Source organism: Marmota monax, unplaced genomic scaffold (assembly GCF_021218885.2).
Source record: "Marmota monax isolate L192 unplaced genomic scaffold, Marmota_monax_Labrador192_F-V1.1 WCK01_AAM20220418_F8-fsc00615, whole genome shotgun sequence".
NCBI lineage: Eukaryota > Metazoa > Chordata > Mammalia > Rodentia > Sciuridae > Marmota > Marmota monax.
The window spans coordinates 20,998-88,666 of NW_026695016.1; the positions used below are offsets into that span (position 1 = coordinate 20,998).

At 41.1% G+C, this 67,669-nt stretch overlaps 2 pseudogenes; one reads left to right on the forward strand and one right to left on the reverse strand.

Moving 5' to 3' along the window:
• The first annotated feature begins 43,257 nt into the window (after positions 1-43,257).
• LOC124081415 (actin, cytoplasmic 3-like) lies at positions 43,258-44,349 on the forward strand (annotated as a pseudogene).
• Positions 44,350-45,345: 996 nt separating this feature from the next.
• Positions 45,346-58,414, reverse strand: LOC124081412 (protein ITPRID2-like; annotated as a pseudogene).
• Positions 58,415-67,669: the final 9,255 nt, after the last annotated feature.

Genomic DNA, 67,669 nt, shown 5'->3' on the forward strand with positions numbered 1-67,669 from the left:
AGGGGTTGTCTACTCATACCTTTCAAAGCTGTGTCCTGGCAACATGTCTGTTATTGCTGTTACACCTGAAGCCACATTAGAAGCAGCAGAAGGACCCTTTGTGCTCTCCTCTGGGGTTCATGAATCCCACCTTCCCTAACCATTGCCATGGGTATTTCCCAGGGCAAGATTTGTTCCTTACTGCTGCTCCAGGCTCTAGGTGTCAGGAACCTGCCAAAAGGGTCCAGCATGAAGACCTCTCACAGTGCCACCAATTTCCCTACACTGTTTGGCCACTCTGGGCTGCTTGGGCCCACAGGATGATTTGCAGGTCATGCTGCTGCTATCCTGCAACTGTACATTGTCAGTTGTGAAAAGTGCCTCCCAGATGCTTGCCCCAGGTCCTATGGACTCTTAAATTATTTCTGTGAGACCTGGACATTACCTCCATCTTCCACATGCCTGTTCTCCTGAAGAAGATGCTGTGGTCCACTGTACCTATCACTTATTCCTGCAGCTTAGACCACAAACTCAACAAACAGATGCATTTTATGGCACAATAGCAAGAAGTTGCTCCTTTCCAGCTTGAAACACCATGGTTTCAAGCCTACCCCAGAACCCTACCCAGAGAGGACTGTGCTCAGAGCCAAGGAGTAGCTGAGCAAGCGCCCTACAGATAAAGAACATCAGAGGGGGAGCCCCTGTGTCACTGGAAGAACACAATCAGCCTTTAAGCCCTTGGTGGCCCACAGTCACCTGCCTTTTTTTGTGCCCAGTCCTGGGGCTCTGCAGGGAAAACTCTGCACCCAAAGCTCCCAAGACAGACCCAAGAGTGAGCATTTCCCTCCCCAGGCCTACTGTATGAGCTCCTGTTCCAAGAGAAATGCCATCAGCAGCTCCTCCAGCTCCACTTGAGATCTCCCAGCCATGAAGAGGAGGGCTTCAGGCCCATCCAACTTGGAGCTGCCTCTGGGATGCTGATGCTCATCATTCCCAGGGATTCTCCTGAAGAAGGCCCAGTGTGAGGAAGTGGCAGAAGGCAGAATGAGGTAGCCATTATAGAGAAAGAAGTGCTCATCCATTGGGGACAGTGGTAGGCCACAGATATTGTTTCCTCTGCTGCCACATCACCAGGGGGAACCTCTGATGCTGCCATAATCTCCACTACTCACCTGTCCAGTCACCTCTGAGGACTTAGTCCAGAGAAAGGAAAAAGCTCTACATCACATCAACAGCCTTCTGATGGTTGAGACTCAGGCCACCTGGGATAGCTGTAATATGACCTGTGAAGCCCCTATCTGGGCCCCGTGTGCATGAGGAGGGGCCAGGCCTCTGGCATTACTGGGCCTCAGCTAGACCTTTCCCCAACACCCCAGCACCTCCACTATGGCAGCCCCAACCCATATGTGGGTAGGCACTGCTCTTTACTCCCAGAGATACCCTTCCATCTCCAAACTCAGCATCCCCTTCTTCCCCAGCCTGCCAATTGCTGCTTTGGACCTTCCTCCCAGACTCTCTCTCTACACATTGGCAGGCTTGACTCCATGGCCAGCAGCTCCCTTTGGGCCCACACTCATGAACACCATGTGCCTTCATGCCCCCCAATCTGGGGCCTCCATCTAGCTCACATTGGATCTTACTCTCCTCTCACCATGTCCCAGAGCCCAACAGTACTCACAGGGCCTTACCATTAGAGGGCTCCAGCCAGGTAGTTTGAAGGGTGTGGCAACAAACTCCACATAGGAAGCAGCCTCTCATCTCTGGAGGCATGATCCCACCAATCCCTGGGGTTCATTATGGGAAAATCTCAGAGCCCCCACCTTTGTCAGCTGTCAGTAGTTTGGGGAACTGGGAGCTCCAGGTCCTGGGCAGTTCAATTCCCACCCATGACAGGAGGTCCCATAACCTTGGGCAGCCCAAACCACTCAGACCTTGAAATGACAAACACGAAAATCCCACTGTGGGTGCACATGCCAACATACAGATGCATTCTGCTGACAGCCAGGCTGCCAGGCTCACCAGTGTATCTATAGCATCAGCCTCTACCTCTGTAGCTGCCACCCAGAGTCTAGAGCCTGTAGCCAGTATTTTTCCCAAGAACAGGCAACCCCAGTCAACATGGGACAACCAAAGTCCATCCTCCTCAAGGCTTCCAGTGGCAGTGACCTCAATGGCAACTGGGAAGACAGACTTATCCCCAGATCTGACATCTCCTGTGGCAGTATTGTGCATTTGCTCACAAAGTAAAGGGACCCCCCAAAAGCAGAGAGCACCTTGGGTTAAGCTAGGTACAGAACACCAACAATGCCCCTAGCCAGAGCATCACCATGGCACCCAATGAACACATGACAAAGAGCAAAGAGGGGCAAGGAAACATGGGTGTTTCTACTCTGAGTGCCATCCCCCAAACCTGAACACCCAGAAACCCCTAAGCTTAACTCAGGGGAAAAGCACTACCCCCAGAAAAGCTGCTTCTAGTTGATCATCTGTCCCTGTGATATCAATAGGTTTTGGTAGTCCAGACTTGTTCCCAAACCACACATCTCACATTAGGGCCATGTGCATCTTCTCCCAAAAAAGGAGAGACCCCAAGCAGCAGACAGTCACACAGGGCAAGCTTGGGACAGAACACCTCCATTGCCCCTTAGGCAAAGCACAACAATGAGGACCAAGGGACAAAAGGCAAAATGCAAACCAGGGTAAACAACTACTGGCTTCTCTACAATTGCTGCCTTCCCCAAAAGCCTGTCCATGCAGGACCCCTTAAGCTTTTTTGGAGGAACCAGCACCAGCTATAGAAAGGCCACCTGTACTTGTAAGTCTGCCAACAATGGAAACTGGGAGCCCTGACTTCTCCCCAGATTTGACATCTCCCATGGCAGAAATGAACATCTGCTCAAAAAGTAAAGGGACCCTTGAAAACAGAGAGAACCACAGGCACAGAACACATACAGTGCCTGTAGGCAGAGTACCACAATAGAGACCAGGGAACAAAAGTCAAAGTGTAAACCAGGGCAAGTAATGATGAGTGTTCCTACCCTGAGTGCCATCCCCCAGAGCCTGATCACAAAGAAACCCCTAAGCTCACCTCAGGGACCAGAAACCACCTCCAGAAATGCTACCTCTAGTTGTTTATGTGTCCCTGTGACATCAATGGGATCTGGAATCCCAGACTTGCTCCCAGATCTCATATCTGCTTTTGAGGTCATGTACATCTCCTCCCAAAAAGGAGGGACCCCAAGCAACAGACAGCCACATGAGGCAAACTTGGGAAAAAAAAAAAAACACCTCCAATGCCCTAGGCAGAGCACCCCAATGGGATCAAGGGACATGAGGAAAAGCAAAAATCAGGGAAAGCAATCACTGTTTTTTCTACAGTTGCTAGCATCACCCAAAGCAGGCCCACATAGAAACTCTTAAGCTCTCCTGAGAGAATTAGCAACACAGAGAAAGACCACAATCTAGTTGTCTGTGCCTGTGCTATCAATGGGATCTGGAAGCCCAGACAAACGCCCAGATTTCATATCTGCTGCCTTTGGGCCATGTAAACCTCCTCCAAAAGAGGAGGAATGCAAAACACCAGACAGCACTAAGGGACTATCTAGGACCTCAATGCCTGCAGCCTCACTAAATAGATCACCCCCATGGTGACAACCTTACACAGGACATGGAAAAACTCTTTTGGAGCCACGGAGCCCATTTTTTTAGTGCCAAAAGTCTCCCCCTTGCAGAAACCCCCAAGCTCACCTCGCATACCATTACCACCACGAGCAAGACTGCATATAGCTACATGTGGTCCTGGCATCTTACTCCATCAGCTCTGCCTCTCATGGGTGCACAGTGAAGAGGAACTTGGCCTTCAGGGGCCCATTCTTATCTGGCCAGGACTTTCCTGGAAACAGAGCATTAGAGGCATTCCCCAGATCCTCCTCTTCCAGGTGAGGACTAACTCTTGTGGGGTCTAGGAAGAAAATGTTGCCCTAAGCAAACATTAACTTTCTCCCTTGCAGGACCTTGTTTGAGCCCTGTTTAGATGAATTCCACAGATCTTGCCCTGACCTGTGAAATTGGAGGCTCAGAGAGATGGCATCTCATTCCTACCCAATTTCTAGGCAGCTTTCCCTTCAAAGCTGGTTAAAAGAAGGCTGGTGTCACTGGTTAAGGTCTTCACAATTACAAACATTGGTCCTCAGCCTGCTCTCTCCGATTTCCTTGTGGGTTGGAGCTCTTTGGAGTTCTTTAGGCTTTAGGCCAAATGGAGATTGCAGCTGGACCAAATTCTCATGACAGAGAAAAGCTCAGTTTCCAATGTAGTCAATGCTGAGTTTGACCAAATTCTAGAATAAACAATAACACCAGTGCTACCTGAACTATTCCATAATGTAGAAGTGCAAGGTACTTTACTACACTCCATCTCCAAGTGCAGTGGGACCCTGATTCAAACGCTGACCAAGATAGAATAAAAACAACTATGAGCAGAACAACATGTGTTGAATGCCATTTGCTTGATCAGAGAAAGTGAATGTTGGCAGATTTGGAGCACCAGACAGTGAGAACAAATTGAAGGTACAGAAAGGAAGTGAGATTTTGGGGAGATCTCTGTTGTCCTTATTAACTGTGGTCAATGCTGAGCTCATCAGGAAGCTCTGTGGGAAAAATGCTCAATGACTGCTCTGCCTATAGCTCTGAAGCTATGAGCAAGCAAAAGATGACCCTCTGCTAGAATACGCCATGTAGTAGGTAACTGCTAGAACATCAGACATGGCTAACTGAATGACTAGCATGTAGCTCAAATTTTGTTTCAAAGTTCAGGAAAGTTAGTTGAAATTAAATGTTTCAACCTTTCCCACTTTTATAAAATCAGGACATTTCTCGTGGTCCAAAGGCATTGGGCACCAAAGGAGAGCCTCTGATAGATTACACCAAAGATGCCCAATAGGAAGATAAAATTTTGGTAACTGCTTTAAACCCTGATACTCCCCAGATCCCAACAGAATTCCACTACCCTCAGCTGGGCCTCAGCTGGCCCTGCCTCAACTCCATGGGGCAGCTGGGCATCCTATTGCCTCCAACAGAATGGTGTTTCTGGCATGCTCTGGCCCTTGAAGGCTTCTCATGACACTCAATTTGGACACAGTACCCACCCCAGTGTGACCGGACAGCCCCCCTAAGACAACAGCCCTGCGAGCAATCCTAAAATCAGCCACTTTTTGTCTCACAACCTGTATCCTCTCTCTTACTCTGGTCTCCAAATACAAAGCATCTGAACTTTCTTAACCATGACAAACCTGAGAAATTATGGAACCCTTTTGGAGCATCTCTGCCTCCTTCTGTGCTATGTATATCTCACAAACTACTGACCAGAGCCATCTCTGCTTTAATAAGCATAATGGAGGCTCTCATCCTTCACCAGGTTGACAACCCAAATACTGCCCAATCCAGCAGGAGCTTCCCACAAGACTCAAGCCTAACCAGACTGTGCCTGCTACAGGAGCAACAGGAAAGTCCCAGGAGGAGGCTCTCCTGATGTCCTTGAATGCCACATAGGAGACCTGTACTGCACTCAACACTGTCTCCATCCTCCACAACTCCTGGTTCCACTCCTGGGCAGGGACGTTCAATGCATATTGTTCTGCTCATAGTTGTTTTTGTTCTAGCCTGGTCAGTGTTTGAATTAGGGTCACACTGCACTTGGAGATGCAGTGTAGTCAAGTACCTTTCACTTCTACATTATGGAATAGTTCGGGAGCACTGGTGTTATTGTTTCTTCAAGAATTTGGTCAAATTCAGCATTGACTACATTGGTGACTGAACCTTTCTCTGTCATAAGTATTTGGTTCTGCTGCAATGTCCATACTTGTTACTTATAGTATTTGAAAGTTTATATCTTCTTGATTCAATTTGGGTCCCTAAATTTGCCTGTTTCTCCTAAATTTTCTGACATATTGGAATATTATTGTTCAAAATATTCTCTAATTACCCTTTGAATTTCCTTAGCATTTGTTGAAGAACTCCATTTTCAAGTCTCATTTTATTGATATGGGTCTAATATCTCTATTGTTAACTCATTTAAAGTTTACCAACTTTGTTTTATGCTTGCAAAAAAGTACTCTTTTGGCCCTTGAAATTTGGTGGTGCTCCTGTGTGTTCTATTTCATTTATTTCTGCCCTGAACTTGATTATTTTGTTCCTTCTACTGATTTAGTGCTTGTTTTTTTGTTTGTTTGTTTGTTTGTTTGTTTGTTTTTCTCAGACATCATCAGGCCATTTACTGGAAATCACTTTCTTTTACCTCCAAGGTACAAGTTCCTGCAAATTTTCCTCTTTGTAGTGCTATTTCCAGATCTCACAGGTCCTGATAAAATGCAATTTTATATCCTTCTGATTTCAGTAATTTTTAACTTGTTTGAAAGTGTGTTGCAAAACCTTCAATCATTTGTAAGGTTTCATTCCTCCCTCCCTCCTTCCTTCCTTCCTTCCTTCCTTCCTTCCTTCCTTCCTTCCTTCCTTTCTTTCTTTCTTTCTTTCTTTCGGTGCTGGGGACTTTTGAGGTTTTTGTAAGTTCTCCTGGTCTTGAATTCATTTTCACTATCCTGGAAAAGAAGTTAACCTTTCAATTCCAACTCCCTTCTGTAGTTAGTACTCTGCAGAAAATTCCTTAGCTTTCCCATTTTTAATGTTCAGTTTTGCAACTTGGTAAAATTCCTCTCTTTAAGCACCAATGAACCTGTACAGATGACATTGTGAGCTTGAATAGTGTGCCCACTATCAGACATTTGTTTCATCCACCACATTAACTTTTTTGGAGCATGGTTGTGGCCAGGGCTGTGACACTTGCCTGAAATTTATATTTTCCAGGGGCTGTTGAAGGACCAGTGGCATTTTCACAGAGGGCTTCCGAGTCTGAGAGGCACAAAGTCAGGCCCAGGGAATTAACCATTATGTTAAGCCAGATTGGCCAGCTATTTCTGCATCTAAAAGTGAGTTGAAGGAATCGTTGGAAACTGAGGCAAAGGGGGAATCTGGGCTGAACCTCAGTGCAGGGCAGCAGCAATGGTGGTGGGGCTTGGCAGGTGCAGGGATACTTGCTTGTTAGTTTGCTCCTACCCCCTCCCCACACACACACTTTCAGTGATTCACTTCTTCTTGCCCTCATTAGGGAGCACAGCTGCCACCCACCTCTTGTTCGAGTTCATACTTCACAGGTTCCAGCTGTCACCGGTATTAGCTTGCTATGAATGAAGGGGCACCCCGCCAGATTTTGTGCAATGTTTCTAAAATCAATCATCATATAACCCACCCAGCTGCATTAGATGCTCCACTGCCATCAGATGTCAATAGCCGCCACTCCATGTGGCTGGTAAGACCCGAGGCCATTTCTTTGGGCAATATCTCAAGTGGTAATTTATTTGAGGTGTCCCTGGAGGAGCGAGGCTGGAGGGCAATGCCGCAGGCACCGAACTATGCAGAGTGATCATCATGTCTTCACCCTCTGTGGCTCCCGGGACCACCCACCTTGGGGATGGGGGGTGAGAAGGGAGCACAATTGCCTGCAGCAGGAGGCGGGTATCCAGTTGGGCAACCTGCCCAGTGCAGCCAAACTTGGACTGCACCACATAGAAGCCCTGGAGTGTGGTGCAGGCAGGCAGGCTTTGAGGGGAGTGCTGAGCAGGTGGTGTGTGTGTGGGTGGGGGAGGGGTCCTGGGCCCGGGAAGGGGTCTGATTGCCCATAGGCGAGATGGGCACGCCCACAACAGACTCTCACTCCACTTCTAGTGGGTGAAGATGTTGAGATCACCTTTTTTTTGACAATAACATGCCCCTGGGGCTTGGTCCATTCATCTTCCTTCATACCATCACAGGTGAGCTGGTGCTTGCCCTGAATACTTGTCTGAAGAGGCCAGGATCAGAGGAGTGTCTGGTTGCTTGGGGGAACGGTAATGTCACAGTGCTGTCAGTCCTCCTGTTGGTGACATCAGGAGAGTGTCAAGGATGTCACAGAAGTCACTAATTGGGACCCAAGGTGCCCAAGGCCTAGAAACACCCACTGGGGAGAGAAAGGAAGTGCAATCTCCTACCAGAGCCTGGAATTTCCATGCCTAGAATCCCAGGTTGCTGGATGCCAGGCTGTTCTACTTTGAAATTTGAAGGTGTAACTTGCTTTGTGGTCATTTCACAGGAGCATTATTAACCAAGTTAGGTATTTCATTGAGAAGTATCTAAACAAGAGTTGCACGATTTTGATCAGAAGATAATAAGGAGAAGTTCAATAGAAGTAACTTTCTGGTATCTAATGATACCAGATTCCTAAAAGGAATTGCAATAAAAAGGACCATCAGGATGGCTAAAAATTTCTTGAGTCTCCCCCTTCCCCCAGGACATATTGAACCTAGCAGCACATATCCACTGAGCCATATCCTCTGCCCTTTGTATATTTATATTTACAGACAGGATCAAGCTAATTTGCTTAAGGCCTCCCTAATGTGTTTAGGCTGGCTTTGAACTTGAGAGCCACCTTCCTCAGCCTCCCCACTCCTGAGATGACAGGCATGAGCCAGCACCCTCCCACCCCTGGGCCTTTCATTTTGGCCAGATATCTGCTGGTTAGTATTTTTGTTAGGGAACATTCAGGAGGAGGGAGAGTGGGTCAAAAATAAATTGCTTGTTGTTGTAAAAGCTGGGGATTCAGGTTTGAATTGACCCAACAGTGTTATTAAATAATAATGACCTGAGAATTTAATGTATTTGACGTGTCCCTGCCTCTCCTTGCACCCTAGGCCACAGTAGATCACTGAGAATTTTTTATGGTAAGAGTTCAGCCACAACCCTTTTCTTGCTTACAAAACTGGGATCAATCGCTCTCATGACACACCGGAACACTGCAGTTCTGGACAGGCAACTCAAGCTTCTGGCAGTATTGCTTTCAAATATGAAAGTAAAAATCTTTAGAAAGTGATTTGTTTTGTCTTGGGATGGTTGTACTGCAAAGCTCTCCACAGAGGCCAGAATGGAAGGGAATCCATTAAGCATTTAAAACATTCACAGAATTATGCCAACACTACCTCTGTGCAGTTGGAAAACATTTCCTTAACTCCACGTTAACCCTGTGGCCACAATTAGTCCTTCCTTATGTGCTCACTCCTGTCAATCTCTCACTTATGTCTGTTTTTCTTGATTTCCAATTTTTTTTATATTTTTCATAAATATATATTTATGCAAAATATATATTTTATATATTCATGCAATATTTGACCTTTTGTTACTGTTTATTTCACTTACGGAATGTTTTTAAGGTTTATCTTGTCATAGAATGCATTAGTACTTCCTTCATATTCAGGTGTGTTATTGTTTGGATATATCACACTGGTATATTTTTTTTTTGGACTTTTGAGTTATTTCTCTCTTTTGCAGTAAACATATGTGAAAAAGAATTTTTTGGGGGATAGTTCCTATTTTTGATTATTTGGGACATAACAAATGGAATATCTGGGTCATTTAATAATTTTATACTTAAGTTTTGATGGACTTCTAGACTTTCTTACTGATTGTGCAGAAATTGATAATGTGTTTAAATGGCATATGTTGCATCCTGAAGTCTTCTGGCTGGTGTTGGTCAGGTCTTATCTGAGTGAAAGCACTTCTAGCCTTGAAATGTGCCCTAACTGTTCAGCAATGAAACCATGGATGGATTGTAGAGGAGAGTTTTGTGCAGAGTAGGACAGGGATAGAAACCAAGAATCATCCACCTATCCATTCACTAATTCATTCATTCACTAACTCATTCAGAAAATATCTACCATTCACGTACCCTATGCCAGTCTGTGTGCTGGAAATAGGAAGAGGTGCATAAGATACACATGATTCCTCAAGAGGCTTATGATCTTCTGGGTGGCAAAAACAGACCTATAAAAAAAAAACAATCATGGGCTATCAATATAGCTCAGTTGTTAGAGTACTTGTCTTGCATGGACAAGGCCCTGGGTTCCATTCCCAGCACCACACACACACACACACAAATCAGGCCCTCAGCCTGGAATCCCAGCTCATCAGGTGGCTGAGGCAGAAGGAACACACAAATAATTTCTCAAAAGGAAATAAAGGAACAGTCGGGCTGGGATTGTGGTTCAGTGGTAGAGCACTCATCTAGCGTGTGCAGGACCCTGGGTTCAAGCCTCAGCACCATGTAACAATAAATAAATAAAATAATAGTATTTTGTCCAACTACACCTGAAAAATAAATATTTAAAAAAAGAGAAGTTAACATGAATCACTTGTGGAAATAGGGCTGGGTCAGGGATTCATTTCTGCTCACTTCTGTAACTCAAGCATAGAACAAAGCAGTTGTTCAACTTAGCATATTTACTCAGCAAATAATTGTCAGTTGCATGGATTAATATTTCCAGGGAGAGAACTGACTTTTTAGTTTTATGCCCTTCTATGCAGTTATAATTTGTTTAAATTATGGATGAATATGAAACAAAAAAAAATGATTATGCTTTTTAAAATGTGATTGTTCCATCTTCTGATCTTCCTCACCCATCACTATGCTGAGAAGAGAAAGATTTGGGATCACATTTATATGAAGATGCAATAAGTAAGTGTTGCTTTGAAAAATCAGAGGAAAAATGCCACATCATATATATTCATATATATTTGTATATATATATATATATATATATATATATATATATATATATATAACTGTATGTAGATAGATAGATAGATATGGATGTATACCTAGGGTATCCTGGCAAGTGAAATGGGAACTCCCTGCTTCCTGCTCCAGGTTCTGCTGAGGTATTCATCTTGCCCAAGGCTCTTCCAGGCCTCCCTTGCTCTCCTCATAGAAAGAGCCTTGAAGGAGAGATGGATTACTCCTGAGTCTCCTTAGCCCACACTGCACCAAGGCATCAATGGATGGACAGTGTTTCCATGATCTGCAACAGTATAGCACCCAGCCTAGGCAGGACCTCTGCCATGATGGGCAGGAGAAAAAAAAAACATATTTATCTAAATCTTATTTGTTTTAATTTTTATGTGCTGGTTTCTTTTCTGTTCCCCATCTCCCAACCAACTTCCCAATGCCTGAACCTTCACTTCAATTGGAGAAACCTCATTTCAATTCTTGCTGGGAAAATAGCTCCACTTCACTGAATCAAAGGGAAAGATGTACTGTGGGGGAATGGGGACCTTAATGGGAACTCCAGGGATGGGTGTGACAAGAGTTGGAGACTGATGGTTGGAGGCAGAGGAAACAGCCCCGTGTTGGGTCCTGGAGGCCTGAGTTCCTTTACTGCTCTATTGGGACCAGCAGAGGGAACACTGGACAACAGACTCCCCTCCTTGACCTTGTTTTTCTCTTCTGAATAATGAATAGAATAGTTGCAGCTACCTCCTAGGGTGTTGTGAGCATTTAATGAGGAAAAAGTTTATAAATAAGCCTGGAAATGTGTTCAATTCTCTTGTAATGTCATTTTTTGATAGACTGGCCACAGATGGAGAACCTATTTGGGAGATGAAAGCAAAGTCCCCATGCCAGGAGACTTAGGTTCCACTAATCAACAGCCAGCTCTGTGGGGTCCAATCCACGAACTTTTGAAAGCAGAAATAATTTTGGACAAATGACCTCAAAAGTTTACATTCAAATGGAAATAGAGAAAATGAACATTGACTGGGGGTCTGGGGGTCAGGTAACATGAACATTGACCTGTGGGGGTCAGAGGTCTACAAACCAAATCTGCCAACTGTTTTCATAGGAACTCTGAGCTGAAAATAAGTCACGTACTTCTAAAGTATTGAAAAAAATAAAAGTAATATTCAGTGGATGTGAATATTATATGAAACTTAAATTTAAGTATCCTAATTAATTATTATTATTATTATTATTATTGTTGTTGTTGTTGTTGTTGTTTTATTATCATCATCATCATTATTATTTTGCAGAGCTGGGGATGGAACCCAGAGCATGCTAGGCAAGTATTCTTCCACTGAACTATGCCCCCAACCCAATCAGAAATACATTTGCATTGGAACACTGCCACTCCCATTCTTTTACATTTTAGGTAATGCTACTTTGGCCATACACTCTAGTGACAGATTTGAGTAACCATAACAGAGACCACCCGGCCTGCAAAAAGGAATATATTTACCAAAAATTTTGCTGATCTCACCTTTCTAGACTGAATTGAAAGCTCAAAGTAACTTAATAAGTTATGTTGTCATTGTGAACCCATTTAGCAAGCAAATAAGCTGAGGCTTTGCACAGCTGAGGTAGGCAACTGGTCCCAGAATCACAGGAAGATTATTCTTTTTTAAATTCTCATTAGTTGTAAATGGACACAATACCTTTATTTATTTTTGTGTGGTGCTGGGGATCGAACCCAGTTCCCCACATGGACTAGGCAAACATTCTACCACTGAGCCACAACCCCAGCCCAGAAATTATTCTTATTACTTTCATTTTCCAAATAATGAGACTGAGGCCTGCAGAGATGAAGTGAATTTTCCAGTGCTATCCAGTGAATGAAATACCACCCTGGGTACAAGAATCCCACCGTTAGGGGCTGGGCTATTTTCTTTGCTCCTGCTCCTCCTTTTGTGGAGCTTCAGGGTGAGGATTCTAGAATACCTGGAAAGAGCTGCCTCTGCTGGTTGGCTGATCCTCATCCCAAAGTCTGAATGCCCCTGCTGACTGAGAACTGGAGCAGATGCTAATGCATTAGGGGGTTGGGGTTCTGAGCCAGGCACTTGTTTCCAGGAAGGAGAGTGGAGGGGAGAAGAGGAGGAAGAGCAGGAGACCCAGGTCTGTCTCACCTCCCACATTGAATACACCCACTGTGCTGCCCATTGTTCAAAGAAGGAAGAAATGGGGTGCACACTGTGCGTTTGTTTTTGGCACCACTTATGCTGTGCCATAGTAACAATCCTCAAAGGACAATGCTAAAAAGACCCCTGCTCCCTGCCCTGCCCAAGCCCTGTGAAGCATTAAACAATATTTTCCCTTAAAATAATTCTCATTAAGACCCAATCTCCATGCCCAAGGAGAGAGTATGGATGTGGGGTGGCCTCACATTGGAGCTGTGACACTGCTGACTCATAGGAAAAGCTCAGGAGATTCCAAAGAAGTATTAGGAACTGTGGAAGTGGGGTTCATAACCACTATCTGCAGTAATTAACTAGTGGCCACCAACTTACAAGGACTCACGCAGCACAGGGAAATGCTTAGGGATGCAGTCTGTGGGAACAGGAGGAAAACTCTGAGTGTGAACTCTGCAAAGGATCCACTGACCTTCAATTCATCAGCTTCCTCTGTTTTGTTACCTATAAATCGAGATATAGATGGGTACCTCTTAGGATTGGTGTTGCTTATTTGTAATGGTCTATAGAAATGCTTACAAATTGTTTTTTTAAAGAGAAATAAATCAAAGAGTAATCCTTACATATAAAGGTGAAGAACAACTGGCCTAAGCCAACATAGGCATTTGCAGGTTGGGAATTATGGCACAGAGAGTTTGAAGAACTGATACATGGCCACACAGGAAGGGGTAAGGTGGTCTAAGACAAAGGGTTGCTCTGGTGCCATTTCTACAAGATCTTGTTTTTTTTTTTCCTAAAAACAAAGGTTTTCAGGGAGATTTACTCATGAGAGCTGAGCTGGTCCATGAGCAGCCTGGCTCAGGCTGGGGCATTCTTACCCCTGTTGCAAGGTGAAGACTGTAGGGACTCTTATGACACATTTAAGTGTCAGCCCTGTGTGGGGAACTGGACCATCACTGTTTTATCTCATTTCATCTTCACAGCACCCTCTGCTATATTCCTGCTCTGTGTTTTTTTTTCCTGGTCCCTTGTGCCCAGCACACAGTAGGTCCGCAGCAAATATCTGTTTGCAGAACATTCTAGAGTCCAGGAACCCAGAGTCCAGGACAGACACTGAGGCCCAAGGGGAAAGTGTAGTCCAGAGTTGTGCAGCTGCTCTCTGGTCTGTTCAACTCTAGAGAAGATTTCAGTGAAACCCCTCAGATCAGCAGTTCAGATTCCAGGCCTAGGATACCCTGGGATTCTCCTCCCATTGGGCAAGATCTCAAGCAGACAGGGAAAGGACCTCAGAATATACAGGTTTTGACACAAAGCAGAGAAAATAAAATAAAATTTCCTCCTCTTTAGTTTGTCTGGGGAAAGAACATTCTAGAATGCACAGTTTGTGAGTCCCCTGTCTCTGGGGCCTGCTTGGATGTGTTTAGAGAAGCCCAAGAGACTACCTCTGGATCTTTGGGCTCCAGAGCCTTGAGTACCTTCCTCTGTGTTATTCTCTTTCTTTTTCTCTGTAGAGGGGTGTGCACATGGCAGGTCCAGCAGGAATCCTGAGAACTTGTCTGCAAAGGAAATGTCTGCAGGGGAGTAAAGAATGGTAGGGGACCACTGCTAGTCAGAGGAAGAAATGGCCTTTGGAGGGAAAAACAATGTTCATGACATTCAGAGAGTAAACTCATCTGCCCTCTTTCCTCAACCCATCCCTCAGTTCACCAATTCAGACACTCACAACTCTCCTACCCTTATCCATCCATCTATCTACATACCCAAACACTATCCCCTCACCTGTCCTCCTATCCATCCCTATATCCACCCTTTCACCTCCATCCACCCATCTTCCAAGCCATATACCCACTCCTCATTCACTAATCTACCCATCCATCCATTTGTCTGTCCATGCACCCACCCATCCATTTATAAGTCTGTCTATCCATCTGTTCATCAGTTCATCCATCCATCAGTCCATCTTCCCATCCATCCTTCCATCTACACATCCATCCACCCATCTACTCATCCACCCATTCTTCCTTCCATCCATCAGCTTATACATCCATGAAACTATCCATCCATCCTTCCATTCATCCATCTATCCTTCTATTCATCAGTCCATCCATCTGTCTGTCCATCAATTCATCCATCCATCCACTCATCCATCCCTCCATCATCCTTCCTTCCATCAATCTGTCCATCATCCATCCATCTATCCACCCCATCATCAATCTAACATCCTTCCTTCCATCAATCTGTCCATCATCCATACATCTATCCACCAAATCATCAATCTAACATCCTTCTTTCCATCAATCTGTCCATCCATCTATCATGCATCCATCCATTTATCCATCCATTTATAGATAAATCTATCCTTTCATCCATCAGTTCATCTACCCATCCTTCAATCCATTCATCCACTGATCCATTCTTCCTTCCATCCATCACTCTATTCATCCATTCAACCATCCTTCCATCCATAAATCCATGCATCCAACCATCAGTCAATCTGTCCATTTACCCATTCCATTGTCCAGTCATCCTCCCCATTCAGTCATAGACCTTCTCTCCTCCCATTCATCCACCCACCATGCCATCCCCAGCCATTCTCCCAGTACAACCCAAGGATTTGCAAGATGACCACTGGCCTGGCTTTTCCATTTTACAGATGAGGGATCCTCCATCACAGGAGAAAGGTCAGAGAACTCAGCTTCTGAAGTCAGAATAGCCAGGTTCACATTCAGGGTCTCCCAATGGCTGTCTAGCCTCAGGTGGTGACAAATGCCTCTGATCTTGTCATACTCTTCATAAGAATTATTTCTATCAGTACCTATTGTGAGGAGGAAATGCAGGGCTCGTTACTGGGTCTGGCATAAGGTATCATTTGCTGAGCACCTACTGTATGCCAAGGGTGCTTTGCATGTGCTCCCCTAGGTCTGATTGGACTTTCCTCATTATACAGAGGAGTATATTGAGTCTATGAGAGGTCAAGTGAAGGGACAAAGTCCAGGACCCAACCCAGAGTATTGGGACTCCAAATTCCAATTTTCTACCACATTGCCACTTTGATTCTGGTTTTTGCCCTGCTGCAAGCACATAGTGGAGCTCCAGTACACTCCAAACCTTAGTCTCCCCATATGTACTAAGAGTGGACTGCATGGTTTCTACAGCTTCAGGCAGAAAAAGAGAAGAGAACAAAAGCCAGGGGTCACCACTGCCTTTCGTGACTCCCAATCATTTACTCATTCAACAAATATAATATGCCCTGAGCACCTACTACATGCTTGCCTGGAGCACACCATTGTGAACACAGAGGTGACTGAGAGGAAAAAAGATTTCCATTCTCTGGGGAGGAAATTCAATAGCCAAGTCCACAAATTGATGAACAACTTATTTTCAGAGAGAGGTTTGTGAGGAAACTTCTATGAAGAAGTCCTTAGCAGGTGAGAATGGTGTGCCTGGACAGGAGGTGGAGGGGGCAGCACTCCAGGTGGACATACTGCTTGGTCCCAGCACTAACCCAATCATGAGATGAGCTTCCTGCCAAGGCCTGCAGGGAACAGAGTGCCAGGCAGAGGGAACAACAAGCTCCAAGGCCTAGTGATTGAATCAGACAGCTAGGGACATGGAATTGGGGTCAGGAACCTTGCCATCTTTTGCTGGGGACATCTTCACATGGCTTCTGTCAAATTACATTGAATCCGTTAATTAATTACAATGACATTTTTCTGCTATCCAGGAGAGCCAGAGCCCACTGACTCTTTCTTATAATTCTCTTTCATTTTAACAATTTGCTTTCAAAATTATTCCCACATCCCAAGGCCTCTGTGAAACAGGTATATGTCTCCAAATTCCAATAAATAAATATGTGCTTTCAGGGATATTTATGGACCAGTCTGTGAGGGAAATGGGCTGGTTGCCTTGGAGGCCAAGCTGACGCAGCTTGTGATGTAATTAGCTGCTGAGTTACAAGGGCACTTGAAGCCTAATTACTGAGAGAACTGAGGCGCTTGCCTCATTATGGCCTAGATTTCTATGGCACTGCAAAGGCCCATTGGGTGAGCATCCCCCGTGAGGTGTGGACTGGAGGGAGGCTGCTGGGTCTCTGAGGGGACTTCGAGGTAATGACCAGAGGGTCAGTGAGCATGGGGAATGGTTGGGGTGGAGGCTGCACAGGGTGGCACTGCCTCCTCTAGGAGCATCCAATTCCTCCTTCCCTCCCTCCCTCTCTTCCTTTCTTCCTTCTTTCCTTCCTCCTTCCTCCCTCCCTTCCTCCTTCCCTCCCTTCCTCCTTCCCTCCCTTCCTTTCTCCCTGTCTTCCTTCCTTTCTCCCTTCCTTCCTCCCTTTCTTTCTTCCATTCTTCCTTCCTTCCCCCTCTCTCCCTCTCTCTCTTTTATTTTGGTTCTGGGGATTGAACCCAGGGGTGCTTTGCCACGTCCTCACCTCCCTAGTCCTCTTTAATTTTTATCTAGAGACAGGGTCTCGGTAAGTTGCTTAGGGCCTCACTAAATTTCTGCGGCTGGCCATGAACTTGCCATCTTTCTGCCTTAGCTGCTCAAGCAGTTGTGACCCCAGGCATGCATCATGATGCCTGGTGGCTCATTTAGTATTTCTTTGGTGGACCCTGCAGCACTTTCTGAGGATCTGCGTCTGTCTTGTTCTTCTGGCTGGGGATTGTCTAATTTATAGATGTTCCTTAGCATATGATGGGGTCATGTCCCCATCAACCCATCGTAAGTCAAAAATCACACATTTGGAAAATGCATGAAGTTCCAGCAGCACAGGTGCTCTATGGCGTTGCCTTCCTCCAGTCATGATCCTGGGGCTTTCTGGAAGCTGAAGCCCACCATGGCTGCCCTGCCTCATGGCATGGCATGGTACTGCATGTCACCAGCCAAGAAAAAGATCACAACTCAAAGTTATCGGTGCAGTTCCTACCCAATGCCTGTCACTTTCACACCATTATAAAGTCAAAAGATCTAATTTGGACCCTTGAAATTTAGGACCATCTGTTTACATATTTGTTCATAAGTTTCCCTTCCTATTTGTTTCACTCATCCATTCATCCATCTGTTAATTCTACAAGTACACCTGGAATACTGAGCTGTATCAGGGTTTGACATAAAGGTACAGGAGATGAGGCTCTTTTCATAGAGAGAGTACATGACAAATAGTTGGTACACAATATGTTTGTTGCAATAACTCAAGATTTCAATAAGACTACGTCCTGCTAATCACTCACATTTCAGGCTGTATAGGTGTAGACTGTGCACATGGATGTGAGTGGGTACATGTATATGTGCATATGCACGTGTGCTTGTATGTGTGTGTGTGTGTTTGTGTGTGTGCATGCTATTGCATGCACCCAAAATGAAGATCTCCCATGCACCAATAAGGGAGATGCTCAGGGAAGACAATGTCCCATGCAGGCCACCACATCTGTGGCCAGAACAGCTTTCACAGCATGGAACAGTGACTGGAATTTAATAGGTGCTCAATAAATAATTTTGGGGGATGACACATGAATGTGCTTTTAAATCTACAGTGCAGGAACTTGCACATGGCTAGGACTAAATAGATGCTCAGCTAAATGTGGGGAAAAGAAGACCACAACATGTTCTGCAACAGGAAAAGCAGGTGGGGTCAATGTGCAGCAGCAGGGTGGAGTTGCCCATGAGGGTTCTAGTGGGTAAGGGATCTGCCTGGGGCATGTTCTAAGAGGTCCTGACTCTTGAACTTCCTGAGGGAGCATGAATAGAATTCTGACAGCTGGTTCTCATGGGGAAGGGTCCAGCAGAGAGAAACATCCCATCATTTAGGAAGAATTAATGGTGCTCAAGGTCAAGGTAGCTAGAAGGCTGAAGGGGCCCAGGACTGAGACAGGGACCCAATCCCAAGATTGCATAACCTTGAATGTCAGACTAGGAATTAAGCTTTATACCAGGGGCCCTGGAGAGATGCTGCAAGACTTCCCTATGCAAGATAAGGAAACAGTTGTATGGGAATTCCAGAGCAATCTCTTCCTAATTTTTGGAGATGCTATGGAATAGGATCAGCTGGCAGTCCAGGAAAGAGATAGCAAGGGCTGATCACAGTTAGGGATCCTGGGGACCCAGGAGCTGAGCTACCAACGAGACCCATGTATGGCAAGATTATATTTAGGAAGATTAAAACTTTCCTAACTCTAAAACCACAGGACTCAAGGACAGCCCCATCCACCTGCTTACAAACTGAACTAGCCATATTTTTAAAAAATGGCAATAGCAATGTCTGTCCTTCTCTCTTCAAGGTGGTTAGTTATCTTAATTATTTTAATTATCTTTTAAGATCCTAAATTGCTTATTTCTGCTTCTCCTGACAAAGGTGACCACAATCTGTTTTCTTGTTGTTTTTTGGTATAGGGAATTGGACCCATGAGTGCTCAAACACTGAGTCACACTCCCAGTCCTTTTTTATATTTTATTTAGATACAGAGTCTCACTGAGTTGCTTAGTGAATCGCTGTTGCTGAGGCTGACTTTGAATTTGTGATCCTCCTCCTCAGTCTTCCTAGCCACTGGGATTAAAGGTGTGCACCACCTCATCCAGAGGGCAACCACATTCTTTTATTCATTATTGTGAAGTGAAGATCACCAGATGTATATTTTTCTGGTAAAATTTAAAGGAACTTAGATTTATACCCAAATTCTTGTGATTTTAATTGTGACAACAAGTGGAAACTAAGTCAAGTGAGAAGTTGATTGGCTATGGAGGACACATAGACAAATGCTCCAAATCTGACAAATTCTTTTCTTTTTTATTGCTTCCTTTTCTCTTCTCTGCACTCTTTTTTATTTTGGTCTAGAGAGTGATCCCAGGGGTTAGTAACCACAGATACACAACCCCAGCTCTTTATAAAAATATTTTATTTAGAGACAGGGTTAGTTAGGACCTTAGTAAGTTGTAGAAGCCGGCTTTGAACTGGTGATCTTCCTGCCTCAGCCTCCTGAACCTCTGTGATTGCAGGTATGAGCCACTGTGCCTAGCTTATCTACATTCTTTGTGTGATGTAGGAAAGAACTTTTTATTCCAGGCAATCTTCACTTCACCTTGAGAGAGAATTACAGGCCTGGAAAACTGTCCCACTTACCCCAACAAGTAGAAAGGTGATTTGGTTTGATATAAATCCATTCATGGGGAACATTTTCAGGTAAAGGGGGAAAAATCAGCAGGAACATGAATCTTGGGATATTTCAAGTCAGGGGTTTTGGAATAGTTCAGGCAGTGAAACATGCTCACAGGCTGAGCTGGAGGACATGGTGTGTGGAAGGCCTGGGTACCAGGGAGTGATTTCTTGAGGAAAGTGGGCAGCCTGTGGGTAAGAGCTCAGCTTTGGCAGAGATGGCTCAAAGTTGGTGGAGGCTGAAACAAGGCCACAGTCCCATCCTGGAGCTTCTTGGGCCAAATGTGTAGTGGTGTTTGAAGACAATGTAGCTTTTAGAAAGGGCATTGTTGCCAGAGCAGCCATCTAGGGAGCTTACCTGGAAGCTGAGGCACAAGATCCAAGTCAACTTGGTTTCAAATGCTGGTTCTGCCAAGTTTGAGTTTTGTGACTCGGCACACACCCTAAGGTTCAGTGCCTTATGGGAAGCCATTCATGAAATACATGAAGATCTTCTCTCAGCATGGAAGCCAGGGAGAGAAAGGCCTGGCACTGGGAATTTTCCATGGCTCTTCCACAGCAATAGATTGACCAATCCACATGATCTTTCCTTCTGCTCTGCTAAGAAGGTTCCTCATATTAGCTCCAGTCATGTGCATAACTCACTAGAAACTAAACAACCCACCTTTAACCTTTTTTGGAGAATATTCTATAGAATCTATTTGGTATATCCTGATATAAAGGAAGCAGGCACAGGCTCAATTTTATCCAGAAGCTCTATCCACCTGATCGTTTGCCCTTCCATCCTCCACCTTTGAAACTATTTTCTGTGCTCTGTGTTTGTATTGCTGTTTTATTTTCCTTAGATTTTATTTATCAGCCAGCCCATCCCACCAAGGAAAACCCCATTCCCACTGCCTGAGTGGGACATGGGTGGTAATGCCTCATTTCTCTACACTCTACAATTGACGTGGTAATCATAGTACTCCCCTCTTGGAGCCATTGTGAGGGACAAATAAAATGATGGCAGGTATGTGATGCAATGAGATCCCTAATGTGGTGGGAAAATAAAGTAGTTTTCTACTAAAAGTCACACAGCTTCCTGAAGGGAGACAATGTCTTCATCCCAGTGCCCCTTCTGACTCTGTTTGGGGTCTAGGAATCTGCACACTCAGGCTGGGTTGCTCAAGATTTCCTGGGAAGAAGTGTGAGGGAGGTGCAGATGAACAGGAAAGGGGTGTGTGTGTGTGTGTGTGTGTGTGTTGGTGTGGGAAGGCCCTCATGCTTACTGAAAGGCAGAGAAATTGTCTGCAATTTTCTTTGCTGAAAAGCACCTGGGGAGTTGAAAGAAGGTGGCATTAGGGCAGGACAGGTAATCTATTTTCACCTGGGTGCAGAGAGAGAAAGTACAAGCACAGCAGTGTTTGGGGATGGCTCCTTGAGTTTCCATAGGTAAGTGAGACTTTAGCCCATGTTCCCACAGCAACATTCACCCAGCCTAGGACTTCTCTGTTTCTCTATCTGTCTTTCTGCCTGTTCCCTTTCTTTCACCCCTCCCTGACCCCCTCCCCCCGAGCTATCCTTGGCTCCCTAAACCTTCCTCTCCTTGCAAACTCCTCACTGCCTCTCTTACCTTGGATCAGAAAAGACACTGCATTTGTATCTCCAGGGGAGTGGGAGGCTCCTCAGTCTGGAGATGGGAGGGAGCAGGGAGAGGGGAGTCCAGGCTGCCAGGCTGTCTGAGAAAAGGATTGGCAGGGGGCACCCTCCAGCCCATATACCCTTCCACTAAGAGCCCTGGAGGTTCCACTTGAAGACATGCTTTCTGCACACCGACTCTGAGTGACTGGGGTGTAGGCATGTGTGTATGTGTGCATATGTATATCATTAAATGATCTTATTAAAAATAATTTTAGTGGCTTTTAGAAAAGTTAAGAAGTCACCATGTTTGGCTTGTATTCTTTCCTCCTGGACAGGGCAGCTCTTGAATTTGAAAATGTCCATCCTGGTCACCAAGAAAATATTTCTCCAGCCTTAGCCTTTTGATTTGTGGTTGTTATTATCCTCTGGTCTGTTTTCTTACTGTAGAAAGGAAAGAACATTCTACTCCACTGAAATGAATGATGCTAAAGTGGCAAGATTAATAAATTTTTGCTACTAATTTCAGTTTCAAGGTGCCCCATCCTGGAACACATTCCACCAGTGTACATATTGGGGGCCAGGCAATGACAGTAATATTTAGCTGGATTGGAAGTCATTTTTAGATTTTGAGGTAGGTCTTGAGATTCTTCCTCTTGCTGCTGGCTGGAAGTTCACTTTCAGAGAGTGGACTGGTTAAGAGACTCAATGGAGCAAAGCATGCCTATTGGCACCCAATGCTGCAGAGTCTTTGCTAGGACTGCTCTAGTAGCCCCAGAAATCAGAAGGGGTAGGTCCGGGGCTTTAATGACACTTGACAAGGCAGGAAGCTGATATGGGAGTCTACAAATATGCTAGGCATGTCCTACATGTGCCAGACTGGACAGACACACACTGACTCTGTCCTCAGGAGACAGTGGCTGAAAAATCACATGCTCTAAGTCACCCTGGGCTGGTTGGTTACAGGCATTGTCTCATTTGATTGTCACCCCATTTCATAGAAGAAGAGCCTGAAGTCAGAGTGGGGCAAATCCTTGCCCAGGGCATGTACACATTAGCTGAGGCTCCAGTCGTTATTTACATGGCTCCAGTCATGTAAGCCTTCCCTGAGGCTGCCTCTGGAATATTCTCTGTGAGGTGGCGCCTCTGAATGATCCTGTTGCCCTTGTTGACCTTGAATTTCTTCAGATCCTCACAATGTTTCCCTTAGTGATGCTGTCTGAGTCCATCGTCCTTGTTCTTAATAGAAACCTTGGAAGACCAGTGCATATTTTTTAGCCTTTGACACCCTTGGGATAAAGAGACTTATAAGTTTAGTTTCCACTAAGTAAAGTACTAGAGCAATTTATTCCCCCCCCCAAAAAAAATGCTTTTGAGTTTCCCAGGATATGTAGGTGAGAGGAGAGAGGTTTATCTGGCTTCTTACTCACCTGCCTCCCCAGCAGATCCTCAGCCTCCCTGGGGAGTCACAGGGTTGCCCACTGCACATGGTCAGTCCCGTGTTGGAGACATGGACCTGAATGCACCTTCTTCCTGCATCCTGGGCATGAGGCCTTTCATAAGAGACTTTAGTTGGCCAGGCCTCAATTGCCCCTCTATATATGGGGAACAAGGACCCCAGTTCTGTAGGACATGGAGCGCTCTATTGAGGGACCATGTGAAGGTTTGGAGGAGAGGGGACTTCCTTGCCGATCTGGGCTTTGGTATGACTGCACTTCACTGTTATGTGTAGGGGTCAAAGATAGCTAGGGGACATTATTAATAGACTCTGAGTTATAAATCCCATAGGACATCAACTTAACCCCTGGATGAGGCCCTGAGTCTCTCACATTCTAAAGTGGAAAATCTCCCTGAGAACACTCTACCAAACTCTCTGCTTCCTTGTCTGAAAAATGGGGACAATGCTCCAACCCATGCATCACTGGTTCCAGTCACTGGGAACTTCTGGATTGTCCTCAGATGCAGATTGTCCTGTGGCTGAGTCAGTCAAGTTGGGGTGAGTATTGCAAACTCATTTCCTGGACTTGGCATCTCTGATGTGCCAGGGAAGGTGAGGGGCTGTGTGGAGGATTGTGGCTTCTACCTTTTATGGACCCTCCCTCGGTGACTGTAAAGTCCATACTGTGTGGCACTTGGCCTACCTCCACGGTCTCAGCCACGCTGCCCTTTGGCTCCCCTGTGGAACTTTCTTAGCCTACTGGGGCCTCTACCTCTCTGAAAAGCTGATTTAATCAGTCTGGGGCAGGGAACAGCCAGCAGTATGTTTCAAAACTTTCCAGGTTGAGGTGCTCTCCACAGCCGTCTGAGTTGAGAATCAATAACAGGCAGAAGAGCCAAGCACATTCCAAAGCAGCTCAGTGGCATGAATTGAAGAAATAGGGTCCCTGGAGGAAGAATCTGGGGAACAATCAGGACTGGCTTCCCAGAGGCAGTGATGTTCTGCTATGCCTATATGGGAAAAGCATTCCAAGCATAAGGAACAGCATGTGCAAAGTATGCGAGTAGCTGTGCCTGGATCAAGTTAGGAGAGGCAGGAGGTAGGGGGAACAGGCTGGAGAACAAGTGCACTAGCCCAGGAAAAGGGAGACTACAAGGCTACAGTGTATGTAGCCATGACATTGGAGGTACTCTGGTTAGATGTTAGAGGTGCTGTTATGGAGACTTCTGTGGCATCGTAGAAAGCCGTGGTGTGGCCAGTGTGCTTTCACCAGAGGCTGCACCTAACCTGAACTCTAGCCCCCAGAGAAAGCCCCATCCTAGCTGAGAGCACAGGGGGGCATCAGATCTAGAAAGAAGAGGGATGTGTACCCTGCCATCTGTGTGAAGACCACTATCCACATTTGAGACTCAAATCCTACCCCACCCAAGTGTATCCAGATATTTTGTGTCTGAAGAGCAGGACAGGATCAACCCCAGGTATTCAGGGTCCATTGCCTGGTTTCTAGTTTCCCTCTTAATTTCTTCTAAATTTTTTTTCAGGTTATATTTTCACTTCAAGACTAGTCCTCTTATCAACAGACTCTTTGCAAAAGTGGAAATATATATGGTAAACAAACATGTTGGGAGAAAGGTCAGCCTTGTGGAAATCTTAGAGAAAGAAACTAAAGCACTGTTTTTAGGTCTTTTGGGTATTGTCCAAGAAGAGGAATAGCTGGGTCAAATGGTGGTTCCATTCCCAGATTTCCAAGGAATCTCCATACTGCTTTCCAAATTGGCTGCAGTCCCACCAGCAATGTATGTGTGTACCTTTCCCCCCACATCCTCGCCAGCACTTGTTGTTGTTTTACTTCATAATGGCTGCCAGTCTTACTGGAGTGAGATGTTATCCTAGACTAGGGACACAGCCACATCAATGTTTATAGCAGAACAATTCACAATAGCTAGACTGTGGAGCCAACCTAGATGCCCTTCAATCGATTAATGGATAAAAATATGTGGCATTTATACACAATGGAATATTACTCAGCACTAAAAAAATAATAAGATCATTGCATCTGCAGGGAAATGGATGGCATTAGAGCAGATTATGCTAAGTGAAGTTAGCCAATCCCCCCCCCCCAGAAAAAAAAACAAATGCCGAATGTCTTCTCTGATATAAGGGGGCAGTGACTCATAATGGGGTAGAGCGGAAGAACATGAGAAGAAGATTACCTGTAGATAGAGAAGAGAGGTGGGAGAGAAAGGGAGCAGAAGGGGAATTGCATGGAAGATGGAAGGAGACCCTCATCATTATACAAAATACATGTATGATGATGTGAGGAAAAAAAAACAAATTGCATCACCTTAGATTGGGTAGAGAGAAGTTATGGGAGGGGAAGGGAGGGGAAGGGGGAATGGACGGACATTAGAATAAAATAGACATTACTATTGCTGTGTGTAAATACGTGGCTGCGTGACCAATGTGATTCTGCAACCTGTAGACTCAGAAAAATTAGAAATTATACCCCATCTGATTCAAATGTATGATATGTCAAGGTCATTGTACTGTCAACTGTAACTAATTAAAATAAATTTAAAAAAGAAAATATTTCCAAGAATAGAGGCTGCTAGACTGGGAATTAGAAAGCCAAGTTTCCTCCAACTTACCCCAAGTTTTGGAGTAAATGGATTACTATCTGTGGGCTTTAGTTTTCACATCTATCTAGGGACTAGATTAAAAAAATCTTAAAAAACAAAAATAAATAAATAAATGAATAAACAAATAAATAAACAAACTACCAGTTTAAAACTATATGAACTTTAAAAAAAGAAATTAAACACTGAGCCACATCACTAGCTGTGACTCCCTTGACAGCAGGACCTGTCTATCTGGTTCATCATGGGATGCTCAGAGACTATCTCAGTGCCTGGTACAACATAGATGTTCAACTAATGGATATAGTTTTCTCTGTATCTCCCAAGGACTTTATCCCAGCCACCACCTCTCATTAAAAAAGGACTGAGAAATTCCTTAAATAAAATGGATTAACATTTGCATATAGCCACACAATCCTCCCATAGGCCTGAAATCATCTCTAGAGGACTTTTACAATATAAAAGCTATGTAAATAGTTGTTTTCCTGAGTTGTTCAGGGAACAAGGGCAAGAAAAGAAGAATTCTGCATGTGTTCATTACACACACAGCCATTGAAGGTCTCACAACCTGGCACCCAGAGGAGAGGCCAGCCCAAGCACAGATGCTCCCAAAGAGAGTGATGGAGGCTGAGGTTTGTGAGCTTGCAGGAGCCCAGGCAGGTGGGCATGATGCACCCACATGACACTGAATTGATGTGCATTAAAGTTTTGCTATTTGGAAACTTTTGAAAAAAAAATTATATATATATATATATATATATATATATATATATATATATATATATATATAAGCTGACTCTGCAGATGTATAATCCTGGGATCCACATGACCAGTTGTCCATGAATTTTAAAGCATTGGCACTTGGGCCAGGATGTGGTGGAATTAAGTGTCCCTTTGCACCTTCGAAAGAGCTGGCCACTTGTAAAGTGCCCCAGGCTTGGCAAGCAACCAGAACAGGTTTCACAGCCTCTCCACACAGGTTGTGTCTTCTGCCATTTATGCCTAAATAAAGGAAATAAAACCTCAGTAGTAAAATTTGCCATTGAGACCCACTGAGAAAATACCTGGCAAACTGTCAAAATGCAGGGTGGTAAAGAGGTAAGACAAGAGAGGGAACTGTGACCATGCACAGAGCAGGCCCAGTGGCCTGCTGAGGGGCAGAGCCGCCCCCCACCCCCTGCGCCTGCCAGATAGGGGAACTGTGACCACGGACAGAAAAGGCCCAGTGGCCCGCGGCGGGACAGAGCTTCCAATCACTCCTGCAAGGTAGGCGGGCCTGCGACCCACCGGCAGAGGAGGAGCAGCGACCTGCTGAGAGGCAGAGCCGCCCCCTCCCCCTGCGCCGGCAAAGTAGAGGGAACTGTGACCACGCACAGAGCAGGCCCAGTGGCCTGCTGAGGGGCAGAGCCACCCCCCATCCCCCGCCCCTGCCAGGTGACCACCGACAGAAAAGGCCCAGTGGCCCGCGGTGGGACAGAGCTTCCAATCACTCCTGCAAGGTAGGCGGGCCTGCGACCCACCTGCAGAAGAGGAGCAGCGGCCTGCTGAGAGGCAGAGCCGTCCCCTCCCCCTGCACCGGCAAGGTAGAGGGAACTGTGACCACGCACAGAGCAGGCCCAGCGGCCTGCTGAGGGGCAGAGCCGCCCCCCACCCCTCGCGCCTGCCAGGTAGGGGAACTGTGACCATGGACAGAGCAGGCCCAGCGGCCTGCTGAGGGGCAGAGCCACCCCCCCACCCCACGCCCCTGCCAGGTGACCACCGACAGAAAAGGCCCAGTGGCCCGCGGTGGGACAGAGCTTCCAATCACTCCTGCAAGGTAGGCGGGCCTGCGACCCACCGGCAGAAGAGGAGCAGCGACCTGCTGAGAGGCAGAGCCGCCCCCTCCCCCTGCACCGGCAAGGTAGAGGGAACTGTGACCACGCACAGAGCAGGCCCAGCGGCCTGCTGAGGGGCAGAGCCGCCCCCCACCACTCGCGCCTGCCAGGTAGGGGAACTGTGACCACGGACAGAAAAGGCCCAGTGGCCCGCGGCGGGACAGAGCTTCCAATCACTCCTGCAAGGTAGGCGGGCCTGCGACCCACCTGCAGAAGAGGAGCAGCGACCTGCTGAGAGGCAGAGCCGCCCCCTCCCCCTGCACCTGCAAGGTAGAGGGAACTGTGACCACGCACAGAGCAGGCCCAGCGGCCTGCTGAGGGGCAGAGCCACCCCCCACCCCACGCGCCTGCCAGGTAGGTGGAACTGTGACCACCGACAGAAAAGGCCGAGTGGCCCGCGGCAGGACAGAGCTTCCAATCACTCCTGCAAGGTAGGCGGGCCTGCGACCCACTGGCAGAAGAGGAGCAGCGGCCTGCTGGGAGGCAGAGCCGCCCCCTCCCCCTGCACCGGCAAGGTAGAGGGAACTGTGACCACGCACAGAGCAGGCCCAGGGGCCTGCTGGGGGGCAGAGCCGCCCCCCACCCCCCGCGCCTGCCAGGTAGGTGGAACTGTGACCACCATCAGAACAGGCCAGACCTGCAACCGAGAGACAGAACAGGCCCAGTGGCCTGAGGAAGGGTAGAGCCGCCCCCCCCCCCCGCACCTGCAAGGTAGGCGGACCTGCGACCCACTGGCAGTACAGCCCCAGAGGCCTGCAGAGGGGCAGTGCCGCTGCCTGCACCTGCAAAGTAGACAGAACTGTGACCACCCACAGAACAAGCCTAGCGGCCTGCAGAGGGACAGAGCCGCCGCCCGCGCCTGCGAGGGAGACTTTGCAACTATACAAGACCAATATAAATATATAGGGGGAAAATTCAATAACACAACAGTTTCACTAAGTAGAAAGGAACGCAAACAGTATGAAGAGACAAGGAAAGAAAGGACCACAAGCAATGCAGGTCAACTCAACATTAGAAGAGGTAATAGCTGCAGCAGATGGAATGTCAGATAAAGAATTCAGGATATACATGCTTCAGATGATCTGGAGTCTCAAGGAAGACATCAGACAGCAAAATCAGACAATGAAAGATCACTTCAACAATGAATTACATAAACAAATCCAAGAAGCAAAAGATCAACTACACAGGGAAATAGAGGTTATAAAAAACAAACAAACAGAAATCCTAGAAATGCAGGAAGCAATAAGCCAACTTAAAAACTCAATTGAGAATACTACCAGCAGAGTAGAACACTTAGAAGACAGAACATCAGACAATGAAGATAAAGTATTTCAACTTGAAAAGAACATAGACAGCTCAGCAAGACTGTTAAGAAACCATGAGCAGAACATCCAAGAAATATGGGATAACATCAAGAGACCAAATTTAAGAGTCATTGGGATACAGGAAGGGACAGAGTTTCAAACCAAAGGATTGAGCAATCTATTCAATGAAATAATACGAGAAAACTTCCCAGACTTGAAGAATGAGACAGAACCCCAAATCCTAGAAGCCTACAGGACGCCGAATGTGCAAAATCATAAGAGACCCACACCTAGACACATTATAATGAAGATGCCCAACATACAGAATAAGGAGAGAATTTTAAAAGCTACAAGAGAAAGGAAGCAGATCACATTTAGGGGTAAGCCAATCAGGATAACAGCTGATCTTTCAACACAGACTCTGAAAGCTAGAAGATCCTGGAATAACATATTTCAAACACTGAAAGAAAATGGGTTCCAACCAAGAATTGTGTTTCCAGCGAAATTAAGCTTCAGGATGGAAGATGAAATTAAAACCTTCCACGATAAACAAAAGTTAAAAGAATTTGCAGCTAGAAAACCATCTCTTCAAAACATCCTTGGCAAAACATTACAGGAAGAGGAAATGGAAAATAACAATGAAAACCAACAGTGGGAGGTAGGACACTAAAGGGGGGAAAATAATCAAAGAGGAAAACAAACCATGTTTAGTAACATAAATAAACAAATATGGCTGGAAGAACAACCCATATCTCAATAATAACCCTAAATGTTAATGGCTTAAACTCACCAATCAAGAGACACAGGCTAGTAGAATGGGTCACAAAACAAGACCCAACAATATGCTGCCTACAGGAGACGCATTTGATAGGAAAAGACATACATAGGCTGAAGGTGAAAGGTTGGGAAAAATCATATCACTCATATGGACTTCGGAAACAAGCAGGAGTATCCATACTCATATCAAATAAAATAGATTTCAAGCCAAAGTTAATCAAAAGGGATAAAGAGGGATACTACATACTGCTCAAGGGAACCATACACCAACAAGACATAACAATCATAAATATATATGCCCCAAACAATGGTGCAGCTATGTTCATCAAACAAACTCTTCTCAAGTTCAAGAGTCTAATAGACCACCATACAATAATCATGGGAGACTTCAACACACCTCTATCACCACTGGACAGATCTTCCAAACAAAAGTTGAATAAGGAAACTATAGAACTCAATAACACAATTAATAACCTAGACTTAATTGACATATATAGAGTATACCACCCAACATCAAGCAGTTACACTTTTTTCTCAGCAGCACATGGATCCTTCTCAAAAATAGATCATATATTATGTCACAGGGAAACTCTTAGACAATATAAAGGAGTAGAGATAATACCATGCATCCTATCTGATCATAATGGAATGGAACTGAAAATCAACGATAAAAGAAGGAAGGGAAAAGAATACATCACTTGGAGAATGAACAATAGGTTACTGAATGATCAATGGGTTATAGAAGACATCAAGGAAGAAATTAAAAAATTCTTAGAGATTAATGAAAACACAGACACAACATATCGGAATCTATGGGACACATTGAAAGCAGTTCTAAGAGGAAAATTCATTGCTTGGAGTTCATTCCTTAAAAAAAGAAAAAACCAACAAATAAATGATCTCATACTTCATCTCAAAATCCTAGAAAAAGAAGAGCAAAACAACAGCAAAAGAAGTAGAAGGCAAGAAATAATTAAAATCAGAGCTGAAATTAATGAAATCGAAACAAAAGAAACAATTGAAAAAATTGACAAAACTAAAAGTTGGTTCTTTGAAAAAATAAACAAAATCGACAGACCCTTAGCCATGCTAGCGAAGAGAAGAAGAGAGAGAACTCAAATTACTAACATACGGGATGATAGAGGCAATATCACAACAGACACTTCAGAAATACAGAAGATAATCAAAAATTATTTTGAATCCTTATACTCCAATAAATTAGAAGATAGTGAAGGCATAGATAAATTTCTTAAGTCATATGATCTGCCCAGATTGAGTCAGGAGGATATAGACAACCTAAACAGACCAATATCAATTGAGGAAATAGAAGAAACCATCAAAAGACTACCAACTAAGAAAAGCCCAGGACCAGATGGGTATACAGCAGAGTTTTACAAAACCTTTAAAGAGGAACTAATACCAATACTTTTCAAGCTACTTCGGGAAATAGAAAAAGAGGGAGAACTTCCAAATTCATTCTACGAGGCCAACATCACCCTGATACCTAAACCAGACAAAGACACTTCAAAGAAAGAAAACTACAGACCAATATCTCTAATGAACCTAGATGCAAAAATCCTCAATAAAATTCTGGCCACTCGGATACAAAAACTTATCAAAAAAATTGTGCACCATGATCAAGTAGGATTCATCCCTGGGATGCAAGGCTGGTTCAATATACGGAAATCAATAAATGTTATTCACCACATCAATAGACTTAAAAATAAGAATCATATGATCATCTCGATAGATGCGGAAAAAGCATTTGACAAAGTACAGCATCCCTTTATGTTCAAAACTCTAGAAAAACTAGGGATAACAGGAACATACCTCAATATTGTAAAAGCAATCTATGCTAAGCCTCAGGCTAGCATCATTCTGAATGGAGAAAAATTGAAGGCATTCCCTCTAAAATCTGGAACAAGACAGGGATGCCCTCTCTCTCCACTTCTGTTCAACATAGTTCTCGAAACACTGGCCAGAGCAATTAGACAGACGAAAGAAATTAAAGGCATCAAAATAGGAAAAGAAGAACTTAAATTATCACTATTTGCAGATGACATGATTCTATACCTAGCAGACCCAAAAGGGTCTACAAAGAAACTATTAGAGCTAATAAATGAATTCAGCAAAGTGGCAGGATATAAAATCAACACGCATAAATCAAAGGCATTCCTGTATATCAGCGACAAATCCTCTGAAATGGAAATGAGGACAACCACTCCATTCACAATATCTTCAAAAAAAATAAAATACTTGGGAATCAACCTAACAAAAGAGGTGAAAGACTTATACAATGAAAACTACAGAACCCTAAAGAGAGAAATAGAAGAAGATCTTAGAAGATGGAAAAATATACCCTGTTCATGGATAGGCAGAACTAACATCATCAAAATGGCGATATTACCAAAAGTTCTCTACAGGTTTAATGCAATGCCAATCAAAATCCCAACGGCATTTCTTGTAGAAATAGAGAAAGCAATCATGAAATTCATATGGAAAAACAAAAGACCCAGAATAGCAAAAACAATGCTAAGCAGGAAGGGTGAATCAGGCGGTATAGCGATACCAGACTTCAAACTATACTACAGAGCAATAGTAACAAAAACAGCATGGTACTGGTACCAAAACAGGCGGGTGGACCAATGGTACAGAATAGAGGACACAGAAACCAATCCACAAAACTACAACTACCTTATATTTGATAAAGGGGCTAAAAGCATGCAATGGAGGAAGGATAGCATCTTCAACAAATGGTGCTGGGAAAACTGGAAATCCATATGCAACAAAATGAAACTGAATCCCTTTCTCTCGCCATGCACAAAAGTAAATTCAAAATGGATCAAGGAGCTTGATATCAAATCAGAGACACGCCGTCTGATAGAAGAAAAAGTTGGCTACGATCTACATACTGTGGGGTCGGGCTCCAAATTCCTCAATAGGACACCCATAGCACAAAAGTTAATAACTAGAATCAACAAATGGGACTTACTCAAACTAAAAAGTTTTTTCTCAGCAAAAGAAACAATAAGAGAGGTAAATAGAGAGCCTACATCCTGGGAACAAATCTTTACTCCTCACACTTCAGATAGAGCCCTAATATCCAGAGTATACAAAGAACTCAAAAAATTAGACAATAAGAGAACAAACAACCCAATCAACAAATGGGCCAAGGACCTGAACAGACACTTCTCAGAGGAGGACATACAATCAATCAACAAGTACATGAAAAAATGCTCACCATCTCTAGCTGTCAGAGAAATGCAAATCAAAACCACCCTAAGATACCATCTCACTCCAGTTAGATTGGCAGCCATTATGAAGTCAAACAACAACAAGTGCTGGCGAGGATGTGGGGAAAAGGGTACACTTGTACATTGCTGGTGGGACTGCAAATTGGTGCAGCCAATTTGGAAAGCAGTATGGAGATTTCTTGGAAAGCTGGGAATGGAGCCACCATTTGACCCAGCTATTCCCCTTCTCGGTCTATTCCCTAAAGACCTAAAAAGAGCATGCTACAGGGACACTGCTACATCTATGTTCATAGCAGCACAATTCACAATAGCTAGACTGTGGAACCAACCTAGATGCCCTTCAATGGATGAATGGATAAAAAAAATGTGGCATTTATACACAATGGAGTATTACTCTGCATTAAAAAATGACAAAATCATAGAATTTACAGGGAAATGGATGGCATTAGAGCAGATTATGCTAAGTGAAGCTAGCCAATCCCTAAAAAACAAATGCCAAATGTCTTCTTTGATATAAGGAGAGTAACTAAGAACAGAGTAGGGTCGAAGAGCAGGAGAAGAAGATTAACATTAAACAGGGATGAGAGGTGGGAGGGAAAGGGAGAGAGAAGGGAAAATGCATGGAAATGGAAGGAGACCCTCAGAGTTATACAAAAGTACATACAAGAGGAAGTGAGGGGAAGGGGAAAAATAATATAAGGGGGACAAATGAATGTCAGTAGAGGGAGCAGAGAGAGAAGAGGGGAGGGGAGGGGAGGGGAGGGGAGGGGAGGGGAGTGGAGGGGGGATAGTAGAGGATAGGAAAGGCAGCAGAATACAACAGACACTAGTATGGCAATATGTAAATCAATGGATGTGTAACTGATGTGATTCTGCAATCTGTATATGGGGTAAAAATGGGAGCTCATAACCCACTTGAATCAAATTGTGAAATATGATATATCAAGAACTATGTAATGTTTTGAACAGCCAACAATAAAAAATTAAAAAAAAAAAAAAAAAAAGAGGTAAGACAATATAACTGATAACCAAGAGAAAAAGCAGCATTAGTAATGGACACAGAGGAGCCAGACTGTGATAGAAGAAAGACTTTAACAAAACTAATCAATAGGTTCAAGACTCATAGAAGAAACAGAAGATTTTTATGAATACTAGAATTTATAAAAATCAAATAGATACTCTAGAAATGAAAAAGAATCCATTATCTGAAATTATAAAAGGTGACTTTAATAATAGATTTTACTGGATATTGAAAACAAAGGCAGATTTATGGAAAATATCTACAATGGAACATAGAGAATAGAATAGAAGTAAAAAAAAAAAAAAAAAAAAAAAATCATAAGAGACATGCAGGAAATGCCCAACATATCTAAGAGATATGTGTCTGGACTAAGAATAGGAAAGAAGAAAGATACTAAGGCAGAAACAATACTTAAGAATTTAAAGAAATACTAGCCAAGAGTGTTCAAGAACAGATGAGCAGCTTCATCCAGAAACTTCTAACAAAACTTAAGTGGGATTCAAAAATTATTAATACTTTAAAACTTAATAGTTCTTAGAAGTATTATTTGTCAAAAAATACTTAATGTCTTAATATTCTTAGAAGTAGACGTTGTCAAAAATCAATGACAAAGAAAATTCTTAAAAGCAGGATGATAATTATTCAATACATTGATATTTCTCTTTGTGATCACTTGATCAAATCATTTGAAATACAATTTCAAATAGAGCTGCCACTCATTAACCTATTAGAAAATCAGAAATACAGACTTCCAAAAGACATTTCTCCTAATATAAGACATTTGTGACTTTGTTTTACCCATGTGAATGTGAACCTAAAGGCAGGATCTAAGATGCAACAGTGATTCCTTAGAAAGATAAAGTAAAAATTTAAAGCAAAGATGTTGTTAGATGAAAAAAATAAATGTTATGCACAATCTGAGGTGAAGGCAGAGGCTGAGTCTCCTGAGATATTGGAGAGTTGGAGTTTTAGAGTATTTCATCTCTTATTTATTTTGCAATGCACCACTATAATTTATACATTTTAAATTTTCATCAGAAGAATACTTCCTTAAATTGTGTATGGATAAAGGTGTACTTTCAAGGAAAAGAGTTCTATGTAGCTAGGTTTAGATTTGAAATTATATTTTCAAAATTTCAAATCTAAACTCTCTCAAGGCCATTGGCTAAATCTTCTAAACATTATCCAGCCTTATAGCTGAAATGTCTTACTCCTTTCTAGTCCTTAAATTTTGGCATCCATATTTTATAAACCTGAAGTACATCATTTTTTTCAGGAAATTGAGGCATCTGCTATAAATAAACTATAACCACTGTTATGAGACACATGTCTTCACCATGATATCCTAAAAGTAAAGTTGGCAAGGTCAAAATGAGTTGGTTGACAGTAGCAGGGACCAAATTTGTCTCCCTTGAACTTTAGAGGCTTCATCTTTCCCTGAATTCTAAGTAACCAGACATAATATACAAACTTCAGAGCCCTTGACCTGACTCTGAAAATGCAGAGAGCTCTCTGCCCCCACCTACCTCATGACAAAACCCAGCACATTTTAAAATTTATTCTATCTTTAACAAACTTTTCAATTTCTGAATCTCTTTTAAGATATTTTCCATGTCCATGGAAAGGTCCTCAATTCATAAACTCTTGATTCTCTTTCAAAAAATGTTTGTGGAAGTGAGAAGCACTATTTCCCATTATAGAAATGGGAAGAGTCAGGCAAAAAACAATTGAAAATCTGCCTATGTATCTTACTACTTACATGACTTTAGGTAATTACTTAATTTTCTTGAGCCTCAATTTCTAAATTTGTAATAAAAGTATAAGACCTCTAAACCTGTGTGCCATGGTGAGGATTAACTAAGACAGTACTTATAAAGCTTTTAATATGTAATTTATTTGGGATAAGTGAGCATTTGTATTCTTTTAAAATGGATTTTTAATCCTAATTTTTTATATATGACAGCAGAATGAATTACAATTCATATTACACACATAGTACACAATTTTTCATCATTCATTAGTTCTTTATATAAGTGTACCTTCTTTTGTGTTTGCATTCTAAGTGCCTCATTCTTCATATGCCAGTTTCTGTATTTTAGCTCACACCTCATTGCTGCATTCCTGGGCTCTCATAGCTTAACCTGGGTTCAATGAGCTCTTTGGATTATTTAATGGATTCAGTGTCAGGTTTCAGTGGGTCTTGTTTGTAAATACATGTCTGTTTTAACTGCTGAGTTATGGGAAGGCCAATGGTTCAAGACAGGACTGCCATTGAGAGATACTTATTTTACTCACAGACTAATGAGGGAAAGGGCATGCCTCAGTAGGGGCCACTAAGGAGTCTCCTAGGGTGAGGTGTGCATACAAAGGAAGAAGGGAAACTGTGGCCAAACTCCTTTATGTGGCTTCTATGAGAAAGAATAGATGAAGCAGAAGAAGCTGATTTAGGACAAGTTTTATTAATGCCAGTGGGCTCTAGGGCACAAGGGCTGTCCCTAGTAATTTGATACCTGAACCTGGGATAAAAAGGAAAAATGTGGCCTGTGGGGAGCCACTCTAAATGATTCACTTCTTCCATCCTGGAGCAGAGAGGCTTTGATCATCACTACATCTCGTAATAACCTGGACATTGTCCCAGGAAGTTTGAGGGCGTGTCTTCAGACATGGTCCCCTGTGTCGAATTACATTCACCTCTCCTTTGTAACCCTCCCACTTCTGACCATTTTTGGATGAAAATTTTTAAGAATAAAGGTACCCCCAATAAAAGCCCACTTCTGAATTTGCTCACTCTCTCTTTCCAGACTCTTGTGACTTTCTCTTTCCTGAGGCTGAGAATGGAGAAGCTTGTTTAAAGGTAAAGTGTGTCTGTTTTATTTGGTGTCCCTGGAAATTCACACAAGCAACCCTAAGTTCAGCTGACTATGCAGATCAGGGGCAACAGTAGCCCACAGTGTGAGAGCCCAGAAAGGGAGGAGGTTGATTATGGGTTAAATTGTATGCTCAGGTAGGAGAACAAAACAGCTTCTGGCCAGGACCTCAAAAGTGGGTCAAGACAATATTTTAGAAACTCTATTATATGTATCCATGAGAGAGACAGGGGTCTTATGACATGATACAGGTCGCTCCTGTGTGAATGTAGGTTGCTGAGACATGGAACTCTGAGGATGTTGTGTTGCTGTTCCCTGGGTCCTCTGGCTGACCCTTCACTTGGGAGGATATTGGTCCACAGTCATAATTACGATGTGCCACATAGTCATGTAATATTCAGTTCATGGGCTAGAGAAAGTAGCAGCAGTGTGAAGAAAGGATACAGGTAGATCTCTACCTCAGAGAGCATATAAATTTTTCTCTGGATATTACATTGCTGGAACACTTAAACGAGAATGAGAGGTTGGAGGCACAATTTGTAAAATTCCCAGGCAAAAGTACTTGCTCATGAGGATGGAAATGTGTTGATATGATGGTGTCATTCCTGAATATCAGGCAGCAAGCTGTGGTCTGTGTAGCTCCCCAGCAAGAGGATCAAAAAAATCGCATTGTTGAGTGGACTCTTAATCACAGTGCAAGGAGCCATATGTGGTGACCATTCCAAAGTAGCATGTAATTACCTTCATGGTTTGGCTCAGACACTCCAAAAGAGGCCTATAAAAGTGAGTGATAGCAGGGGAAATTCAAACATCTGAGTCTTTTTATTTTAGTCCTCCAGGGTCTACCTATGTATTAGGTACAATGGTCAATGAAATGGTTTAATTTTCATTTTTTTCCAAATCAGAAGAAAAATGCAACTGTCATAATAATGAATATAATAATAATAATAATAATAATAATAATAATAATAATAATAATAATATCAGGCCTGAGTTATATTTTTCTTTTTGTTGATGCAGTGATAAAGTATAATCTGTAATATTATTTACTGAAGAAAAATGTCCACATGGCAAAATTACCTATTAAGCTAGAGAGAATAATGTATTCCCAAAAGCTGTTTGTGTGCTAGTTCTGGAATCTGTGACTCTGGTAAAAGGGACTTTCCACAGCAAGTTAAGAATATTAAGGTAGGATGAAAATAGAGAATTATCCAGGGTGGTTCAATGTGATCACAAGAGTTCTTATAAGACAGAAACATGTCAGACAGAAAAGAGGTGATGACAGATGCAAAGGTTGTAGTGACTTGCTTTGAAGGTGGAAGATCTGATCATAAGCCATGAAAAGCAGGTGGAAAGGATGGCAGAAGTGGCAGAACCTCCTAGGCTGCTCTGCTCCAAACAGAGCCTCATTGCTGTGGGGACCAAAGCAACAGGGTCTTGAAAGACCGTCCCACAGACAAGGCCAGAGGCTAGGATGGCCTCATTCTTCCACTGTATGTGCACCTCCACCCTGCTGATGCTTTGGCTCCTTTTCTCCAGGTGCTGAGTAGTCATGCAAGTGTTCTTGAATTCTGATCTTTAAGCTTGCACGCAGTGAAGGAGCTGAGAGGAGTGGAAGTTTCAAGTTCACTCACTGCCATGATATACTTATTGTTCAAAATCAATCTTTAATATATTAAGAAGTGCATGGGCCCTGCATTAAATTTAAAAAAAATATGAAGGTTTAAGATTTGACGAAGTAAAAACTGCTGTAAGTTTGGTTTTCAAAGAAAACATTTTGGTTCTTTTTGACTTTTGACACTGTTTATCTGTATTATTTTCATGATCAGACTTTACATATTTCAATTGAATAGAGACACAGTTTCTTCAGTAAAAAAAAATAGCTTTTATCAATAAATCAAAGTTGCAATGTTTTGTTCCCAATGCTTAATCCAAACTTTAGCTATAGAAAAATAATACAATATTTTAAATTAGTAATTGTGATATTTGGCAAAAGCTTTTAGAAATTTTAACTAACAAAATTCTATTCTGAAATCTTAGGCTATCATTTTAATGAATATTTAAGTGGAATCACCATGGTGGATGGGCATGCCTATACTTAATAAACTATTTATTTAATTCCTTCAATTTTATTAAACAGATTTAAAATTGACCTTAAGTAATAGCTGGTAAAATAAGGGATAAACATAAACTGGATTAATTTCCCCTTTGTTCTTTTTCTTTTACCCTTCAAGGAGATTTTACTTATTTCCTCATGGGAAAACATTATAGATAAGACTTTTTTTCTTGGATAGAGATCCATCCAAACCATGAACTGGGGACTATAGACCTAAAAAGTATTCATTCAGAGTCTTCATATTTTTCAAATAATTATAACTATTTAAATTATTTCTTCTGATCAATATTATCTTCTAAACCAATACTGTTTCTTATATATATTAGTTATTTTTTAGTGACACTAAATGACTTAATATATTCCAGTTTGTAGGATGAAGCATGAATTTTAATAATTAAGTGTTGGTTTAAATTGATCCTTTTAAATATAGTATGCACACATTTTTAAAAAGAGTTTTGCATTATTGACTTTACATGATCATATTTTTTGGAAAGGTGAGCATTGAGCCTGATGAAGATAAAGGTTTAGAAATGGACATCGATAAACACATAAATATACATGTACACATTTTGAAAATAATTTCTTTGTTTCTCAAATATTATGTTTTTGTCCTGGAAATAATTCCTATAGGCATTAAATTTTAGAATTTAGATTCATTGTGTTAGGAAAATACTTTAGTTAATTTTTTGTTGCTTTATTTCTAGTCACCTCATTTTAATATATATAGATTATAAGAAAAAAGTACATGAAACTCTGTATCTTGTCTTATATGGACTTTCTGTGCACAAATACCATGAATGGTAGCCTGTAGAGATTGTTAAAACATATCCAAGAAAAGCACAATATGTATGCACTTGAATTTCAGACATCCATCCATTTTCTATAAAACATACAGAATTAATCTATGAGCAACAAAAGTCGGCCTTTGAAATTCAATTCTATATACAGATGTTTTAAAGACAGTAAGTTTTAAGAATATAACCGGAATTTAGAATACTAAGTGGTTTGGATAAATGTTCCCAAAAGGTCTGTATGTTAATGGCTCAGTCCCCAGGGCAGTACTTTTGGGAAGCAAGATGGACCTTTAGGGGGAGGAGCTTTGTGAGAAGTCATTAGGTGTCTGGGGCATGTCATTGCAGGGGATGGTGGGACTACAGTCCCTTCATCTTCCTCTTTTTCTTTTGTTTCTTGACCAAGATGTGAGCAACTTTGCTCCAGCATGAGCTCCCATTATTGCCATTGGTCACCCACACCAGAAAGGCAATGCATACACTTGATCATGGACAGGAGACTGAAATTGTAAGCCAAAACAAAATGGTTTTCTTCACAATTCAATTATCTCAAGTATTTTGTTAATCTGATGGAAAAATAACACAAATATCTAAATGTACTTTCTATATTGTTAGGTGGTTAAATACCTTTGGCATAAATTATAATAAAGGCTAAGATATAAAAACTGCCCTTTGAGATAATGAAGATTGTCTCCCCCTGGTGACATTACTGCCAAAGGCTATTTCTTTAAAAGTCCAAATAATTGGTTGGTGCTCAAAACTCAGAGTCTAAAGCCATGCACAGGAGGTGCTTCAAATTTAGGTCAAATATCTTAGGATCTTAGACTTGGTACTAATTACAGAGTTGGGGAATTCATCTTTTTTATTGCCTTCAGTGAAGTTGGCTGCTTGATGAAGGATGCTGTACACTTTAGCCTTTCTGTGCATGTGAATTGGGGAAAGGGAGGTCTTTTAACTTTTTGTGTGTTTATGTGTGATGCTAGGAATCTAACCAAGACCTCATATATGCTAGGAAAATGCTGTGCCACTGAGCTATGACCCCAGTCCTTGGAACTGCTTGTACTAAAAAACAAATGCTTAAAACTTTACTCCAAATTCACATTTTATACTCTTTCTATGTCACAACTACTGATATTAGATAATATTGGTCTGATATTCTAACAGTCATCTAGAAGGGAAACATTTTTATGCCTCCTGGCCCTAGCTTCTAGAATTCCCCTGAACCTTCACTAAACTCTGTTAAAGACTGATGTTTATTCCAGACTTTATATTTTAAACCATTATTGTCTTTCTAGTAAAAAATCAGATGTGAGGATCTCAGATTACACATTATGCATTACAGCAAAATAAAGCTATTAAATGCTAATCATTCAAGTTAACAGCACAGAACCAGGCCTTTTGATTTTTTATCAGATTGAGATATGATTCACATACTACAAAAATTCATCCATTTAGAGAGTAGAATGCAATAGTTTTTTATACACCACCAATACCAAAGTCACATTTAGAACTTGAATCCTCATGCCCTTTAGCGCACAAGCTCACACCCTGTCTCCTAAGTCATTACTAATATTTGATTTTTAAATTTCTGAAACTTGCATGAATAGTTTGATATAAATCTTCAACATCCTTGGCTAATACTTTATAAGTAAAGATTATTTTTGAGTAATTGTGCATTTACAGAAATACTGAATGCAAAGAATAGAATTGCCTTATGCCTCTTTCAAAACCTCCAGGTTCCCCTACTTACACTAGTGTGGGGCATTTGTTGTCATTGATTAGCCAGTATTTATACATTCCTAATAAACCAAGCTTGCAGTAGGGTTCACTCTTTTGTCCTATGAGTTTGACAAAAGGATAATGACATGTATTCCTCATTTAAGTATCATATGGTATGGTTTCATCACCTTAAAATCCTGTTCCCCAGCTATTCATCACTCCACCTGCCCCTGAGACCTTTCTGCTCAGGGCTGTTTTTATTGTATCCACAATTTTATCTTTTCCTGAATGAAGGACAACTAGAATTACACAGTATATATGGTTTTAAATTGGTTTCATTTACTTTACAATTTTCATTTAAGGTTGTTCCATGTCTTTTTGTTAACTGTTTATTTTTTGACATTTAATATTGGATGATATTCTGTTACATGGATGCACTATGGTTTGTTTATACATAAATCTACTGAATGACATTTTGGTTTCTCCCAATTCTTAGCAATTATGAAGAAATTTGCTATAAACATACATGTGCCATATTTTCTGTGGAAATATGTTGTGAACTTATTTAGATAAAATGAAAAACTATAATTGTTGGATTATATTTTAAGTGTCTAAGTAAAAATAATTCAAAAATATTCATTCCAGATTCAATTAATGTATCAAATTTTTTACCATTGGGGGGGTGCATCTTCCAAAAGTTACCTGTTTCTCTGACACATACCTCACTTACCTGGAATATACTCTCACATTCAGTTCTGTCGAATATCTGTGCTAGACTCCTGACACTGAATTAAAACTGCTGTCATGTTATTATTGTTATCTTTTGGTTCTGAAATGTCTACTATGACCAAAGTCACAGTCTTTTCATTTATATAATCTTTTAATTTTCATTTAAATTCTTATGAGGGAAAAACAATGGAAAAAGCTGTAAGCTTTTGAAATAGTGACTCTTATATTCACATCGTGCAACTGTGTTGGGAGGGTGTACTAAGCCAGAGCCATGCTGTGTTGTCTCTTAGGTGTTGCAGTGGAAGCAGCAAAGCATTTGTGTGCATGTTATCTCACAGTTTCATTTGCTTTTTCCAAGAAAATACAAACACTTCTGCATTACAACTAAACTTACAGCATGTGAGGTCTTTAGGTAAAAGGGCACACATCTTTTGCTATTATTCCATGCCCTGTTAAAATGTATTCATATATGTATATCCTCAGGGGATTGGTTCCAGAACCCCCAACTCTGAAAATACCAGAAGCTTAAAGTCTATTCAAGTAGTGTAGAATGTGCATATAGCCTATACATCCTCCCATATATTTTATCATCATCTCTAGATTGCATAAAATACTTAAGACATTGTGAATATTATGTGAATGGTTGTTGTATTATTTAGAGAATAAAGACAAAATAATCTCTATCTGTTCAGTAAAGATGCAATTTTTAAAAATATATATTTTTTTGATTTACTATAGGTAGAATACAGAACATAAGATCTGTGGCTATGGAGGACCAACTGTGATTAACTGAGAGTCTTTCTGGGGTCCTGGATGATGAAATTCACTCTTGGACTGAACATGGAGAGCATTTCTGAGCAAAGAAAAAATAATGCCAAAGGAGATATAATAAAGGATACTTGTAAACTGGGTACTTTATGTGGTTGGTTTACTTCAATTTTACTTCATAACAATACAAGTAAAAGTTTTGTCTATAGTTAAAAATTCTAAGATTCAAAAAGCAGATTATGAATATGTCAGTATGTTATTAACATACAAACGTCGATAGCAATGCTATTATGTATATATGTTACGTATACGTGTAACATATACAATAGCAGAACAGTGAGAATGCATTATCTTGTTCATGGACTCTCCCAAGCTCCATGTCCTCCTGCAGCTTTGCAATTGCAAGGGAAGAAGAAATCACTAAGCTCATCACTGACAATTGCTCCGTCATGTGCAAAACTGGCTTTGCTGGCATTTACACCCCCAGGGCTCTGTTCCCTTCCATCATCGGGTGTCCCCACCACCAGGGTATGATGGTGGACAGGCCCAGAGCAAACTCAGCATCATGACCCTGAAGTACCTCATGGAGCACAGCATTGTCACCAACTGGGATGATATGGAGAACATCTGGCACCACACCTTCAACTATGAGCTGTGTATGGCCCATGAGGAGCACCTAGTGTTTCAACAGCACCGTTGACCAAGGCCCCCCTGAACCTCAAGGCCAACAGAGAGAAGATGATTCAGATCATGTTAGAGACCTTCAACACACTGGCATATATGTGGCCATCCAGTTCGTGCTGTCCCTGTATGCCTCTGGGTGCACCATTGGCATTGTTATGGACTCTGGTAATTGGGTCACCCCATTGTGCCCATCTGTGAGGGCTATGCTCTTCTCCATACCATCCTGTGTCTGGACCTGGCTGGCCAGGACCTTACAGACTACCTCATGAAGATTCTGACAGACTATAGCTATAGCTTCACTACCACAGCAGAACGGGAGATCATGTGTTACATTAAGGAAAAGCTGTGCTATGTCGCCCTGGACTTCAAGCAGGAGTTGGCCACTGCTTCATCCTCTTCCTCCCTGTGAAGAGTTATGAGCTGCCCCACAGGCAGATGATCAGCATTGGTAATGAGTGTCCAGAGTACCTCTTCCAGCCCTCTTTACTGGGTACAGAATCCTCTGGCATCCACAAGACCTCTTTCAACTCCATCATGAAGTGTGATATTAATATCTGCAATGACCACTATGCCAACACTATGCTGTATGGTGGCACCACCATATATCCAGGCATCACTGACAGGATGCAGAAGATCACTGCCTGGCATCCAGCACCATTAAGATCAAGATTATTGTTCCCCCTGAGCACAAGTACTCTGTGGGGATTGGCAACTCCATCCTGGCCTCACTGTCTACCTTCCAGCAGATGTGGATGAGCAAGCATGAGTACACTGAGTCAGGCCCCTCCATTTTCCACTGCAAATGCTTCTAGATGGACTGAGTAGGTTCTGGGCACCCACTTCATGTGCAGATTCTTTGTTATTGTTGTTGTTATTTTTCACATTTATTTACCACAAATAAAGCCAAACATTTTCCTTTTTTTCTCATAAAAACAAAGAGTTTCAACTTGCTAAAACTGAATTCAAATAATTTATATATGATGAGAACACATCTAAATTATTTCCATTTGGAAAATACAAGAAACCAGCTTATTCATTTCTATCCATTCAAGTTGGAGGCCCCATTATTTTGACAATACTCTATGATGTAGTATAAAACACAGAAGAAGAAACATCTCCTTATTAGAAGTCCGGACAATGCAAAAGTACATAGCATTTAACATAAGGAATATTTCCAAAAGAAAAATAATATGTAAGCTGTAATAAAATTACATTTGTTTGGGGTAAATCAATGAGGTTTACAGTGTAAGAACACTGAGCAGTTGTAGGTAATTCTAACCTATTGCTATCAGTAGCCTCCTCAATAATTAAGAGCAATTTTTACAACAGTTTGTTTTCTTGGAAGTGACACTAATTAACAGCAATGAAAGGAAAATCACTGGCTGCTTCAAGCTCTATTAAAATAAATCAGTTATTGCACAGTAAATACCTCATAGAGGTCAGTGTTGTAAGAAGCTAGTCTGAAGAAGTATGTTATTTATAAATTGGTTATGTCTGGAAGTCTTCAAGTTTTATAATTAATTCTACATAGGAAATCAATTGGAAAAATATCAACATACAAGTAAATATTAGGCTTTTCCAAATTGCTACGGTATTGAGAGATTAAAAAATAATCAGCAAAGTGCCTAGTTTCTATGTATATTTTTTGAAAAGATATGTGTAGGGAAAATACACATTCCACATTGTATACAATAGCCCATCTGAGCAGATAGTATCTTCTTAAGTACAGATAACACCTCCACCAGTGTATATAATTGGTAACTCAAATAATCATAACCACAGGATCCATGCCAACCTAAAAACTCCACTTAATGACTATCTTGCTTAGGATTAGATATTGTACTTGAAGATACTGCTGCTAAGTCAACTTACAATTTCCCTTCTGAATTCCCCAATAATTGACTCCTTCATCTCCCAGATGATTTGCTACACATTTCTGTGCATTTCCTCAGGCATTAGAGGGAGTTTTCCAGACCCTTCTTCCACTTCAGAGTTAGGTCCTACAATCCATGAGGTTTCTTCTTGGGCTGCTCCAACTTCTTCAGAACTCTCCAACTCTGGAGGTATCTGCATGGAGGTATCCACCCAAATAAGGCAAAGGATTGTGTTACAGTAAACACAGGTGCATAGCCCAATACCAGAGCTGCACTTCCTTGCCAAGAGAAGGTGAGGCCCAACTGCCTCGCACTGTGTGTGATGCCAATTCTACACCCCCATTACTTTAGGCTGTGGGGGCATGCTCAGCTCTGTTTAGGGCAGCCCCCCCAGCATTTGATGTTGAGTAGGAGAAAACTGATTCTGAACTTTCTCCAGGAGAGAGTTCATATCCCATTTCCTCCAAGTTCCAGGCCCAATTCAGACTTCAACTATGACTGTTCTCATATAAGTTCAGTGATTGGTTCCATTACATAAAGCAGAGAAGGAAATGACAAGTTATCAATGCTTCTACTGCCACACATTTCCACAAGTGCTGAGGAGTGGAAAGGAAAAGATACCTGCACTGCCTGAAATTGTCGATCTAGGTCCAACAAGCAGTCCTGAAGTTCCATTCAGAATGAAAAATCTCAACTCTGCAGCTGATCAACTTCATATCTTTCCTCTTCAGTCATGTGGTGAAAAACCTTGGTTTAATGATGCAGCAATGCTAACTCTAAATCCATCATTTGTATTCTAAACAAATTCAGGCTTTGCCTCATTACTTGAAGCTCCTGAAAAGTATTTTCATAAAGAAGTAGAACAGATGATTCTAAGTACTACATGGAAGAGCAGCAAAATCAGGTCCTCTCATCATAGGGTACCATGAAAGATTTTGCAGTGAGTTTCTGATATCGTGCAACAATCTTTGAAACTGAATTTCTATGATAGAAGGAGGATTCACAGAGCACACTCAGTAAGGGTAGGCAGCATATCTGTGTGAGTAAGGACACCTGATAGGGGAGGCAAAGGTGGTACCTGAGATGTTGGAAACACTATGTGTGCTCAGAGTTCTCATGTGCTCACACAGGGGCCTTTCCTGTCCCTGAGAGTGGACAGACTGAGTGGAGAGGTGGACTGAGACATCTGTGCTGGAATGAACTGTGAACAGGCAGGAGTCCTTCCATGATGGCATACCTCCAAACTGGTCTCCTCACTCTGGGTGGGTTCTTCTTTCTTCACAGATGATGGAGAGATGAACATTGTAGATTTAACCAAAGACTGTCATGCTCAGTCAGGCCTTTATCCCCTTCCTGTTCCTTTTCAGGTGTGTATTTATTAGGTGAAAGAAGGTGGTCTCTTTCCCTGGAGACAACTGGGCATTGACAGAGGACACAACCCTTACTGGGCTCAATAAAGTTGTTGGTAAAGACTGAGATCTTCTTAGAGGATAGCCAGCTTTTGCAAGCAAGTATCTTTGTTTTTAAAAGATCTTTTGATTTTATCAGGCTATGCCCTACTCTGATTAACAGGGTACAAACCTTCATTGGAGCTCTTTGCAAAGCGGTATTAAATCTGTCCACAAAAGGAGGAGGCTCCACTGTATTTTCAGAGCTTGTATCACTGCATTTTGCTTCAATGGAAGCCAGTAGTTTCAGAATACAGTGTGTGTTGAACTTTGCAAATTCACATTCACTTCTTTATCCACATCACTTTCACCACTTGTTTCCCTCATGAGCTCTACTGTCTGAGCTGAAGACAAATACTCTTCTGTTTTGGAACTTTCAGCAATGTGACCCTCTGGACTACAGATGGACTGCATATTTCCTGTATTCTCAATAGTCCCACATTCAGCAACTGTTTCTGCCTTGGCTCTTCCTTTCTGAAGACGGGTAAGAGACTCCTCCTCTGACTCATGGAAATAAGGTTGGTCTTGCACTATTGGTGTAACAAGGTCCTCACCAAATGATGTGACTGTTGTCTCACTGTCATAACTATCAGCACTATCCCCCATGGCTTGCAGGGACCCATGGACCTTAGGATAATTACGGGAGAGACTCTCAGTGGAATTTTGGCAAAACCACTGCTATCAGAACACTGGCTCACAAGTACATAGCAGATGATCTCTTTTGGACTTGGTGAAACCTAGCTCATAAGTGGGTGGAATATGAAAAGCTTCTCCCGCTATACTCTGACTATCTTACATTTCAAAGGAGTCCTTCTGCTATGTCATTATATTGCTATGGATAAGATCATCAATGGTGTACAAGGCTCGTTTTCAAGTGCATTTTCCAGCTCACTGTGGCTGGACATGTTGAAATCACCATCTGAATCAGATTCTACAATAGACTCCTCTCCTCAGGCAATATACCCTCATGACTTTGTGTCTCTTTATTCTGTTCAGTCTCAGTTTTTTGGTTAAAATTTCTATTTGCTTCATCAGAAAATCTGTCAGTGTCAGCATTCTCCAAAACCCCTATGGAAACACCCAAGACTTCTTCTTTAACTGTAGCTAACATAGAAGATGAGTCTTTCTTTTTTATAAATTTTTGAGATTTTTTATCATTTTTATTGCTTATAATTTTTTATTATTGAAGATTGATTTCTTCAATCATTGAAATATTTGGAATTTTTCCTTTTTCAACTGCTGGGGAAGGACTTCCACCTTCTGCTTTCTCTGTTTTACGAATAATTTAGTTTTGATAGTGTTTTCATTAAATGATTTGCATTGTTACTTAAACTTAAAGGTGAGGCAAGTCTGTCTCCTTGATAGAGGTCACTGAGGACATACTTCCAATTCTTTTTGAAGGGGAGTCTCAGAACCTTGAGAGAATAAAGAAGAAAAAAATATAAAGTAGAAAACACATTTGCCATAATAATAAGCATGTCAATTTGACAAAAGTGGCTTGTTAAAGCATGATTTGGATTCTCTACTTCCATTGGTTGCATTTCAGCACTCATAATACTTTAATATTAAGGCTGACATTGTGGCTCAGTGGTATAGTGATCCCCTGGCATGCATGAGGAACTGGGTTTCATCCTCAGCACCACTAAAAAAACAAAATAAAGGTATTTTGTCCACCTATCACTAAAAACTAAATGTTCAAAATACATTAATATCTATTCCTGTGGCAAATTATGAAGAATTTAAAAATATGGAAGGAATTTTAGAAGCAATGTCTGGTACATCTCATCCAAATTCAAGATTATAAAGAATTTCTTCCAGATCTTCCTCACAAAGTTCCAATAATTCTGAAATTCTCAAGACTGACCCAATGCTCTTGCCATACCCAGAAGAATCCACATTTCTCTCTTCTGATGAAACTGGAGTCTTCTCTTATAAAAATATATTCTCTTATAAAAATATAAGTGACTGCCTTTCTGCCCTAGATTTGAGTGCCAAAAACTGCTACATGCAGTATAAAATTATAAATTCAACCATATAAAATGAAGCACTCCTGTCATTCAGACATATTAAAGAAAGTGATCACCCACCAGACACTGGAAGGAGATATAATAACACATGTAACAATGCTAAAGAACTATTCAGTATTTGTAGAGAACATGTAGAAATGTATAAGAAAAATCATACCCCAATAGAAACATAAACAACCATTTCTTAGAAGAGGAAAGATCTATGACCTATAAAAATAAATGGAGATACTTGGCATCTTATTAGTATTCAGGGAAATTAAAATAAAAGAAAAATTAAATACTAATTACACATGTTGATTAGCTGAACTTAGACCCTAGCTGTTTTATGTTTTAGAGCAAAACAATGAAATAATCTCCATTCTCTATTTAGAGCCAAGATTGGTATTTGTTTAGCTGGTAAAGTTGGATTTTTTACTTACCTGAAAAATGGGCTTTCTGGGAGAGCAGGGAAAATTTTCTTAGTGTGGCCAAGCATAACTGGAGAGAATAGGGCAAAGAGGTTGGCTTGGGCTGTTCATAATGCTTAGGGCTGGAATACTGGCAAAGATTCTCAGTTATGGATCAAAGGTCCCACTACCATCAAAGGAGGGAGCACTGAGATTTTGTGAGCTTGCCTAGCTATGGAGCACAAGATGAAGGAAAACTGAGGCTTAAAAGTTTTCAGCACTCATATATTGAAGTAATGGAGCCCCATCTTTATTATAATACTCCCTTAGGTTTGACACATGATCAAAATGTGCCAGGTTCTACTTAATGTGATTTTGATCTTATTTGAGTGAGGTGTTATGATGCTCTAAGAAGTCTGAAAATGGTAAAAGAGGTTGCAGTTCATTGAACACCAAATTTAAGAACTTAATATTGCTGGACACAGTGGTGCATGCATGTAATCCCAGTGGTTCAGGAGGCTGAGGCAGGAGGATCACAAGTTCAAAGCCAGCCTCATCAAGTTAGAGAAGCCCTACGCAACTTAGTGACACCCTGTCTCTAAGTAAAATATAAAAAGCTCACTTTATTTAATCCATCTCAGTGAAACTAGAGATTCTCAAGAGTTCTTTATCCCATGGGAGGATCCTTGAAGAGCGAATTGGGTTATTAACTAGGCCAGATGGCCAGACTATTTTCAAAGGACAACAAATTTATAAAGTGTATAGATATGTCTGGTTTTTGGTCAGCGTATATAGAACCAAAGTTCCTGAAGTTTTGGCCAAATTTATTGACCTGTTATCAATGACATTTTGATTAAGGGTTGAAAAACAGAAGTTCTCCACTGAGCTCTATTGCATGCAATAGACAAGATACAATTTATTAAGAATGCAACCTCCAGCTGCTGCTCATTCGGTTTGTCTCAAAGGATGAACTCTGAAGCTACCCAAGAATATTGAGGGAGGGGTGACACCCTCTAGCATGTGGCATATGGCAAGGGATTAAACACAGAATGGAATTCCCTCTTATAGAGGGAATATCCCAGGGCCCAAGTTGGGCTGCATCCTGTAGCAAGAGGCTTGGTGACTGTGCCACAATTGTATGTTCCTGCTTCTGTGATCCTATGCATAATGGGTAGCAGGGTCAGGAGGATCACACACACATCAAGCACTGAGAGATTTACTGGTTCCACCAGAATCCAGAAAGTGGCAGTAGTTGCTGCTCTGATAGTATATAACACAGGGCTGAGAAGAGAGGCTTTTCACATTAGTAGCTCACAGATAATTCACCACCATCAGGATGGTCCAAATAATACAGAGTATATGAAAGGAGGTTTCCAGAGCCCCTTCATTGAAGGACTCTAGGAGCACTAGCCAGAGCACCACTATATGGTAGCTGAGACTATTGTTGGAGAAAGCCTCACTCAAAATAGGCTTAGTTTAAGTAACAGCACATATAAGCTTAAGCAAAACTTGTAAATAAGCAATGGAAGCCCGGTAACCTAAACAAAATCCTAAGTGATGTTACTGCTTTATCACAGTGTCAGGAAAGGAGCAACCATTGGTTTACCAAATAATTTTAAGGAATTTAGCCAAGCAGTTGGGGCTTGGTGCTGTGTGAAACTAGGATCTACCCTTTTTTCATGAGCTAATTATTGAATGTGTATTTTCATGTCTTAAGTGAGTGTGTCAAATGAATCCCTGCAATGAGACAGTCATCATGATGATGTAATGGCAGAGCTCTTTGAGAAACCTCAGTGCAGAGAGGTATCACACTGGGAAAGGCCTGGCTGGCAGGAGAAGCGAGGTGACTAGAAACCAGGAATAAACCTAAGCTAACAGGTTTTGAGAGACACTGGGGGGGGGGGGAGGAGTGAGTGGCCTCACACGGATTGTTTCCTATAGCTGGAGGGCAAAATCTTGGCCCAGAAGGCACAGCACTACCTACTGGATGCGAAGAAAATAGAAGCCTAACAGTGCCCCTTCTTTTTCTTTCTTTTTTAAATTTTCAAATTTTTTAATTTTAATTTTTTAAATTATTTTTTAATTGAAATTTTTATTTTACTGCATTTTATTATTATTATTATTATTATTATTATTTTATCATTTCTTTTTCTTTTCTATTCTTTTCTCTTTCTTTCCTCTGTCCCTCTCTCTTTCTTGGTTTGCTTCCTTACCTTTTCCCCATCTTTCCTCTTAAGCATGACCACCCAGATTACATACAACTTACTAAATGCAAATAGATAAATACTATGAATCAGTCTATAGTCCGCCTAAGCCCTTAACTACCCCCAAGTACTCCTGTCTATTCTCTTGTTAATATCCACCTGCATTTGAGCAACCCCCCAAAGAAGCTAACATATACTAACCTCCATACCATCAAATTGCCCGACCTCAACATAAAATCCTAAGTTCAAACCTCAGTTCTCTATATGCCATCAAAATTTGTAGGCCTTTAATGAAACTAATGAATTTACCTTAAATCAAAATTAAATCCAACATCTCTAAACATTGTCTCCCAACACAAAGGAGAGATATTGGAACTATAAAAACCAAAACAAATTTAAAGGAGAAAACAGAAGCACAGCAGTCAGAGTTGGAAAGTAACATGAGCACCATGAAAAAACAAGGGAAAAAAGGATTACAAAAAATGCAGGACAACTTAAATTCACAGGAGAACCTAGAGGCATCAGAAAAATGGACAGAGAAAGATCTCAAGGCATACCTAACTCAGATGAAACGGAATCTTAGAGAAGACTTTCGACAGCAAGTCCAAACAATGAAAGTATACTTTGAAAACGAATTTCATAAGCAAATTCAAATGGCAAAGAATGAGCTCTACCAGGAGATAGAGATTTTAAAAAAAAATCAAACAGTAATCCTAGAAATGCAGGAAACCATAAACCAAATTAAAAACTCAAATGAGAATATTACAAATAGACTAGATCAAATAGAATTCAGAACATCAGATAATGAAGACAAAGTTTATCAACTTGAAAAGAATATAGTCTACACAGTAAGGATCCTAAGAAATCACAAGCAATCCATCCAAGAAATATGGGATGTCATAAAAAAAACCAAACTTGAGAGTCATTGGGATAGAAGAAGGTGTAGAGGTTCAAACCAAAGGAATGAACAATCTATTGAATGAAATAATCTTAGAAAACTTCCCAGATATGAAAGATGGAATGGATTGCCAAATCCTGGAAGCCTACAGGACCCCAAACATACAAAACCATAATAGGCCAACTCCAAGACACATAATTATGAAGATATCCAACATAAAGAACAAGGAGAGAATATTAAAAAGCTACGAGAGAAAGGAGGCAGATTACAATCAGGGGTAAACCAATAAGGTTAACAGCTGATTTTTCATCACAGACATCAAAAGACTACCAACCAAGAAAAGTCCTGGACCAGATGGATATACAGCGGAGTTTTACAAAACCTTCAAAGAAAAATTAATACCAATACTTTTCAAGTTATTTCAAAAAATAGAAAAAGAAAGAGCTCTTCCAAATTTATTCTATGAGGCCAACATCACCCTGAACCCAAAACCAGACAAAGACACTTCAAAGAAAGAAAACTACAGACCAATATCGCTAATGAATTTAGATGCAAAAATCCTCAATAAAATCCTGGAGAATCCAATACAAAAGCACATCAAAAAAATTGTGCACCATGATCAAGTAGGATGCATCCCTGGGATTCAAGGCTGGTTCAATATACAGAAATCAATAAATGTTATTCACCACATCAATAGACTTAAAGATAAGAACCACATGATCATCTCGATAGATGCAGAAAAAGCATTCGACAAAGTACAGCATCCCTTTATGTTCAAAACACCAGAAAAACTAGGGATAACAGGAACTTAACTCAACATTGTAAAAGCTATATATGCTAAGCCTCAGGCTAGCATCCTCCTGAATGGAGAAAAACTGAAGTCATTCCCTCTAAAAACTGGAACAAGACAGGGATGTCCTCTCTCACCACTTCTATTCAATTTAGTTCTCGAAATACTAGTCAGAGCAATTAGACAGACAAAAGAAATTAAAGGCATAAAAATAGGAAAAGAAGAACTTAAATTATCACTGTTTGCAGATGATATGATACTATATCTAACAGACCCAAAAGAGTCAACAAAGAAACTACTAGAGCTAATAAATGAATTCAGCAAAGTGGCAGGATATAAAATCAACACGCATAAATCAAATGCATTCCTGTATATCAGTGACAAATCTTCTGAAATGGAATTGAGGACAACCACCCCATTCACAATATCCTCAAAAAAATAAAATACTTGGGAATCAACCTAACAAAAGAGGTGAAAGGTTTATATAATGAAAACTACAGAATACTAAAGAGAGAAATAGAAGAAGACCTTAGAAGGTGGAAAACTATACCCTGTTCATGGATAGGAAGAACTAACATCATCAAAATGGCAATATTACCCAAAGTTCTTTATAGGTTTAATGCAATGCCAATCAAAATCCCAATGGCATTTCTTGTAGAAATAGAAAAAGCATTAATGAAATTCATATGCAAAAACAAAAGACCCAGAATAGCAAAAGCAATTCTAAGCAGGAAGTGTGAATCAGGCGGTATAGCGATACCAGATTTCAAACTATTTTACAGAGCAATAGTAAGAAAAATGCATGGTACTGGTACCAAAACAGGCGGGTGGACCAATGGTATAGAATAAAGGACACAGAGACCAATCCACAAAACTATAACTTTCTTATATTTGATAAAGGGGCTAAAAGCATGCAATGGAGGAAGGATAGCATCTTCAACAAACGGTGCTGGGAAAACTGGAAATCCATATGCAACAAAATGAAACTGAATCCCTTTCTCTCGCCATGCACAAAAGTTAACTCAAAATGGATCAAAGAACTTGATATCAAATCAGAGACTCTGTGACTTTTAGAAGAAAAAGTTGGCTCCGATCTACATATTGTGGGGTCAGGCTCCAAATTCCTTAATCGGATGCCCATAGCACAAGAGTTAATAAATAGAATCAACAAATGGGACTTACTCAAACTAAAAAGTTTTTTTCTCAGCAAGAGAAACAATAAGAGAGGTAAATAGGGAGCCTATATCCTGGGAACACATTTTTACTCCTCACAATTCAGATAGAGCCCTAATATCCAGAGTATACAAAGAACTCAAAAAATTAAACAATAAGATAACAAATAACCCAATCAACAAATGGGCCAAGGACCTGAACAGACACTTCTCAGAGGAGGACATACAATCAATCAACAAGTACATGAAAAAATGCTCATCATCTCTAGCAGTCAGAGAAATGCAAATCAAAACCACCGTAAGATACCATCTCACTCCAGTAAGATTGGCAGCCATTATGAAGTCAAACAAAAACATGTGCTGGTGAGGATGTGGGGAAAGGGGTACTCTTGTACATTTCTGGTGGGACTGCAAATTGGTTCAGACAATTTGGAAAGCAGTATGGATATTCCTGGGAAAGCTGGGAATGGATCCACCATTTGACCCAGCTATTGCCCTTCTCAGACTATTCCCTGAAGACCTTAAAAGTGCGTACTACAGGGATACTGCCAAATTGATGTTCATAGCAGCACAATTCACAATTGCTAGACTGTGGAACCAACCCAGATGCCCTTCAATAGATGAATGGATAAAAAAAATGTGGCATTTATACACCATAGAGCATTACGCAGCACTAAAAAATGTCAAAATCATAGAATTTGCAGGGAAATGGATGCCACTAGAGCAGATTATACTTAGTGAAGCTAGCCAATCCCTAAAAAACAAATACCAAATGTCTTCTTTGATATAATGAGAGCAACTAAGAACAGAGCAGGGAGGAAGTACAGGAAGAAAAGATTAACATTAAACAGAGACATGAGGTGGGAGGGAAAGAGAGAGAAAAGGGAAATTGCATGGTAATGGAGGGAGACCCTCATTGTTATACAAAATTACATATAACAGGTTTTGAGGGGAAATGGAAAAAAACAAGGGAGAGAATTAAATTACAGCAGATGGGATAGAGAGAGAAGATGGGAGGGGAGGGGGAATAGTAGAGGATAGGAAAGGTAGCAGAATACAACAATTACTAATATGGCATTATGTAAAAATGTGGATGTGTAACCGATGTGATTCTGCAATCTGTATATAGGGTAAAAATGGGAATTCATAACCCACTTGAATCTAAAGTATGAAATATGATATGTCAAGAGCATTGTATTGTTTTGAACAACCAATAAAAAAAGGTCTTGCCTGACAAACATGGTGTGTGATAACAATTCATTGAGGGACCCTGAGGTTAGCAGATATGTTGTGTCCCTGTAAACACAATGGAAAAAGATAGCTGAGGGGATGTTGAGATAAGATGGAATAGAATGTATTCACCAAACCTATAGCAGCAAAATAATTATTATTTTGATTGATGGGAGAGTAATTTTCCTAATTTTGTGTACAAGAGAGTTAATGGGTAGAGCTATGGCATTAAGGCTCCAATAGCCTTTCCAAGTTTAGTAACAGGACATATTGGACACTGGGGATCACCCTTGAAGACTATATTTTATTTACATTACACAATATCAACTGTTTTAACTGGGACAACTGGACAATGATGTGCATTTCTCAGGTTGATTTATATATGCCAAAATCATAACCATAATTTAATTCTGATTTATTACTCATATGGTCAATGTGTTCATTACATACTTTAGGAAAAAATGTATGCTGACTATGGGTAATTGGGTAAGGCAATGATTAATTCTAATTATTAAAATGCAAGATACTTATTCTCTATTTTATGCTTCAGTAATTTTCTCTGAGATAATAGGTGCTACCTTTTTTTTAATTTAGTGTGATTCCCTATATATAGCTATTCTACTCAAGTCTCAGTTATTGGCTAAAAGCATGAATGTTTCCAATTGGTGCATTTCAACAGATGGTGCAGTTATTCAGAGCCTGTGTTTCAGAGGCTCAAAAGTAAATCAGTTCCCTTTCTTATTTAATTAGTTATTTGTAACTGGATAAAATACCTTTCTTTAATTTATTTATTTTCATGTGATGCTGAGGATTACACCCAGGGCCTCACACATGCTAGGCAAGTGCTGTACACTTAGCCACCACCCCAGCCCCTCCGTTTCTTTTCTTTTCTTCTTTCTTTCTTTCTTTTTTTTTTTTTTGGTGCAATAATTCTTTTAATAAAAATTAGATTTCCAGTAGTGTTTAATTGTAGGTTACTATTTTCATTTTTAATTTCTTCCTTTTGTATTCAGGTTTATCTCCCTCTCCCTCTTTCTTCCTCTTCCACATTTCCTTCTTATGATTCAGGAGCATTGACACTATTCACATTTACAAGTATCTTCCTCCATGACACCTCACCTCATAGCTAGTGACCTCCTGCATGATCAGGGTTGAATTAACCTCAGGCCATATCATAGGATGCCATGAATGTTTTTTCTTATGATATTGAGGATCAAGAACCTTTTCTTGTCACAAATACAGGACTTTGGAAGAGTACTATTGAGCAACCTGCTTTTAGGACTGCTAGAATCAAGACATTCAAAGTAATGTGCAAATATGTCCAACTGAGACAAGACCTAGGACCTTTGTAAGGAGGGCCCCCTGCCCTAAATGTCAAATATGAACTCTGCCTTAGAAGAGTTAAATCTATAGTGGAGGCTCAGTGGAACTTGTCAGATGCAGGAGGAAATGGTGCAACTTGTAGGGAGGCTCTAACTAAAGCAGCAATACAGTACAGAGAGTTCATGGCCATCTACAGCCCAAAAGACAGGTGTTGCAGTCTCCAGAGACAGAGTGCACTTCCACTCAGAATTTGGTCTGGACATGAAAACTGGTGATGCCACCTACTTACAAGAGGGTGAGGAAGTAGGCTTTCTGGAGAGAGCAAGGAAGGTTTCAAGCTAGTGCAAATTGCATTAAGGGAAGGATAAGGAGAATTAGGGTTTACATGGTGTCTTGGGCTGGGGTTGGGTGCTAAAATCCATAGCCAAGTAGTATGATGCATGGCATTTTTGGTTGATAGGTGAAGCCAGCAAGCCATTGAGATGATATGATTATGTTAAGATCTGCATTCTTATGGATATTAGACCCCTGCTGTCTACCTTGGCCTGCTAAGGGACCCCTGGAGAGTTCCCATTGGTTGGGGAAGTGCAGTAGGAGGGAATTCCGGAGGAGGGACTTCCTGTTGGGGTCTGGGAGAATGCCGCATATGTCGGTTGGCAGTTTTTTCCTGGGAGTGTAAGGGGCATTGGCGGCAGTTTCAAAAAAAAGTTTGTTCCTGCTTGAGTGGCTCGTGATTTTGTGCCCAGCCAGACTGCAGCAATTGGTGGCCCGTGCGGGGGACGCCTGAAGCTTGGAGGTGAGTAAAATTGCTCACCCCTGAGGGAAGGTGACAGAATGGGTGACCATTTCAAAAAACAATGTGTTCTTGTTTTGATTTATTTTGTTTTTGTTTCAAGCTGCCTATCCTTAGAACTTTCTCAGGCAAACTGGGAAAAATGGTTGGCTCAAGGTTTGAAGTTGTTCAGCCCTGAGAAAGAGAAAATTGATACAATGATTTTTTGTTCCATTTTTGTTTCATTCTGTTTCGGTTTTGTTTTACATTATCTTATTGGGTTGTGTTACCTTTATAGTAGATTAGAAATTAGAAAGAAAAAAAAAAAAACCAAAAGACTGTTATGTAAATTGTTAGAGGTCCAGACTGGTAGAAAACATGTTAGGTCAAGCAAAAGAGAAGGTCTCTCAAGCTAGTCAGACAGAGGAAAATTTAAAGGAAGAAAATTTAAAAAACAACCATCGGGGGGAGCTACAACAGGAGGCTGCTAAAAACTCTGTTCTATCACCAGAGGGTGTAATTCAACCAACAGCTCCATCTACAGCTGAGTGGCCCTCAACAGCCGTAATTGATGGACGGAATCCTGAGGCAGGACCTCAAAGATTAGCCTATACTTGAGCAGGCAGGAGGGCAACAAATTCACCGTGCTTTAGATTTCAAAACAGTGAAGCAATTAAAGGAGGCTGTAACAACCTATGGTCCGCAAGCACCCTTCACTGTGAGCATGGTCGAATCCATTACCAACTTGGACATGACGCCATCAGATTGGGCTAAGATGTGTCAATCTGTGCTAAATGGAGGACAATATTTGTTATGGAAGGTTGACAATGAGGAATTTTGCACAGAGACAGCTAGGCGAAATGCAGCAGCCGGTTACCCTCAAAGAAATCTAGATATGTTGTTAGGAAAAGAACCTTATGAGGGTCAACGGCAACAAATTGAATATGATTCTGGTGTATACACACAAATTGCTGTAGATGCAGTTAGGACATGGAAAACTTTACAGGGGCATGGAGATTTACAAGGACAATTATCTAAGGTAATACAAGGAAATAATGAACCTTACGCTTAATTTGTAGATAGGCTTATTCAAACAGCTTCCAGAATTTTTGGAGATACAGAAAAAGCAATGCCATTTATAAAACAACTGGCTTATGACCAAGCAAATCGTTGCTGCAGAGAGGTCATTATACCATGGAGACATGAAGATTTAAACACATATATTAAATTATGTAGAGACATTAATGAACAAGGGCAAGTCTTGGCAACTGCAGTACAACAGGCTTTAGATGCCAGGCCAAAAACATGCTACAATTGTGAACAAACAGGACATTTTAAAAGGAGCTGCCCCATAGGAGGAGAGTTTAACAAAGCTAGGTATCAAAGGAATAGAATACCGGGTGTTTGCCCACGATGCCAAGGAGGGAGACATTGGGCTAATGAATGCCATTCTCAAACCACCATAGAGGGTATTTCATTATCAAAAAATGGACAAGGACAAAGTGTTTACCCACGATATCATGGAGAAAGGCATCAGGCTCCATTGCCAAAAAAAGAACTGGGGGACCCAATGCTCCGGGGCCCACAACCACAAATATATGGGGCAATGGAGGAACCCAGCAACACCATCAGTGTAGTGCCCAGAACACATTATCCATTAAATCCCTCATCAGACAAACTAGAGGGAGCACAGGGTTGGATATCTGCGCCTCCGCCAGAGCAGTACTAACTTCAGAGTTGGGAGTTCAAATCATTCCCACAGGAGTAAAATGACCTCTTCCCCAAGGAACAGTAGGCTTATTATTGGGACGCAGCTCTTCTACTCTAAAAGGACTTAAGATAAGTTCTGGGGTAATTGATCCTGATTATGAAGGTGAAATAAAAATTATAGCTAGTTCTCCAAGAGGTATATCAGTAATTTCACCAGGAGATAGACTAGCACAGTTATTAATAATACCCAGCCTGCATGATAAATTTTCCAGTCGTACTATAGAAAGAGGTTCCAGGGGATTAGGCTCCACAGGTGTGCATTGCGCTATGCTGTCTTTAAATTTAGATTCTCACCCAATGCTAAAACTAAATATCCAAGGACATGAATTTAATGGGCTACTGGACATAGGAGCTGACCTTAACATCATATCTCGTCAAGAATGGCCAAAACATTAGCCATTACAACAAGCCACTCAAACTCTTCAAGGCCTAGGAGTGGCAACTAATCCCCATAGAAGTGCAATGGTATTAGATTGAAAGGATCCTGAAGGATGTGAAGGAACTATACAGCCATATGTATTGGATCATCTTCCTATAAATTTATGGGGACGAGATGTCCTAGATCAATTGGGTTTGTCATTAACAAATATCATCAATCCTAACGTGCCTACTACTAGGGCTAAACAAGGCTTTAGGAAAGAAAAAAGATTAAGAGAACAACAACAAGGTATAACAGCACCAATTCACATAGATCAAGAAATAAATATACATGGATAGGGTTTTCAGAAAGGGCCACTGAGACAATCAAAATTACTTGGAAATCAAAAAGACCAGTGTGGGTTCCTAAGTGGCCCCTGACTAAAGAAAAGATACAAGTAGCCCATGACCTGGTCAAACAACAATTAGCAGAGGGACATATACAACCTTCCATATCTCCCCATAATACTCCCATTTTTGTCATTAAAAAGAAATCTGGTAAATGGAGATTATTACAAGATGTAAGAGCCATTAATAATGAGATGGTTATTATGGGACCTGCTCAATCAGGGATTCCCCAATTGTCTGCTTTGCCAAAAACCTGGTATGTTTTAGCTATAGATATTAAAGATTGTTTTTTTCCAATTCCAATTCATCCTGAGGATAGTCCAATCCTGCGGCAGTTGGGATTAACTTTTTCATCTGTGCCTTGAATTTCCTACCTGCACCAAGGGATGGAGAAGGCTGGTTTCCTCATGGACTCGTCCAGATGTGGGTCAGAAAGGGAAGAGTAAGAGGTGGGGCTTGAAACCATAAACATGGAAAAGCAGTCAAACAGGAGAAAATGGAGTCAGACTCCACCCTTCACTGTCACAAATGCTTGCTATACACAAAGCAAATGGAGGAGCCATATGAAATAGCACTGGTGATAGTGAAAAGAGCATGCATCCAAGTGTCACAAATGAGAAATGGATATTAAAGTGTAGAATATTCTCTCAGTAGAATATAACATAGCTGTGGCAACAAATATACTACAGATCTTTCTAAGAAAGTGAACAAATCCTAATAAATATTAATCCTAATATTGCTGAGTAAAAAATGATCCAGATGACATTCATTATTATAATTTTTGTCATTCAAGAACAAATGAAACAATGTTTTACATACACAAATTTGTTATGAGGAAAAATACATTGGTTAATTCATGAATTCTAGAGTAACTTAACAGTCTTTCATTAATTATGTTATTTTGTATTATGATATTAGTATAATATATGTATTTTAAATATAATGATAAACAATGTTAATATTTCTGTTATAATATTATTTGTACTATAATGCTTTAGTTCAGCTTTTTTTGGTGCTGGATATGAAACTCAGGGGTTCCCTCATGCCAGGCAAGGGCTCTACTACTGAGCTAACCCCCAATTATATTTTAAATAAATATTAAAATCTAGTAAAATATTACATTGGCCAATACATCCCTCAAAATAAAATAGATAAGAATCATATCAGGTAAAAACTGTACCACTAACCACTAGGAGTAGTGTGGTCAACACAAAATATCTGCTCAATCAAAGGGAAATCTAAATAGTTCAATATGGTTAATAAAAGTCTAATTAAGCTAAAGATTTCTAATAAAAAGAAAACAGGTTTTTATAGGTTCAGCTACTGATTTTAAGTACCAGAGGCAAGACCAAAAATAGTCTGCAGTGCCAACCTGGCCATCTGTACTGGTCCCCAGCCTCAGGGCCCTGTTTTCTGTACAGTCCTACCAGGTCATTTACCAGAAACATCTGCATGATATTAATGTTTATATTTATGGAAAGAATAGACAGCTTAAAACCCTTCAATATCGTTGTCTTCCCTGTCATGGTCCTGCTTGATGGTGAGAAGTTGGATTTTTCCATGTCCCATAGTGGAGCAAATGCTTGGGTCAGAATCCCTAAAGCCACACAATGGAGACAAGGGGGCAGCTCTTCCTGTCTTGGTACTCACCCATGCAAACCAGCGGAGAGAGAAAAAAAACAGAGGTGCAATTAACAATAAAATACCCACAGCCTGACTTTAATTTATATTCTCAGAGCCTAATTTATCACACAAAGAGAAAAGGATGACGTAATGCCAGCTATATACAAAGGTGAGAAGAGAGTTTGAAGCCTCCTGAGAATGGAATTGTTTTTCAATGTCTGGTTTTATAGATGTTTATTTATCCAATAAAAATAATGCCATGAGAACACCTTTTGTTTTTGTAATTATAACTCTGCCTTCTCCCATTGTGGAAAGTTTTTTTCTACTGAATGAATATGTTGTAAATATTTTTAGATACTAAAGTGGAACACAAGCTTAGAGTAAATAACATGTCCTTTTCTTTTGTTCTATTAATTTGTTAATAGGAAAGAAAATTTTTCTCTGATAATATTTGGACTAAAAATAAATAGTGAATTTAATATACAATAATACTAATTATGTAACTATTGTGTTTTATATTTGTACAATCACCTGAAAAGCCACAATGACACTTAAAACTCTCCTATTGACTTATTTCAACAGATGTTGATTTACATTCTGGAGTATGCTTACTGTATTCATAATATGCCATGTATAATCAAACACCAGGATTACACTGACTTTGTCAGAAGAATTTATGGTAACTTCAAATCTTGCTTCTTTGTTCCACATTTTCCCCTCCTCTCATCTGTTCTGGTGGCCCAGCTTTGTGATACCTTGCCTGGACTGTCTAATGTGGGAGAAGCCAGCAGCTAGCATTAAACAGCAATTCTGGAGCCTTAGTGGGGAGGTGGGGTGCAGAGACTAGGGCAGGTAATTCTCCTGGTGGTGAAAGGTTCAGCAGTGTCCAAGAAGGAACAGGATGTCTGCATGTGGGGATGGACCCACTGAAACTGACCACAGCAGGTTCCTTGCATGTTGTTTGAACCTGGCCTGAGTCAGGTGGAGGGAGGTACTAGGATGGATGGTGACATCTTCTGCAATCTGGCCTAGAAGAACTCGCATCAAAAATTAGCAGATTCATACAAAATATAACAAAATGTTGTCAAATTTCCTGCACCTTTAAGTCTCAGAATAGAGATCAACATCTGTATTACAGCCCATAATAGTTTAAATTATGAGTTCCAGCATTATTTCTACACTACCTGTGTGTGCTTCAATTTTCTCACATGTAAGTTTCCTTCTGCTTCATCTCAGTCATCACTGCCATCATCATAGCCTCATAGAATTATGATCACCAGATTTGGAGCCATACTTAAAATCTTCTTTTTAAATATTTGGATTTTCAACTACACATTCTATCCTTCCCATGCATGGATTCCTACCCCAACTAGTCCACCTGTGGGGAAGCTGGATCTAAGACTTTGTAACTGTTCTTCAGCAATTCTTCCCACCCCCCTTCCTTCAAGTTAGACATCATCATGCAAAGTACAATTTCTTTCTTTAATGTGCCATAAACTTCTGATCTTTTCTCCCTCCAGATATTTGCCTCCCCAGACTCAACCCTACCTGACACCATAACCCATGGTGCTGTGGAAATAAAGACCAACATGATGAAAATTCATCTGGGACTTGATACAGCATGGGAGTCAGTCACCAGAACTTGCATTTGAGGGAGACTCAAGGGCAGCCAGAGGTGTGAAAGAATTTCATTGTGTAATTAAGGGAAGGCTCTGCTGAACCTTGATGAAGACTGCTAGCTAAGGGAAGCTGTAGATATTTAACTAGAATCTTCTCTGTTTGGTTACAGGTACATATTTGGCCTTCTCTAGTTGGTCTTACATTGGAAGTAGGGGCAAAATGTAGGGAAATTGAAGTCCTGGCCATTTGAAGCCAACTGTTACAGAAGTGACTACTTGGCCTCATGATTTGTTGCTAGAGTTAAAATCTGACCTAAAAAAACGTCTGACCTCTCCAAATCTGACCTTCAGCAGGCTGCTTCCCAGCGTTGGTTATCTTAAGAGGGGGCTATTGGCTAGGCAGGTGGCTGCAGGCTGTGGGTGAGAGTTATGTTTTAACAACTGGTCTGGTCATTGTCTGCCTATGTATTAATTCAATGTTTCCATGATTCTCCATTCCTCTGGTTTCCTTCACCAGCTGCTCTGACAAGGGTATTCCTGACTATCTTTTCTCTGAATGCTGAAATATCCTGTGGGTAATTCCTAGGTCTTGGACTTCCTTCATTTGCCTCTGAATGCACCATTTACTTGATCTCCAACAACCCTGTAGCTTTCAGTAAAGTTTAATATCTTAGTGCCCCACAATCTTGTACATGCAAACAATGCCCGATTTTAGTTCCACAGTTTCGGCTTTGCCTAGAGCTCCAGAGTTGTATATGCACCTTCTGGTCGTCTATCAGGTAATTTTCAAACCTTCCCTCTAATTAACTTCTTTCAGTATTTAAATCTCAGAGAACCTATGACCCTTGGTATTTTCATTAGTTATGAAACATCAGTGATTTTGGAAGTAATGTGAAAGTTGCAAGGGAATTCCCCATGCCCTGCACATGTCCCTGAAAAGCCAGTGAGCCTTAACAAATCCATTCTGCCTCTATGGTCCACCTGCTGCTCCCTGATCAGAGCATAGCTTGGTTCTAGGGCCACATTTCTCATGAGCTTTGCAGGTGGAGAAGAAGGTCACTCAGGATTAGAAGAGAGCTGGGAATGGAGATAAAGTTGGTTCCACATCAAGAAAATCATATTTTATTGTATATCTTTAAGTAGGCACACATGTGAAAATGCTTATTTTAGTCAAAACTAAGGTGATGCCATTTTTTAAGGAATCTGATTTAAATAAATACAGTCTCAGTCTATTCTAAAAATATTTTTCTATAAAAATAAGCATCTAGAATGAGATTATCTCTAAGTAATGGTTGTTTCTGAACATAGAAGAGAAACATGCACACAGCTCATAAGCAGGCTGATTCCCCTCTGGGGTTCGTTTCCTTACTCTGATTTTGACTTTTCAAATTCAAGTTGGTAACTGAAAGCACAGTTCAAATTTCATATGTCTTTCTAGATCTTTATGTCATCACTGCATCTTTTCCTAATTGTACCCCAAATGTCACCTAGTTTGTATCTAGAACACTTATGAAACACACATACTTTATGTCAGTTGCTTCCACTGGACTGGATTCAGGATTGTTATCTTATTCATCTGTGGACCTGGCACATTTGTGTCAAAACATTTAATTAGAATCCATTCCTTAAAATGGAATCATAAATAGTCCTTGGTAATCTAAAATTTATTTTCACAAGTCTACAATTACTAGATGAGTCTGAGACACAAAATTATTTAGAAGTAAAAATTTTAAAAGTACCTTTATGTTATCCATCTCTTTGCTCATAATAGTGGAGTAGATCCTTGACAACAGGTTAAGTGATTTATTCATTATTTTTGATAATGGAATGATGCCAAAATCCAGCAAACAGAGCAACTGCAGTGCAAACTGATTGCAAAGGAGACAGTCCTTTCAAAGGAGAAGGATTAGACCTCTTAGTGAAGGAGGGGCTAATGCAGGGGAGGAGGAGAAGCAATGATGGGGCAGTAGTAGCCCTGCACAGGCAGCCTCCTGGGAGACAAGGACTGGACAGCGGTGGTCATTCTACCCACAGCAGTGGAAACAGCCTGGGCTGGGGGTGAATGTTCAGCATTCTGAAACAGAGATCCATACGTTCTGAGTTTCCAGGACAGTTCTTCTCAATTTCAGCTGGGTGTCCTGTTATCAGAGGGACAAAGAAAGTTGGGCTTGCCTCTGGAAGGTTATATCCTGAAAATGTAATGCTATAAAGCAAACACAAGCCTCTATATTTTTATATATTTTTATATTTTTAACACAGAAGCTCAGCATAGATACCAGAGTTTGCTCTTATGAAAGCAGTGAAGTTAGAGAAAAGACAGAAGCTCCGCTGACTGAAAAAATGCACCAGTTTTCTGGAATGCATTTCAGGTGGCCCTAACTTCCCATAAATAATATGGTCTATTGACTGCTCACATTTGTTTTTTTCAAGGTATAGTTTTCTAAAATTAAACTCATGACTTCATGCCATGAGTTTGATTTAACTATAAGCAGGATTTAGCTTCTTAGTGGAGTTAAATTGGATTATTTCACCATATCACCTCCCTGTATACCAAAGAGGACAGTTTCCTGGACATGGTGCTGATTTTATTCCCCAAGGCATTTGGCTAATTCAGTGAGCTTCCTTGTCTTCCCTGACTGCAATGATTCTGTAAACTTTGTCTTCAGTGGACTTGGTGTTTTTCCTGGGTGTTGGACTTGCTTTTGCACAGCAGCTTCACCTTCACCATCAGAGCATCTGGGGCTGAGAGAGGCTGTGACATTCCTTAAGGCATTTCACAGTATGCTTGAAGGAATTACTGCTTCCTTCACAGACACCTTAATGTGTGTCATTTTAACATGCTAAAGAAATGACAGGCTCTAGATAAAAATATTCTGAGTGAGTTCTAGGTCCCTGGACAGCATGGGAAAGAGTAACAGAGGGTGCTTTGAACTGCAGTCTTGCCCTTCACGCTTCTTAGCTGGGCTGCTTTCAACTGTGCCTACAACACAAAGAATGAACGGAATTAGTTATCTGATCCATTTCTGTGTGGCTTATGAATTCAATGTCTTTTTTAAAGCAAAGAAGACAACTAGGAATGTTTCATTGAAAAAGTACCCTTTAACAAGATTACTTTGGGAATTGAAACTCAGGAAAAAAAGTGGTACTCATCAGCTTGATAGATAATAGACTTGAGAGGTGGGAACTTGAGGCTAAAGGGAAAATTCTATAAACAGGATCTCCTATGCTTACCCCCACATGCTTTCTGTTAAAAACCAATTTATCTGTAGCTATTTCTGGCTTAAGTCAGTAGGATATGTTAAAGTCTGGGGAAAACAACCTGTTACCTGCTGAAGAAATGTAAGCCCAAAGAGAAGTTTCTCCTTGACAAAAAGTGAACATAAGTTACCCTGGGAAATGTGATTACAACCTTTACATATGCCAGATTCCAGAGTCAGAGAGATATGATAAGTATAACCAGTCAAAGTGGATCAAAGTGACCAGATTTGCCTTGAATTGATTAGGATAGTAAATCTCCCTTTCATGATGTAAGACCACGCAGAGTGGGGACTTGAAAAATCTGATGCCATCAAGAAGTGAACCTAGCAGGATTCTCTGCAAACTTTCCTTGGGAACCCCAATAACAGTGGATGGTAAGAGGTATATACTGTCTCTGTCCTCTCTGAGAAGACCCTCTCTCTCTTGAGAGTGTCCCCTTCTTTCCTTTTCCTTTTTCTTAGCCCTTCTAAAAAACTCATGCCTTCTACTCTCAGTGACACATCTGAAATCTTTTATATGATCATAAGAACCAGGAACCTAGGATAGGAACCTGGCTGCATTAGTTCCATAGTGGAACCTTGGTCTGTAACAACCTAATATTTTTACTTTTTTTTTAAATTTCCATGGTTCTGGTATCTAATTTAGGGTCTCCTGCAAGCTGAGAAGGCTCTCTACCACTGAGCCACACCACAGCCCTACATTTTTTAACATAAATTTTACTTCTAATAGAGTTGTTGAGTTGTAATTGACAGGGAATATACTACATATTTTACAAGTGTATAATTTGATAAGTTTTAAATAAATAGAATTATGTGGTTAGCCAAATCAAGGAAAATGCCAGTATCCCTGCTGTTTGGATGTGGCCCTCCTGCCCACATAAGAAAAAAGCAATCAATGTAAAAAGGAAAAATTAATTCTATGCAGTTGATAAAATTGGGTAAAGCAACTAGATTGTTTCTCTGCTGTTTCCACA